This window comes from Salvia hispanica, chromosome 6, assembly GCF_029641045.1.
Source record: "Salvia hispanica isolate PSC_SH4W2 chromosome 6, Shi_PSC_v1, whole genome shotgun sequence".
Lineage (NCBI taxonomy): Eukaryota > Viridiplantae > Streptophyta > Magnoliopsida > Lamiales > Lamiaceae > Salvia > Salvia hispanica.
In genome coordinates, this window is record NC_142697.1 from 23,253,901 (window position 1) to 23,325,537 (window position 71,637).

Consider the following 71,637-nt stretch of genomic DNA (forward strand, 5'->3'; position numbering starts at 1 on the left):
GGCTGGCCGACGGTCAGCAGCAAGCAGGAAGGAAAGAGCTCTTTTCTCTTTTTTGTTAGTCTCGATAGAATGAGGAAGGAGAAGAAGGAATGAGTGGGTTCTTTATTCGAGCTAATTATTTAGTGATTTGGGCCTAGGAAAAAAGAATTGAATGTAAGCCCAATTTTAATTGGTGCTGCACTAAATAAATAGGGGTTAGGACCAATTTTTGAATTTAAATTATTTTGGGTCTAAAATAAAATGGTTAAGTAAGCTAAGATAATTAGTTGCGATCCGAGTTATTATAGTTTTGCGTAAAATTTGTAGCAATGTATGAAGTATCAATTTAGTCGAAGCCCGAAAATAATAGAAGAAGAAACATCAAATGATATATGCATGAGTTTTAGAAGTTTTAAAGGATAAGTGAAGAATGAAATGGGTTAATTAGGAGGCATGCATTCCTATTAAAGTTTAAGAATTTCTTGAAGTATGATTAGTATATCATATTATATTGTTTTGTTTCCAAAAAGGTAACCTTTGCAAGTTAAAGTCCGAACGAGAATTTCAAGTTAAGGAAATTCAACGAACGAGGTGAGCTTTCTTATACTAAAAGTACAAATTATATTTTGTGAAAAACTCGAACACATGTTCGTGATTTTAATGATGTTGTCTTGCCATAAATGTTTTGTGTATGATGCCTATTTGTTGGCTAAGGCCAAGTGAATTATGAATGATGATATATAAGTCGAATTCGGGTCCCAGTGAGGGTGGTGTCCCCGCTCGGACTAGTGTACACGGGATAACTCTGGCCGTGAACGGACGGCAAAGAAGGTGACCGTGGAAGGTGGCCACCTTCCCAGCACAAGGATACCTCTGTCATGATGGGCAGGGAAGGTGACCGTATGAGAACACCATCTCAGCGGCACAAGATGATCAGATATGGCTAAGTACAGGAAAAAGGGGCTGCAACCCAATGTGAATAATTTTAGTAAGCTCAGGTCTTTTCAATAAAACCCCTGAGTGTTACTGTGATGATGGCTTGACAATATTTTTAAATGTATATGTGTATTTTTCGGCAATGTGTTCACTGAGTACTTTTGTACTCAGCCCTGCATATATTTCTAAATATGCAGGTTAAGTGGTGACGACGAGGGGCGATGTTGAGCAAGGATGGCGAATGTGTTTCCGTTTGATAAATGCTTGGATGCATCGTGTCTTCATACACGGTGTCATTCTCTCTTGACTCTTCCGCTATGTTCTTTTGTGTCATGCACTCTGATATATTTTGCCAGTTATTCTAATTTAATTTCATTCATATCAGTTTTGCCAAGATTCCCCTTTCTCCCCCGCTTCTTTAATCCTCCCCTAGTCGCGATAAACCGTGTTTGCTATCCTTAGCAGAGTGCGGTCGTGACAAGTTTGGCGGTGGGTTTTTTTTTTATTTGTGCATAGATTAATGACTCTTGTTTTTGTATTGCAGGTACCCACCATGATATAAATTGGGCCAACAGGAGAGGCCCAACATTCACATATTTATGTGCACTAACATTTGTAAACCATGGATACTTAATACGTGTAATAATTCTTATTAAAGTCATAGTCAACACTTGTATTCTCTTATGTTAGTGTATTTTGTTTAATACGAAGAAATAAACACGAATTCATTTTAGTTCATTCCCCATACCCTTTTCATTTGTAGTCATCGAATAAACAATATCATTATTTAAGCAAGTCGATGATCATAAGGCAATAAGCATTTCTTAAATTAAAGATAATTAGGAGCAACAAGCGTTTCTTAGTTCATCGGAAGTCCTAGAATTAAGATAATTAAAAGAGCGGGCATTACAACATAAGATATATATTCTCATATTCTGAATATAGTGGAGTATTTTTGTTGAATCTCAAAATCTGCCAAAATCTGATGGGCCTTCTATGTCTTTGATTGGGCCAGACTTTTTTCCATTAAGTTTGGGTCTGATAACTTTAAAACTTGATTGACCTCTCTTTTAAAAGTGGGCTGATTTAATTAGGTGGCAGAAGCATTATTCAAGTATGTTGTTGAGCTCTAGAAGTAAATTGATATGGACTCGGATTAATTATTTTTCCTGAGTTAATATTAAAGACTAAAGAATAGGTTGCACATCTCTTGTAGGAGGATAAAAGCATGATGTTTTTTTAGATAAGCCAAGTAATTAATGTTTGGGCTGGCAATTATTTATCCTACACGATAACTTGACATGAATCTGCACGAAACAAATGAGTTTGGTTTAAGCCTTATTGAGTTCGTGTCCTTATTGGGTTGGCCAGTTAAGAACCCGATAATTTCGAGGTGGGTCCGGGTTGGATACGAATAACCCATTAAAAAGCTAATATAGTTTTTTTAAATAATGCTTTACTTTAGTTATTTAATTTCTTGTAAATCAGATTTAAATCGTGAAAAATGGATTTATCACGTAAACCGAGTTTAAAATTAAGTTTAATAATATAATATCGGGTTCAGGTCGTTATCGTGTCGTATCAATCATGTTATATCGTGACATTAACGAGTTTGAGTGATGTTCGGGTTTGAGAGTAGCAAGTCGGGTACGTGTTCGGACTGGTAGTTTTCTTAACAGTTCGGGTTCAGGTTAGGCCTAATTGGGTTGGTTGTCAAAATTGACCCGTAATCGACCCAATCAGTACGATTTGCTACCCCTAGTTAATGTAGTTCGTAATTGTTTCGGAAGGAGAGTTATACCTCAAGACGAGAAGCCGACCTTTGAGTTTGAGAACACAGCTTATTGTCGAGTCATTCAGGCCCACTTGATGACCCGACTTGGCCACAACTAGATTTGACAAAGTGGGTCGGGATAACCCGACCACAAGCCAAACTCACCTGACATGTGACTTAATCATCTCTCATACATGTACTTCAAACTTATCCAGAACAATAGACAATAACATAACACACCTTTGCTAAAATTTCACTCACTTCGTATTAGGGGTGGGTCGATACAATATACCGTTTCGAAAATTTTGTATCGTTATCATATCGAAAATATCGATATGAAAGAATTTCATATCGTTACCGTATCGAAAGTTTCGGTATACCGAAATTTCGGTATATCGTACGAAACTTCGGTATACTGTTCTGCATGGTATATTGAAATTTCTTACGATATACCAAAACTGTGGTATACCGCTAGAGCTGGAGGACTTTACCGGAGATGGACCGTGGACGAGAATCCTAGAATGAGATTGAGATTTTAGATTGCGAATGAGATTGAGATTTGAGATTGCAACGCGAGATAGGGCTCTTAATTCTTAGTATTAGGGATTTAGGGTTTTCAATAATATTTTTAAAATATATAAATAAATTAATGAATATTTATACTATATGATTTTAAACTTTTAATTTTTGAAAAATAAATTATATTATTATTATCGGTATAAACGGTATGTATCGATAATTCAATATGTATTGAGTTTCTGGTATACCGATAATATCGATATATATCGTATATTCGATATAAAACGGTATACCGCAGTATAAGAAAATTGTAACATCCCGACTTTTTTGACATCGTAGCTATTCTCAAAAGGACGTCAAATGACTAGAGAATTTTTTTTTTCGGATAATCTTTAAAACGATTAAAGAGAGATTGAACATTTACGTTCGATCAAGAGAGATTGCATGGTTATGATGTTTTGAATTCTATTCACTTGCTTGCCTAGTCTAGTAGTCATGGATCTGTGTTAGTTTTAGTCGTTCTTTGATTCCATCGGTTTAATTTCGTCAACCCAGTTTCGATCTTTGTTGCTCTGTTTTTCACCGGTTGTTTCGTGATAAAAATTAGAGAAGAATCAGAAGATGATGTCGCTGTCAGTTAGTCCTTAGGTTAGTTAATTTGCAGCTTTTTCAGTCGTACTATGTTGTTTTGGGAAATGGTCCCCATGTTTCGCTTTTCGTCTGTCTAGGATAGCTTAGGAAGTTGTTTACCCAGTCAAGTAGTCATTTCAGATACTTTTAGTCATTATGCATGTCCTTGCCTAAATCTAGCTGTTAGAGTAAACTATTTCATTTACCCAGTCTAGGAATTAAAGCTCAACCCCAAAAATTGCGTGGCAACAGCCAAAAATAGCTTCCAGGTCTTTGAACATGTTTTCTTACACATCCGTCTCTGTGGATTCGATTCTTGCTTCCCTGTACTAATCTTTTTAGCTATAGCGGGTTGAGGGTTTTGAAGGGCAGAGAAAGTAATTGTGTGCCCAACGACAGGTTATCCAAGGATTCTCTGAGTTCCTAGACCCGGTGTCTAGTGGATTCTCTGGATCGGAGGATTTTATTTTAAACACATCTCGCTTACTTTTTGACTACTCTTCAGGACCTCCAGTTTAGTTGTAAGTTGTAGCAATGAATACGTGTTTGTTGATATGTCAAACTCGTTCTCGTTTCAATCCCTCGTCATTATATATATGTTTATCTTGTAATAGAGGCAAGGCAAGTCCATTTTAATTTCATTTTTCTAATTTTTCAATGCACTATTGTTCTCACATTTTCGATGTTCTTGAATCATTTGTTCTGTTTTGAATATTCTCGTGGTGAAGGCTTCCCTTTCTCATGATTGGATGCATGCTAAACGTACATTTTAGGAATTTTCTTTTTCAATAAGAATGTACTCCATCCGTCCCAGAATAGGAGTCTTATTAAATTATGACACGAGTTTTAAGAAATGTAAAAAAGGTGGTTTAGATAAGTTAGTGGAATATGGATCCCACTTATAAATATTAATATTATAAGAAAATGTTAATGAAATAAGTTGGTGGAATATGAGGTCTACTTACCATTTATAGTAAAATTGAAATAGAACTCTTATTGTGAGACGGACTGAAATGGTAAAACTGTTGGGTTACAAACTCATCCCACATCGGATGAGAGAGGGAAGTTGGAAGGTGTATATAATTCATGTGACATCCATGACCCAAAACATTTATTATATTTGAATATTTGTGCATTTTATTATGTTTTGCACATTTTATTATCCTTCAAATTGTAGAGATATTACATGGACATCATCTAAGGTAGCATTTTTTTTCTATTTTTATTACTAAAAAATGAATATAGCTATAAATAATAGTGCGCAAATTATAATTTATTCTCAATACGAAATAGTTAATTTTGATTATGCGTGTACTAAATATGCATATATGTACTGGTTACTTTGGAATTTTATATTCCATACACATATACGTTGTACATATATTTATTTAGGGGGTGCACTAGGGTGCCACCATGGATAGGATAGCACTATACCACCAATATAATCCGTTAGATCTCGTCTATGGACGCCTAGGATTAAGTTTCGTGAAAAAACACGGGTTTGCAGTCTACTGTATTAGATATTGCAGTCGTGGTAAACTGCAATATTCAATGAACAGCACTGCAATCTGGTAACGTAAAATTAGAAATTTTCTATTTTACCCTTTCGTGTTTTTACACGTGGCAGCATGACAAGCACACGATTTTCAGATCCAATGACCTAAAATGGTGGTATGGTGTTACAATAAAGAGTGTTGTCATTTTAACACATCCATATTTATATATTATTAAAATTATGGGTGAGGGTTTTCTTTTAGTACACATTGAGTTTATTACTTTTATATTTATTTAGAATTATACATTATAAATAATGCAAATTAGCTAGTATACGTGTTAACTTATAGCTACAATAGTTGTCATCTTAAAAATGAATCAAATAACAAGTGTCATCTAATTTAGATAATGTAAAACTAGATAAATTCTATTTATTTATTTTTAGATTTCTCAAAATTACTAAGTCGGCAGAAGACTGAGACTTTTCATACTAGTACTATATATATATATTCCATAGGAATACAGGAGAAGAAAACTTAGAAGAAAAATAGAGGGAGGAAAAATAGAAATAGAAGAGAGGATCGGAGCTTTTAAATCAGGAGTCAGAATCACGAATTTGGTAAAAGTATATATCGTAATCAGGTGTTTATAAATCACACTTTTAATTTTACATATTTTATGTGATTGATTGCTATGCGTTAAATTGAAGTGAATATTTGAATTATATGATATGAGACTAAATGGTCATATGTTGTTTGATATTGATGGTGAAATGTGATGTGGATATATGATTTGTGCGATGGATATGTTTATCTATAGTATTGGAATTAATTGATGGAATATATGGTTATGTAATTGGTGCAATGGATATGTTTGATGTATCATATTGGAATCATTTGAATCATGGGATTAAAGAGGATATGTGACAGTCTTGCTCTTGATCTGATATACAATGGCAAAAGACCTACGGGTCATATACAATGATAATAGACCTACGAGTCAATACAAAGAGCAAAGAGGGGCCTTCGTGGAAAGGTCAAAATATGCAAAGAGGGGCCTTCGTGGAAAGGTCAAATCAAAGAGGGGTCTTCGTGCAAAGGTCAAATAAATATAAGGGACCTACGGGTCGTATACAATGGAAATCCCGGGCAGATACCAGGTTTGATGTGTCACAGAATAATAAAAAGAATGGAGAAGCATATTCATATGAATGTTAAATTGTTATGATATTTATTACTTCTGGTGATATATTTTGGTGAAAGAACGTGTTTGACTTTTGTGATGTAAATTAAAGGCAAGGTTTATACGCACTGAGTTGTGGCTCATATAAACCACTAATATTTTTCAGGAATAAGATATCAGTGAAATTTTTCGTTGACGTGGGTCGTAGGAACTCCACATATTATCAGGGTCAGCGGCTGACACGTTTTGACAACCTTCTCCTCCTCATCATTTTTGCATGTAGATAAATGTATAGTATATAGAGTGGTGAGAGGGTCCCACTGCTTTTAAGAATGGTTTGAAATATGTACTTGATAAATGTTGGATTTTGAAATTATATAATATGTGCGTTTTATGTACTTGAAGTTTGGTTATTTATTTAATATTTAAAATTTATTTGTAATAAGTGCATACGTCATAAGGGTTGGGGTGTGATAATTCATGTCCAACCCCAATTAGTTTGAGGCCTTTTGGGGGTGACCCAAAAACAAATCCGTACGGGCTTGACCTAAAGCAGACAATATCAAACTAATATTGCAGCCGACGATCCTAACAAGTGGTATCAGAGCCCAGGTGGCTTTGGGTCATGCCTGGATGAGCCCCGGTAAGGGTCGGGCCCTGGATGACCTAGGGGCCAGGGCTGGAACGACCCATGTTTGTGTCAACTACGTTCCCGATGTGGTCTCGGTTTGATGGGAGGTTTGTTGGGTTACAAACCCATCCCACATCGGATGAGGGAGGGAAGGTTGGAAAGTGTATATAATTCTTGTCCAACCCCAATTAATTTGAGGCTTTTGGGAGTGACCAAAAACAAATCCGTGCGGGCTTGGCCCAAAGCGGACAATATCAACCTAATGTTGCAGTCGACGGTCCTAACAAAAATAAGACTTTTTTGTAGGACGGAGGGAGTAGCAGATTCGGTATGTCTCCCTCTTTCACCCTAGTTGATGGTAAGAGCATCCACAGCGGCTGACAAATTCAGCCCAGTCTCGTCTCGGAGAGACGAGACGCCGGCGCGACGCCGCTGTGGCGTCCATCTCGTCCCGGTCTCGTCCTGAGCCCGTCCCGCGTCCCGTCTCGCCGAGGCAGCTGGCGAGATGGTCTCGCCACGCACTGGGCGACGTGGCACGCGCTGTTGGTGCGTGACGCCCACTCGCTGACCCCGCAAGTGGGCGTCGAATATCTGATTTTAATTTTAATTTTTTTTATAAAAAAAATCGATTTAATTTTTTTTTTAATTAACGGTAATATTACCGTTTTTTTCAACGGTAATAATTTTTTTTTTCTTTTTTCTTATTCTATAAAATACACACTACTCTCTTTCATTCTCCATTCCACACACAAACACTACAAACACCACATCTATTCTTCTCTCAATTCACTTCTCTTTCGCTCTCCAATTTCTTTAAAAATGTCCAGTGATGGAAACTCCAGCGGCTCCGGCGGCTTCGATTTAAACGCGTTTGGCGACTGGGGGGGCATGTACAACTCGTTGGCTCGTTCGTCAACGCCGGGCACCGAAGGCTCGACGACGCCGGCGCCGTACCAAGCTCCACATTTCGATCTGGATGCATACTATCGTCCCTCCCCCCCTTCGAGGGCAACGCAGGGATTGTCCCAAATTAGGGAGAATTTTTAGGAAGAACACATTCCGGAATACATTCCGTTCAGCAGCGGTAGAGGCTCCGCCAGCCGCGATACCGAGGACGAAGAGACCCCGGTGGAGGAGGAGGTGGATGAGGATCTAGGCCGTCATCCATACAGCTCCAAGGAGACGATGGCTCTATACACCTCTTGGCTCACCGTCTCGTACGATCCCATCGTCGGGAATCAACAAAACAAATTGTGCTTTTGGCAGAAGGTCACCGAGCTTTACAACACAGATTCAAAGCCGAGGGGGAGTCGCCCGCGCACCGTGAAGATGCTCCGCGCTCATTGGGACCGGGTTGACAGAGGTGTCGAAAAGTTTTGCGCGGTCTACAGGGGTGAAGCGGAGCATTACCAAAGCGGAGCCAGCGAAGCCGACATTCTGCGAGCGGCGATGCACGTCTTTAGAGACGACGTCAAAAAAGATTTCAAACATATCGATGTTTGGCAGCTGGTCAGAAACGAAGATCGGTGGGCTGGCGGTGTCCAGTCCTCGAGCTCGAAACGTACGAAGCACACAGGGGGTGGCTACTCGTCTAGTGAGGGCGGCGGATCAGGCAACGCCTCATGTGAGGCTGGGGACACGCCCACTGAAGCCGATGGCTCCTCCTCCGGTTCACGACGTCGGCCGCAAGGGACCAAGGCGGCGAAGGCGGCTAGAGGGAGAGGGAAGGGGAAGGGGAAGAGCCGGGGCGAATCGAGCCAGGCGGGCGCGGGCGCGGGCATGGGCTCGAACACTTCCCTGTGGTCCGTATACATGCTCTCCAATGGCTGACACTTCCAAGATGACGCCTACCCAATACGAACATCATGTTCTCGGAATGCAAGCGATGGCAAGGCAACTTGGTCTTCAGCCGGGTGCACTGCCACCGGCTTCGGGGGATGATTCGCCGGCGGAGTAGTTTTTTAAGTGTTTTTAATTTCTAGTATTTTAAATTACGTGTGTTTTTATTTTTTTAGGATTTTAATTATGTGTGTTTTTATTTTTTTAGGATTTTAATTATGTATTTTTTTTATTTTTAGGATTTTAAATTGTAATTTTATTTTATTTAATGAAGTGTGTTTTTTATTAATTGGGTTTGTTGAAAATAAAAATAAAAAATGAAATTGAATGAATAGTTAAGAGATGAGATGGTTAAGAGATGGATTGATGTGGGTGCTATCTCTTAGTTAAGAGATGGAGTGAAAAGTATAGTGGAGCCCATGAATAGTGAAGAGATGAGACGGTTAAGAGACGGATAAGAGACACCACTGTGGATGCTCTAATGCAGCGCTGCTTCATCCTAGGTCCAGGCGATTTTTGTTAGATATGTCATTTTTTTTATGCTTGTGTTTTGGCTTCCTCTTGTTTTTATTGCCTTGACGTTTTTTTTTTTTTAGTACGTACTTGTTTTCTTGGATGCTCTCCTTGCTATTTTGTTTTTCTTTGTTTTTCTTCTGTTTTGGTGACTCTGGATCGTTTATATTGTTGGGCTTTTAACTCTATTATCGAGTCATGGTTTAAGAAAGTTTAAAGTCTATAAAAAATGTTAGCAAATTTGGTATTCATAATTGGTCTATCAATAATATGGTACATCCATCTAAATTTAGAGGCGCCAAAATCTGGCCCAACTTTCAATCAATAGAACAGATCACTTATTACTCTCATTTTGGTTAGAGGCCTAATGTTGTGTAATTGATAACATCTCCATGGAATTTTTGAGATCAAAGGTTACTAGACTCACTACCGTTTCAACTTTCAATCGATCTAAGGTTGTCACAGTTCGATTTTTATATGAGTTTAATTTATGTATCTCATGAACATATATATAAGTAGTACAATCAAAAATAGTGGACAAAAACAAAATTGTACTCGTATTCAATAACTGGTAGATCTTTGTACCGACAGTCTAGGAAACATAATTTATGGATTCGGGCACAATAAACATTGTCAACTAGTAGTAGTAATTTTTATATCATCACTGGCTCATGATGTATTTCTGTTCTTTTTGCAGTTGCACCATACCTCATTCCAAGTTATTCCTACTCGAAATAAATATCCAAGCACACGATAAATATAATTAGCATAATGTAGACCAATGTGACGCACGTTACATGTCAATCTATCCTCCACGCAACTAGAAACATTGTCCATTTAATCCCACCGACACAATTCAATCATGTTCCACTGAATAAGAAATAAATTAAAGAAACTGATGATGAGAATGGATGCTGCTGAGAAATCCAAGCACACTATATACTTATTACGCTGTCCTATGATTTAATCAGCACTATTATATGTGAATAATGATTTAACACAAAACAATCATGCAAAGCTGTTAATAATTTGTCGTTAATCAGTATATTTTTTTCCACACGCCCATGTTAGGTGTCGTTTCGTAAAGAAAAATGAAAAATAAAATCATGCATGCATTTATGAATCTATAGATGGAGGGGTTCGGAATCAAAATCTGATGATAATTAAGAGCTAATTAAAAATGTAGTACTCCATTATTTACCGATTTTGAAGATGAAGAAGACATTATTTTTGGTCTTATTATATACTACTCCATCTTTCTCAAATTGATGTCAAAAGCAGCAGTTCGACACGTTTGTGAACTAGTGAAAACTGAAAAGTGAAAAATATGCTTTGTTAATTAATTACTACGATTGATGATGTGATTAAAGATGATTGCATATTTTTTTACGAATTTTTAAATTATAGTCAAATTAACACCCCACCTGTCGCAAAAGAAGTCGACATAATTAATTGCAAATATCGAATTATGTCAAAACTGATGACGCAAAATTAATTTATTAATGAACCTGACTAACCACATCTCCATTTTGTATTCACACTAATCAAAATCATTAAGTCCAGTTGAAAATGTAGTTGGAGTAGTGTCTGACTTTCAGTCTTTAATATTGCTGATTTTATTCATTAGATTGCCTATTTTAAAAATATATTTTCAAATTGCAAACATTGTATGGAACGAAACTTCCCACTACCAATAATTTTGTACTGCTAATATTAGCGTGTCGTCGTACTAATGGCGTAGATTATACATTTATAATAATAAATGTTAATGTTCTAGAACAATTAGGACAAAATTAATTGGAAATCGGCCTACTTATTTGTTTAATTTTAATCTAATTAACAATGATCGAGCTTGTGTGTTGTCTCCAAAAGTTCATGTCATGAATGTCTCAGAACGAGTAATATTTACCCACTTTAAACCAAACTCCAGCCCACTTTATCATTAATTATATATTTTTAAGATGTAAATGAAGGGCAAATTTTAAAGAAAATCTAAAATATTGCGCATTTGAAATTGTTTCAACTTTGGATAATGAATTCTTTTTTGACATTTTATCCTAATAAATATTTTGATTCTGAAAATAGTGGTTGATGATGCTATAGTTAAATTAATGGTTTTAGGATTCAATGTAATTGATTAAGTAATTAAGATAATGATTCATTGTTGATGTTAAACCTTCATAAATTTCATAATATTAATTGAAATTTTTTCAACGCTGTTAGGTTTGTAGTACAATCATGATCATGAAGAAGACGAAACAAACAATAAGCATAATTATAATGTCAAACTTATTGTAGCTAGTCTAGTCTAGCTTTATGTGGATGATTTTTTTAGTGTATTCTAGAGAATTATTAGTTTTTTAAAACTACCATCGATTGCTTTTTTAATTTAATTATAACTTGTTTTTCAATTATCATTTGATTACGCTCTTTAGCTTTTAATTAAGCAACATTTTTCGAAAGATCTAAAATTTATTTTTCTTAATTTTACTATGCGTCGTTGTCAGTTGTTACATGACCTTAAAATACTCCGTTTCGTTTTGATTGGGTAAATAATCACCATGGCATCTTATATATAGCACATGAGTATGAATAATTAAGGATATTTGCATATGAATTTTATAAACTTTTGCTAAATTTCTAATTTTGCATATCACCTTTAAAAATATTGGAATGGGTTAAATGATTCAACCATCGACTTATTCAAGTTTTACAATTAATCAAGATTATGACATTGAAATGATTATATGACTTATTTACGTGATATTATCAAACATCAACATAAACAATGTAATGTTATAAGCATCGAATCGACGTAGTTTTAAATTAAATAATTTCATTTACTATACTTCCTTCCATCTCATTTCTTATTTTCTCCCTTCCATTTCATTCTTTTCTGATATAAATCATAATTCAATAAATAAAACTATTTAATTTAATATACTATAACACAACATTGTTCGGTTGCCTATCATGTTGTGATGTCGTTTTAATTGAAAAATTTGTTAGTGATATCGCGTAAGTAAGTCATCAAATCATTTCAGCATCAAAACCTTGATGGATTGGGAATTCAAAAAATACTGGGATTAATTTACATACTCTACGGCTATAATAATTAGGCCGTGATTTTTAAGGCCAAAGCTTTGTAATTAAAATTCTGATCCTCCATATATAGACAGACTATAGTTATATATATGATTCAAACCATTGAAAATTCAAAATCAAACTCGCATAAATTCAATGAAAGATTCTTCTCTATTCAGACCATTCACGCAATATGGGCGTCAACTTGCAAAATAGCAAGTTGTCAATAATAATCATCAGTCATCACTACTATTCCCATTCCTCTATAGAATTTACACATTCGTTCCACACCACTACACTAGTCAGTAGTCACGCTACAAGATATTTATCATCCCCCACTGTTCCAAATTTAATCATTTTTTTCCAATTCCACTGTTATACACCCAAAATCACAATATTGTAGATATAATCTCTACACAAAATCAAAACCTCGGAAGAACCAAAAAAAAGTATGTATTCCCTCCAAATCTCTACAGAAAATAAACACCTAATTAATTAATTAATGGCACCTTAATCTTCCAAACCTTAATCTCAAAATCCAAACTCCCACTATAGATGAGATAAGAATCATCCGAAGCAACGTCGCCTTTCACATGATTACTATCCAATCCCGCCGCCAAACACTTGACCGGAGTCCGGTGGCCTTCCAAAACCGCCAGACAAGAATAGCTATTTCCACTCCCTCCCCTCCTCCAAACCCTAACCGTTTTATCCGCCGAGCCACTGCACAGCACCTCCCCCACCACCGCGAGGCACAGAATCGCCTTGGTGTGTCCCCTCAGCGCCCCCGCCACCGCCATATGGGCCCCGCCGCCGCCGATTCCCCTCTCCCACACAATGATCGACCTATCGCACGCGCCCGAGTAAAGCACGGAGGCGTCGCCGCTCAGCGCCAGCGCATTCACAGCGGACTTATGCTTCTCCAGCGTGGAAACCAGCGAGTGCTTGCGCTCAGCTCCTTCCACCCTCCACACCTTGATCCTCCTATCCGCGGACCCCGTGTACACGTGGCCGTCTTTGGACAAAACGACGGCGTTTATAGCGTCGTCGTGCGCGTTCTGCACGGACTCCACGCACTTGAAATCCGAAGCCCGCCAGATCTTGAAGCTTCTATCCCACGAGGCCGAGTAGAGGAGGGACCCGTCCGCGGTGGCCGCCAGGGCCGCCACCGCGTCCACGTGGTGCACCCACGTGCAGTGCTTGTGGCGGCGCACTTTGACGTAGTTCTTCGCCCACAGGAGGCTCATGCAGCGGTCGCTCATCGTCGGGAGGATCGCCACGGCGGCGTAGTGCCTCCTCCCTTGGCCGGAGTTGTTGTCGATTTTCCAGACGCGGATTTTGTGATCGCTGTGGGCGGTGAAGAGATGCTCGCCGGAGACGACGATCGATTTGACGGCGCTGCGGCTCTCGGAGGTCTGGGTGAAGGAGGAGGGGTTGCGGTCCCAGACGCGGATTTGGCCGTCGGAGGCGCCGCTGTAGAGGTGCTTGCCGGCGAGGGAGAGAGAGAAGATGGAGGAGGAGTGGCCCTTGAGAGTGGCGAGGCAGTTGGGGTGGGTGGGGAGATCCAAGGGGGGTGTGAGGGAAGGGATGGTGGGGAGACTCGCCTGGGAAAGGAGGGATGAGGAGTTTGACTCGTCGGAATCTTGGACTTCGTCGGAAGGGGGAGACCATTGAGTGAATATACTCATTTTTATTTTTTATTTTTATTTTTTTTGGTGAGGAGAAAATTGGGATTTGTTTATCGGAGTTCCTTTGTGATGTGAGGAGAAGTTCAAGACTCTTATATAGTGGACTCGAGGAGCTTCGACGAAGCTTGGAGGACTCTGTATTTTTAGCGGCTAATATTTTCTTTTGTCGTGTACACTATAATAGGTAGTACGAGTATCTTATTTAATTCATGTTATTAGAAATTTTGTTTCGATAAAATTAATTACAACAATTTTTTAAAACGGAATTATATCTATGTTTTAAGATCTTGTTTTGATTGAGATTTTTAAAACATAAAAACAAGTAAATAAAATGTGTATCACACTCTCATGTACAGTATTAGTTTTATAGCCGACACGGGTTATAAAAAATATAATGAAAAAGTGAGTTGAAAAAATTAGTGGATTGTGGGTCCTACTTTTATATAGTTTTATAATAAAATGTGAGTAGGAATGAGTTAGTGGAATATATGGTCCACTACCAAAAATGGTAAAAATGAAATGAGACAAATTTTGGGGGACGAACGGAAATAAAAAAATGGGACAAATTTTGGTGGACGGAGATAGTATATAATATATTGTAAATCTGGCAATTTAATGGAGTACAAGCTCATTTACAAATAAAAAATAACTTAAATTCTCAGTCATAATATAATGAAATGAGCGATTTTTTTTGCAAACAGAGTTTTAAAATTGTGCATGCATTAGGAGAGCTAGTAAGGAGGTAGCGGTCTATAGCATTTAGGGGTGAGCAAAATAACCGAAAACCGAATATCCGAACCGAACCAAACTGAAATTTTGAAATTTTGAAATTCGGTTCGGTTTTTTTGGTTTTTCGGTTCGGTTCGGTTTTAAAAATACAAAAATTTTGGTTTTTCGGTTCGGTTCGGTTTGAGCGGAAAAAAAACCGAAAAACCGAATTATATTTTAAATATATTATTATATATTTTTATCCTATTAATTTAGTATATTATATCATATATATAATATATATTCTTCTAATATATTTTTATATAATAAATATTATATATATTCTATTAATTTTATATTATATATATTTATATTCTATTAGTATATATAAAGTAAATTAGATATATTAATTTTTTTTTTCGGTTTTGTTTTGAAATTTCGGTTTTTTCGGTTTGGTTCGGTTTTTCAAGTTCGGTTTTCAGTTTTTCAGTTTTCGGTTTTTCGATTTTTCGGTTCGGTTAGGTTTCAATTTTAGTCTAAATTCGGTTTTTCGGGTTCGGTTCGATTTGGGCGAAAAACCGAACCGAAACCCGAATGCACAGCCCTAATAGCATCCTAATATTTCGAAAATTAAGGAATATTTAGATAATTTTATGAGGGGAATATTTTTTTATGGTACATGAACTTTTTAAATTATCATTTTATGTTCATAAACTTTGAAAATATCATTTGAGATCCGTCAACTACGAGTTAATATTTAATTGAAATACGTTTTACTATTTGCAAGTTTTTTCGGACAAAAATATCCTCAATGCCTTGAGGGGCAATTTCATCAATTTATAAATAGTAATAATAAAATATTTTAATATATTTTTCAATAATAAAATGATACTATATCAATATTCAAGTTTCACTGTTGTCTATTGACTGTGACATTAATTTTTACAAGTATCCATATCTAAAAAATATTTTAAAATTCTTTAACTATAAAAAGTTGAAGAATGAATTTTTCTTGCCTGTCACAAAATTAAGGGATAATATTGAAAGTTAAATTATATTTAGACCCTCTAATTTTTTTTTTAAGGAGAGTAGCTATTTGCTAACAATTGTAGGAGTACAATGTGGTATTCATATAATTCCTCTCTATTTGATTGTCTTCTTTTCTTTATGAATTAAATTTTTATTCGATTATGTAAATTCTTACTCCCCGGTCAGTAGTTTGGCACTACATTCCTTGTACTTTATAGTTATCTCTCTCGCCTATCTATCTCATTTTATTTTTCTGTTTATATCTATTATCTCTCACTACACAGCTCTTTTCTTGATATAGTTGTTTCTTTCAACGTTGACATTGTTTTTATCAACCAGGTATCGTATGTATCTCTAGCTTCCTCAACTAATTATTTGATTATTTCTCTCAAATTATCATCCCTCGTGCTTCCCTTACTGCTAACTCTATAGGTACTTGAGGCAACATCAGTTGAGAGATGCCCCATAACAACCGTTAAAACTGTCAATAGTGACAAAGCTAAATTTCTTTTCTATGAATATACATTGATATATAATCAAGACTCCACCGTGGGTTGGGTGAGTATGGTCCGTATGGATATAAATTTTTTTACTATCAAGAACATTGTTGATTAACTACTTAAAATCTGAAAATGTGGAGTATATTAATGGAATTTTAGTGCTTATATAATTAATAATTAATTGAATGCAAGAATCATATAGTACTAATATTCATAAATTCTAGTAATTAAATTTTTAAAAATATATTTTAACAAAAAAAATGTAAAATTCTATATATATTGTGGGGATTGAAAGATGGGGATATCATATTATATTAGCATCTCCTATAATATTGTAGAATTAAATGTAGAGTCTTGTCATATTAAATCTGATGGCCCATTACTGATGGCAACAATTTTTATTTAAGCACGTTTGCCAACTGCACACACAGGTGAAAAATAAATTTGATCAATAAAATGAAATTTAGTTAATGCTTCTCTGTTAGTAATCATTCTTAATTTGTCTCCCTATTCCTCACTTTCATTTTAAACAAATACTCCGTATATACTAACGTACTAAAGGGGTAAAATAAAAGATGCCATACATTTGATAATTAAAAAGTTGAGTGGGTGAGTCAAGGCGTACACATAATAAAATGGTGATCCACACTTTATTTTTTTCTTATCGACCTTCCAATGAAAACTATGTGCTCTTACATTACAAATCGGATAATGAGCCACGTCGGAAAGAGAGTAAATTCAGTTCGGATTGGCCGTCAATTCAGATTTTGGTTTACCCATAATTTTATCTTCAAAAATGTAGTACTCTTCGGTACCATTCAAAAATAAATCCAACTTAATTAATAGGTAAAAATCAATAATATTTGTTGAATTTATTGTTATATGGTTGCTTTCGTACCTAAAATCTCTAACTTTGAGGTAGAATGGAGTAATTAAACTAGAAATGAATATAATGAGCAGTATTAAGTATGATAGTAGATTGTCACATATAAGATAGAATTAGATAGACGTTTAAATCTAATAACTTGATACTGTAATCATGATTTCTTTTGCAATAAAAATGTGTTACTATGATTTTAATCCAAGGGGTGTGGTCGAGAGGCATGAGACTTGTCCATTCTTAATCAAATGGTCAGGGGAACGATTCCTGTCTTTGGGGATGGAGCAGCTTTAAATCTTTGGATCAGCTATCTCACCCATTGAAGTGCCTACAAATCAGTACGGAGAATAGTCACTGGGCTCGCCAACGAATATCCTTGGTAATTAAAAAAAACTTTATGATTTCAATAATTCTTAAGTACATAATATAAAAATAACAAATATTAGTACTACTATCTTGTTAGGCATTTTGAGATATGGTTTTGATGGACCACCTTCTTTTTGGAGAGACTTCCATTACCATTAAATCGCTGGATCCCATTCCGGCAAAGAAATTAAAAGCCGTTATTTATGGTTTCTAAACACTTCACATCGTATGGTTATGATGAGATATAAGCTGTTGATTTCAATTTGATATTTAGCAAATGAGACATGCATCCAATCAATTATAATGGTCACATGACTCACATCTCTAAAAATCAATTACAATGACGCACATCAATTTATGTTATGTTTATCACTTTTCTGTATCGATTTTAACTGTGTCGGTCATAATATAATTTTGTCATATTATTTTATTATAGGTAAAGTATGAAGGTTGGATTGGACCAGCAACTAAATAAAGATGCAAAAACACGAGTGCCAACTATTTCCAATCCTATTTACGCGTAGGCCAAGTGCCCGGACCCTCACCTTTTCCCATTTTCCAGATTTCACTTTCACTCCATTAAAAATATTATCTTATTTAACCCTTTTAATCAACTAATGATTGTGTCTTGCTTTGACCTGCTAACCGAAAAAAATTAGTGGAAGTTCGAGTTCTATTTTTATAATAAAATATGAGTGAATTTAGTAATCGAAATATGAGATTTATTATAAGAAATAGTACTAGAGTAAAAATAAAATGTGATAATTAATAAGAGTAGTATGGGACACATAAGAATATAGTTGACAATTTCTAACACGACGTGATAACTCGATATAAGTCCGCATGAAACTAATGGTTTGAATCAAGCTTTATTGGGTTCGTGTCGTTATTGAGTTAATTCATTAAGAACCCGATAATTCGAGTTAGGTTTGGGTTCAATGCATGTTGAATATGGATAGTTCATATTAAGGAGGTAGTTAGGTAGCAGGCCAAATTCGTGTTCAGATTGACAATTTCCTTAATAGATCAAGTTCATGTTAGACTTTATTGAGTTGGGTCTTTATCAAGTTGGTCGATTACAACTCAACCCACATTATTTGTGATTCCTATATAACGAGGAATAGAGGTGGATGGATGAAGTAGTATTAAATTATTTTAAACACAGTATCATGAAATTCAAATTCATGAAACCTAATACAGATTTTTGGCTCTTGGATGAGAATCTTAATGTGGGCGGCGGTCAGAATTTTTTCCATATATGGTGAAATGTCTAAAATGAAGAAAAAATTGTAGAAAGAAAGTGGAATGTGCATAGTATAGAGATGAGGTGGTGGGCTCGCACGGTGCAAGTTGCACGTATTCACTTTACTTATTTTCGTCACCAGTATGGGCAAAAAGATATTTGTCCTTTTTTCTAGCAAACTTTGCTTCACCTCAAAGAGTAGGCACAAATTAAAAAATTAATTACTCCTTCCTCTCTGTCCATGATCTAAAGAACTACTCCCTTTGTTCCGTTAGAAATTGAAATATTTTCCTTTTTAGTCTATCTCATTAAAAATTAATCATTTTTTAAAATAAAAATATCTTTATCTCTACTTTTCCATCTCTCTTATTTTACTCTCTCTTTATTAACTCATAAAACAACACTACATAAAAACACGTGCCGATTCCCAAATATTGCATATTTAATGGGACGGAAGGAGTATTATTTTGAGTTATTCGATATTTATAGAATTATTTACTTTATTTATTTTTAATATGCGGACATACGCTTTCATACATCGATTGCAAATTTTGCATCGTGAATGGGAAAAAAATGATTATTTTGTTATCTCCTCCTCAAAGTGACGCCAAATACTAAAGTTAGGTTGCATAAGATCATTTTTAACATGGTATTAGTACTTTATTCCATAACAAGTTAGTGATTAGTTCAATTTGTACAATACTAATAACTGTAATCTGTAAAGGAGCCCCATAAAAGAAATTTTTAAAAATAGTCAAGTTAAAGCAGCCTATACTTTTTTTTGTTTTTTAGTTATTACTCCACTTTACTGAATTTAGCAAAAGATAATAATTAATAATAATTTTTTTAAAAAAGAATAAGTGGTTTAACAATTTATTTTTTTTAAATTTCCGTACCATTAATCCGGACACAAGTGGAAGAAAGCATTACACCTTTTTATCCATATTGTTTTTCTGCAGAGTTGTGCTCGACATATTTTTGTGCTTGATTGCGACAATATTGATTTATACCACAACTTTTACTTTTTCATACTATTTCTATTTTCTTACGTTCACAAATGTTAAGACTATGTGTTAGATTGATCACGACTTATAATAACAAAATGCATTGCGGCTAATACATTTTATTTTTTTTTAATTAACCGCGAGAGTAGCCTATTCAAACCCAAAACACGTCACAAATTGTTGGCTCACAAGTGCCGATTTCACTTATTCTATGAATTCATAGTTTATAGTACTATATAAATTGTTGCTGTTATAGTTTAATAATTTATTTATAACATTTCTGTCGTACATTCACTTATAAATAATTAAATTCTTTTACTAAAATATTGCTCTATATCACAAAATACTAGCTAAGCCAATCTAGAAACAAACAAGTCTATTATTACATCAACATCATTATCGGAACAGTTGGATGGTTTCCATTGATAATTAATTATCTGTCTAGTTTTTTCAACCCATCATTAGCACTAATATACATACTACATTGATTTGACAACGATAAATCTATAATATATAATAATTAGTCTAATCGATTTATGTACTGCCAAAACTCTTAAAATGACAAGACTTTGTATAGTCATAGAACATATATACATGCATATGTTACCAGACCAGAAGAAGACACATATATTTATTGATTGTTTATACAAATCACTACACCATGTTTTCTCGACTTTAGTTCGAAAACGAAACATACTGATCAGTATTGACTAGTTTTTTTTTTATTTCGTTTAAAAAACATACTTGAAATTTTGATTTATTAATTAGAAGAGAAATACTAGAATTTAATATCAGCTCAATGGTATTTCATCTATTTCTCATCTCTTTTGCAAATAGGACCATGGGTTGATCCTCATCAACTTCTTCTTTGAACCGTCGCCCTAATCAACGGAGTATGAAATTAAAAAATTTGTAGAACTACTATTTACTTACACATGAGATATGCTACTCACTGTTTGTGAGCACCTGTGAACACTCCTAACGGCTAACATGGAGTGGTGGTATTTCACATTAGCATTTTGTTTTTTCATTATTTATTTTATTTTCTTGTAGTAGTACAATTAGACAGATTGGAGTAATCAATTTCTAGTTTTATTTTCTAAAATAAATTTGATTTCGGCCCATTTTCATATGTTTTTAGGGTATAGGCCCACACTTTTTTCGTAACGAAAATGTGTGTGGTAAGCCCACTATTCTACAGTCCTCTAATATTTATGTAATGGAACTAATAAATTACTACTACTAACAAGCAGATCATGGGCTTAGTCAGCGCCATTTAGATATAAGATTGCTTTATAATAATTTAAATATAGATTACTCTTACGCTGGTGTTTTACTTGAGGTCAGTATGAGTGTATGACTATTTAATACTTCTATTTTGCATTGAAAAAGTCGATCGATCCCTAAGCTAAACAATACTCTGTACTTACTAATACTCGCATTATTATTAATATTTATTAGAGGTCCCCCGAAATGAGATTGCTTGATTTGGTCTTATTCTATTAATAAATTATATTTACACGACGATGAGAAACCCGCAACATTAAGTTAATAAGTTATAATTACAAATCTTGAACCACACAACAAAGATCTTTGTCTGTCTTCTGCAAGTAAGTTAAGACTTATTCCTTTAACCTTGCAATAAACGGTCATAGTATATGTACATGTGAAAGTAAAAAATTATTAGATAATACTATTACGGATTTGGTTCTATGCAAAACTCATTCTTAATACAAAAATACAGAACCAAGCATACAAAGACATTTTTAAGTCATCATAAACTTATTTTTACATCATTATAGTAAAATGATGACATACACTGATTTTAACATGACCTCAAACCTGAATTTTATAATATGACCTAAAATTAATTTATAATCACCCTCTATATTTTTCTTTAATTATTGACCATTAGATTGTCAAATCTCATGGTCAGGATTTAGTCTGGATTTTGTATTGAGATCAATTTTTATATTGATCATTTTCCATACTACTACTATTATAAAAAAAGAAATGAAAAGTAAACGAAAATAAAAAATCAGGTGTGTAAATTCTAATGATATAACAATAACGTATTATAAGAATCTGAAATATTTACGTCTAATACAGAATATGATACAATAGATAATAAAAGAAAAAAAATCCAAAAATATCTAAACAAAAAATAACAAGAGTGATAATAATCCAATGACCAATACGAATCCTTGAGTTGGAGCCCCGCTGGAGTCACTCTCATCCCAGGGATTCAAAGGGGTTAAGGTGGAACCCGACCCGTTATAATTAGGGTTAGACCCGTATAGCTCTTGGATACCCATGATATCGTCATTTGCAAGCTCCACTTTCCGGGTACCCGACGAAATAGTCGGGTACATAATCGCATCCTCAACCGAACTATGACCCAACCCGAGTAAATGCCCGATTTCATGAACCGCAACCGACTCCAGATCCACCGCCGACATCGGCGATCCGTTGATGAAATTACCGTCCGTCACCCAATTCTCCTCCCCGTCGAAGTGCAGCCGCCCCACCGGCGGCGAGAACGCGTGCGCCAGCGTCCCCAGCACGCCGTCGAACGGCTCCCCGTCGCCGTGGTCCCCGCTGAAGAATCCGATCCTCAGATCCGCGCGGTTGAACGTCGCCGTCTCCACGAACGTCAGCGGCGTCACCTCCGACCACCGCTCGAACGCCTTCACGAAGATGCCTTTCACCAAGTCGGAGAGCTGGTTCTCCGGCGCGAACGCGTAGGTGAGCTGGCTCTTCCCCGGCGGCCAGCGCGGCCGGTTGGGGAAGAAGGAGTAGTGCGCGACCGTGTGGATCGTCGAGTTCGCGCTGTAGGTGCTCGGCGATTTGCCTGAGCGCATGGTGGAGGTGCCGTTGACGATGTCGGCGTTGCCGCAGCGCGGGAGCACGATGTGCTTCAGCGTCGGCGCGTCGAGCTCGCCGGTTTGGTTGAGGTTGAAGTTTAATTGGTAGTTTTTGACTGCCGATTCGAGGAATTCGTCGAAGTCGTCGGAGAAATCGTCGTAGGAGGTGTTGAGGTAGCCGAATAGCTGGAAATACTTTTTGAGGCTGGCTAGGCCTTTAGATTTCACGCCTTTCCGGCAGCCGTGGAGAGCGCCGAATGCATCCCAGATTGAAACGTTTGGAATTATGGAAGCTGGAATTGATGATATGTTTGGGAAGAAATTAGCGGAAACTGGATTCAGATCGACGGAAATTAGGGAAAACAGAAGTAACACGGCGATGAATTTCATTTTTGGTAAACCTATTATCAAGCTTTCAGCATTGTACAAAGAATTTATAATTTGAATTGAGAGAGAGAGAAGAAAGAACTGAGCTTAGTCGTATTAAAATATGGACTTTATACAAGAATTATTGAAGTATTCTTCATTTCTGAGAAAGTTCTACCACACGTTGTTTAGATAGTTTCTATTCCGACTTTTCTTTATCTTTTTATTTAATTATTATTGTCACCATTTTAAAATAAAATAATAAAAATAGTGAACCTGGGCAAAATAGATTTAGATTAATATTGGTATTTTAGTTATCAGAGGCATTGTAATTCTCGATGAAATTAACAGTTATGGATAGTTTAAAATGAGTATGTGGCACTTTTATGTTTGTTTATTTGATTCGATAATTTTGATTTGCTTCTGCGGTGTGTGAATACAAAATAGAAAGATTCTGACAATTAAATAAAAATAAGTGGACCAATTAAAAATGGAAGAAAAGTCAGCAGCGTGAAATTGTTAGCTAACCAAACTTAATTATGTTGCGACTTTTTCAATGTTAACATAAGTCATGTCGTCGACGGCCGTATATTCTATTGTATTTTCATATCAGGTTGTATTTGAATATTAGGACTTGTAACTTGTACTTCCAAAAGTCATCCTTTTATTGTATGGAGTATTTTTTTTTCCTAAAATTGCTTTGTAGGTGTGTAGGTGTGTTTATGTGCATTACATGGCATATAATGATTTACGTTTTTGTACTCATATTCTCTCCGGTCCAATAAAAGATAAATTTTTAACTTATTCACTTCAATTCTTTTATTAATGGAGCTATTTAGCATTATTTAATGATTAAAATAAATATGAATATTACGGAGTTTATTATATAGTAGTATTTCTTTTTATGATGTTTTTTATACTAGTAATAACTGGGGTCGAGGGAGCAATTATTTTCGTGAGATGATCAAAATCTGTGGGAAAAAGAATAAATCTTCTGGACAACATACTTCGCATAAAAAAATGTAGTGTCGTTTTGGAAAAAGGTAATAGATGTTGAAACCCCAAATACACAATTTAACACGTAAGAAGAATTGTGTTAGCCTGTTAGGACGTTATTGGCAAATATCAACAAAAATATGTGGAGTATTTTATTGGTCTAGAAAATGAGTCAAGTAGGAAACCTAATTAACTGATGTAATGTGAAACTGAAAAGAGATTGTTAGTTTGGTCAATCAACATTAATTCTCGACTAGTTTGTATTTCTAATTGTCAAATAATAGAACTGATTAAATTCCAGCCTTTTTTATCAATTTACAATTCCACATTATAGTAAGTAGTACTATTTCTTAAGTACTGACACCTCACGCCTGACGACATACACATATTTTATCTACTACTACTACCTTGTACTATTACCAAAATACACAAAATTCTAGTTCTAGACGATAAAAAAAATTAGATTTTTCGTGGTATAAAAAGGAAAGGAAAGTAGCAAGGAATTTACAATTGATAGAATTTGGGATGGGTCAATTGCGCCGCCATAGAATCATTCTTCGTGGAAACTGAGATTAGTCTCATTCGGCTTCTTATATATAATTACTTCCATTCTCTCATCTCATCAATCTCTCTGCTGATATTGATATGGCGTCGAGTAGTAATTCGTCATGGGCGGATCAATGGGATACTCAATCACAGCCTGTGTCCACCTACACCACCTTCTCCCATTCCGGCAGCTCAACATCTTCCAAGCTCGACAAGACCAAGGCGGTGGCTTCCTCCGCCATCAAGAAGTTTAAGGCCGCAGCTACCGCCGGTCTACACTGGATGAAGAATAAGTACCATAAGGCTACTCACAAGCAATAAATTATTTTGTATCAAAAAATCTAAACATTATTTTGTATATACATCGTTTCATTGTTTCAAGGTACAGATGATAGATCTACTGAATTTATTTATGTAATTTGCCTTTGCTTATTGGATATACATTGTACATACTTGGAACCAATGCGTGGACAATTTTTATGGTACACAAATAGACAAAGATTTGAATTGTGTTTATTTTAATTTTATATTCAAACACTCCTCCTTCCCTTCTATTTAGAGGTGGTCAAGGTTTATGGTTCCGGCGGTTAACCGGTGAAACTGTAACTGGCAGTTATGGTTCCGAACTGGAACCGTGAGAATTTACCAAATCGTCGATTTTAGAATCGTGATTCAGTTCAGGTTTGAAAGTTTCTGAACCGAAATCGTGCTGGAATCGCCGGTTCCGGACGGTTCCAAACAGGAACTGCGATAAACCGCTGGAAAACCGAGCCAGAACCGCAACCGTCGAAAATAGCCGGTTCGGAATCGTGAAAACCATAAAGAACCGCCGAAAAGCCGTCGGTTCGGAACCGAAACCGAAACCAGGGGTTTTGGAACAAGGACCCTAACCGCAAAACTCCCTCGCGGTTCGGTTCTGGTTCGGCAATTTCCAAAACCGGAACTGCCAATTCCGGAACCGTGGGCACCTCTACCTCTATCATCAAAGAGTACATTGTTTTAAATTCGATTCCTCCGTGACACGACCTTTAAATTTAAATTTATTAATCAAAAAAATTGTAAATAGATCGTCTTCATCCACAACACGCATAAATGCTACTGCTATTTTGTAGTAGGAGTACTAAATTGGAGGAGTACTATTTATAGAACTAAATTTTCTGCACAACAAAATTTCACCAACAGAAAAGTAATATTACTCTCTCCGTTTCTTCATAGTTGAGTCATTTTTCCATTTCGAGAAGTTTCTTCATAGTTGAGTTATTTCCATATATGGTAACTATTTTCTCTTTCTTACTTTATTCTCTCTTACTTTACTCTCTCTACTTTATTCACTTTATACTTTATTCTCTTTACCTTTTCCTCTATCTAACTTTTTTATCTATTTATTTAACACACTCAATATTCATTTCTAAAACTCCGTGCCGAAAAGTTCCGCCTCAACTATGAAGAAACGGAGGGAGTACTATTTTTTGATATAATGTTATAAAATTCTAATAGTATAATTTTGATAATAAAATATTATTTAATTAATAAGATGTTCTTCTTGTAGTTGAATTGATAGATTGAGAGTTAGATTGAATTAAAATAGTGGAAAATGAGAAATCTTTATTAGTCATCTTTTTTATTTAAATAAAACTATTTAATATTTAAAATATACATATAATAATTTTTGTGATATGCACGGTAGACAAATCTGATTTCTGCAATTAAGTTATAGTAATTGGATCGTAAGATTTTGGAGTCAAGGGCAATATAATGGGCATTAAGAGTTGAACACAAAATTTCTCAAAAACTTGTCTTTTAATACCTCAATTTTAACAAAAAAAAAACACTTTATTAGTTAAGTGGTCTTACGTTTTTTTCTTTTCTATCAATACGAACGTATTTGCATTGCTGGAATTGACTTCATTGTTTTTGGTCATACTTTAGAATATGAAATTCTCAGAGAAGAATCAAACTTTTGGGAAAAGTTAGCACCGCCTATATATATAGAATCCTATTCTTTTATTTCTATAATGTTAATATAAATGTAGTTTTCGTTCTATTCGTAATCACGAATACTATAGAAGGCCGTCCCCTACACGAAGGAAATACCTCCTGCCGTGATGTCGCCTTCGACAAAATAATACTACTATTAATACTCAAATTTGAAATAATCTAGCATACAAAAAAAATCATATAAATAGTAACGTTTCGCATTTTCCCTTTTTTTTTCTGTAAAATGCCAAATCATCAGTACTCACCAAACAAGATTAAAAAAACTAATGAATATCTTGAACCTTTTTTTTATAAAGAAGGGACATGTCACATGCGTACACATTGATTCTTGGGGATGAAATTATCATTATATATACATTATTCACCTCTTTATATCTAAATTTTGACTGTAATTTCTAAGTATGGCTATCCAACTCTGATTTTATCATATTAATGAGTTATACTTTGTTTCTTATTTCATGGACCGTATTATTACTATTCACAATTATATTACTTACTTTATATCTTATTTCATGGACTGTATTATTACTATTCACAATATATTTATAATTAGCTAGTCCCCCCTAAAAGAATATTGTTTATCATATTTTACAAAATTATTCCTCTTCATTGCTTTACACATATTCATCAACAACGATCAATCATATAAGGAATCGTGTAATATTTATATCATTATCATTATTATTACTAGTATTATTTTTGAAGGAATCATCATTGTTATTTGAGAATCAGATAATAAATTATTTGAAATAAAAATACATTTCTCCGATATTGACCGAATTAAAAACACATTCCTCACATATATTCGAGAAAACACGCAAACGCCTAGTTTCCTTTTGTACGCACATAGCGCGTTATTTAGTCTAAGCAAAAACGAATTACAATGTACTAATAAAATAATAAAAAAATACGTGGCCTCTCCATATAAAGCTCCCAATTAAAACCCGTCTTCTCAAAACCCAAATCAAAACCACAAATCCGCAAATTCAGCTCGAAAAATCAATCCATGGCATATGAAGATAATCCGTGGGGCGGAAACACGAACGCTCACAATCCGGCGCGGCTGGGCGGAGCGCCGCCGACGCTGACGGATAGAGTCGGCCACACGTTCGGCAAGACTAAGGTGGCGGCTTCCACCGGATTCGGGAAAACCAAGGCGGTGGCCTCCGTCGGCTACGAGAAATCCAAGGTCGCCGCCGGGAAAATCAAAGTTGGCGCCACCGTCGGATTCAATTGGATCAGACTCAAGTACAAGAAAAGCAAGCTCGCCAGAAAGTAGATCTAACAAATTGAAGAATTACTACTCAGTTTTGATCGCTTCTTCGATCAATTAGCTAGGTTTGATGTTATCGATTCCTTTGCCTTTCTTTTCTTTTTCCAATTTTTGTCATCATATGTATAACTCTGACATTCTGTTTTCTACGATTCATTTCCGTTTGATATATAATATTGTTTGATTTTGTATATTTTCATCTTGCATGTTTGAATTCTAGTTCTTACCGTGAGCTCATTAATCAATTATTACGGGAAATTAGCTTACGAGATCTGCAATCGAATTGAAATTGATCGATTTATTTACTCAACTTTTTCTCGACGGAGTTTAGATGGGGGAAGGCATCCACTTACCTAATTGAGATAGGTTTGGAGAAGTTGAGAGAGAGAGATTAACTTTTAAGTTTGCTTATTTGTGAAGAAAGAGTATTACTACCTACATTTAAAAAAAAATTCGTTTGTCACAAATTTTAATGTATAATTAATATCCATTTTGATGGTCCCACTGCAATTGGTTAATTTCCTCTTTTAGTGAAAAAAAATAACAAAACAATTTTCCTCTATTACTATATAACATCTCTATTATTTTATCATCTTATTTATTTTATTCGCTTTTTATCTCTCTTACTTTTTTCTCCTCGCATACTTTATTCACTCTATTTTAATTCCAATAAATATCATTTACTTAAATTTTGTCTTCAAAAAAAATTCATCATTTGTAATGGAATAGATGGAGTACTATACTAATTACTAAGAAAAGAAGAGAAAATGATTAAAATAAGAGAGATGAAAAGAAAAAGTAGTGTTACTGGATTATAAACTATACTTTACTAAAAAAAAAAAAATTAAAAATTTCTACTTTTAAAAAATAGATCAAAATAAAAAATAGTTTATATACTTTTAAAGGACAAAGATAATATTTTCACTGTCTCATGTTACCCATATTCTTTTATTTCAACTCGTTCAAACTGTTTACACTATTTATATTTTAAGTAAAAATTATAATATTTAATTAATATATTAGAGTAATAAGTATTTGAGTATTAAGCAATTTTTTATTATATTTAAAATTTTAATTTAATTATAGTAAAAAATCAATAATTAGGATATGAAAAAGTACGACGTTAAGAGAACGGGAAGTATAAGTTTGTTAGACGACGTCATCAACTTCTTTCTAAATAGAAGTGGGGCATTATTGGTTTAGGTAAAGCTTTGGGATGTCATTTTCTTCCTATCTAGCTAGGTAGAATTATACAATCTACCACTATTACTTATTAAATTTTGAACGACCTTATCATACCAAAATTTTCGAGCGAATTCTTTTTCGGCTCAATATAACATTAATTAATCCCAGGGAATTCTGAAACCACCTACAAATCTCAACAAACCCTTCTAGATAAGGGAAATGATAAATATACTCCGAATTTTAATACTCCATTTGTTAAGATCATAATTTTATAGCTTTGATTTGGTTTTAATCATAGCCTAAACTTTGAATAATGTGTCGATAGCCAATAAAAAAATAATGTCAAAGTTTGTGGCTAATTCTCTGTCATTTTATTTTAAGATTCGTTTAACTAATGTATTGAGCTTTAGCGGTCATATCAGGATGAAGATTTTGGCGTAATATTTGATATTTGGTTGAGCAGCGATGACAACCTTTACAGAAAAAGAATAAAGAACAATTATTCTTATAATTTTGTCAATTTTTCCTGTGAGTATTAAACCAAATTTACCAAATAATACGTCAGAATCATCATTGTGACATGGCTGACAAAATCCATTCATCAATAAAAAATATATATATTTTGAAACTATAATTATAAAGTAAAATAATCCAAAATTGAGATGTGTATATCTTTAAACAAATGGAAGTTAAGTAAATTATAATTGACCCAAGAAAAATAAAAAATAAAGTCGTATGATAATTTAATAATAATCTAGTGTTAAAATCTGGATATAAGTTTGATCAAATGAAAATTACGAATCTTAGTCTAAAGGATGTTAACATTAATGGTAGAGTCTTTAAGTTGGTCCTTTGCATGATTCCTTGCAGATATTTCATTCTTCACGTTGTTTCGAGATATGAGATCCCATGGCATACAGCTGCTAAGCTTGAATGATAGTGGATTGATAATTATTTTTTCTAATGCACCATCGTATTTGATAAATTGTGTAATTACTTGAAGATGATTAAACACACCACGATAACCAACAAACTCAACCTCCTCGATGTGAGGAAAAGCCCTACATATTCTGTCATCTCTCTCCCAAAGCCAAACATTACCAATCCAACCATCAGGCCAGTTACAATTACATAGGTTACTACACTTTTTGCTTGTCTCTTGGTGTGATGCCTATCATTCAACAAAGAGAGAGTAATTCATCACTATACATTCATAGTTAAAAGAGAATGAAAAATGAATAGATAGATACCTCTATCACAAATCTCTGCAAGAGAAGTGCAGGTGCCACACTTAACCATGGCAGGATTGAACACTTTTCACAGTAATCACAGCCAAGAACCACCACCAATTCCTTAAGATTAGGCATGATCTTCCCTATATTGTCCTGCAATATATCTATATATTAATTTATAAACATAATAACATAATTTACTGAAAATCAATCACAAAGTGCACCCCATAGCTAATTCTGGATGTGGCGTATATCTTGAGCTTGTGTAGTTGTGGAAGCAATAATCCAAACATGTCTAAAACTTTTTTGATATCTTTAAAAGAATCCAAACGTGGTGCCGCTTGAATCCAGAGCTCAGTAAGGAGAGGAACATGGACAGGCATGAAAACACAATGTGGATTACCCGCACCACCGTACTTGATGCAGGCAACCTCCGATTCAAGAACCGCGACTGATGTGAGGCTCCTACACTGGCTGATTTCTAGGCATTTGAACTCTGTTGAGGTGTTAACAACCTGAAGAGACGAAAGCTTGTCTATTTCGGACAACGACAGTTCCCCAATATATACACCACAGCCTCACCACTTACATCCACTGAATGCAAACTGAGTTTCTTCAGCAGCTTCAGATTGTCGGGGAAATTTGTTTGTATGGGAATGAGTAACGCTCTTCTATCGATGCGATCAAGACCAAATCAAGAGTCTCAACCTTTCTACTCACGGCGTAATTAAGCCAATCATCGATCCATAGTTTGAAAGATGAAGATAAATAAAATGACAATCTAAATTTCACAAGACAATCAGTGGAGGATTTCGGAAGTATGTGGATGAGTAGACGATCAACCCATCTAACATACATGCATTGTAACATATACATGTCATAACTCAGCTTTGGTAATGTTTCTAACCAATCTATATCTAAATTTAGTTTGGGTGAGAAGATCCATGAGTACCTCCATCGAGAACTAAGTACGCTAGTCGCAATAACTTCTTTTAAGCTCAATAAAGACAATATTATATCTAATATTTCATTTAGAAGCATGCTAATTCGATCAACCTGAAAAATATTACTATATTACAACATAAACAACAATTATTAGTAGTATATAAATATCAACAAAGAATATATCGTGTAATGAGATTAGAGCATTCCCAATGGAGGTGGCGAATTCTCGGCGATAAATCGCCGGTTATCGCCGAATTATCGCCGGCCATTGTGGCGAAGTCGGCGATAATTCGGCGATAATGTTGCCGTTGCTTCGCCGAGTGGCGTTCTAACGCCGGATTATCGCCGAGCGATCGCCGGCCACTGTGGCGACGCTCGGCGATAATCGGCGATAATTAAAATTTTTTTTTTTTTTTTTTGAACCCAACGGCTATTTTACATTCCACCCCTATAAATATTTCCTCCACTTCCTCCATTCATCACCCACAATCTTCATTCTCTCCATTTTCAATCTCTTCTCCCAATCTTCAATTTTCATCAAAATTATGAGCTTTTGGAAGAAAAGTTCCCGATCGGGTAAGGATAAGGGTAAGGGGAAAGAGTCGAGTTCACAAATTCCCAACACGGATGAAGCAAACGAGCAGTGGATGCAGTCGTTGTTGGCGATGGGTTCTCCTCCCGGCCAACTTCCATACGGGGGTCCGTCTCCTTTGCAGACTCCTCCGGCGCGGAGACTTTCTCCGTACTTCAACTCTGCCGGCAGAATGCCCTTTCCAGCCGACGATGTGTATCGGCCCCAGTTCGACACCCCCGGATCAACCCCAGGCGACCAAGAATCTCAGGCCGCGACACTGAGCGCGGAGGACTTCGAGGTGGAAGAAACGCCCACCGAGCCGCCTTCTAGGAGCGGGAGGGGGAAGGCGCCGGCGTCGTCGGCTGCGACTGATACGGGTTCCGATGAGAGGCCGAAGCGGGTAAGGACTACTTACACTCTGCAAGAGTCCGAGCTGATAGCCGACTGCTGGGCGGACACGTCACAGGACGCGGAGCGCAGCAACTACCAGACTGAGATCATATTCTGGGAGCGGATTGCCGCGAAGTACAGGAGCCACAAGACTGCCTCAATGAAGGACCATGGCAGCGAGGCGATCCGTCGGCATTGGGAGCGCCTCATGAGGGACTGCGGGCACTTCAACGGTATTTATTCTAACTTGATGACTCACATGACGAGTGGCCAGAACGAGCACATGGTCCGAGATGAGGCCATCCGGATGTATAGTAGCCAGTACTTGTCGACGAAGGGCTTCAAGTATTGGAACATCTACGATAAGCTGAAGGATCTCCCCAAATTCCGGACGGGAATGCACGACGCGCTGCACGGGAAATCGGTGCGCTCGCGACTTAGCGTTTCGGAGAGCGAGGGGAGCGCGGCCCACATCGACTTGAGTGGGGATGGTCCGCACGAGCGCCCGGAGGGAGTGAAGAAGGCGAAGGGGAGGCGGAAGGGGAAGGGCGCAACGTCGGAAGTCGCGTCGGAATCCGTCATCGACTTAGAAAAAGCCACTTATTCGAGCAATGTCGCCAATCTGACCCAGATGTACACGCTGTACTTCACCGGCGGCGGGACCCCTGAAGAAAAGGCGGCCCTCTGGAAATGCATCCAACACCTGCAGAGTACGCTGGGGCTCGATCCCGACGCCCCTCCGGCCCCTCCGTCTTAGATTTTTTTTTTTTAAATCTTTGTTTATTTGCGTTTTTTATTTGTAGTTTTTTTTTTCTCGTTGTATTATATTTTCCAATGATTAATACAACGATGAATTGTTCATTATTAGTCTATTTATTAAATACATTTGTAGGGAAAATTAAATAATATAAAAAATAATGATGTAAAAATGAAATGTTGAGTTAGGGAGAAATAAGGGAGAAATAAGGGAGAAACCAATGTAGCACTTGGCTAAAAACTGGGGATAAATTTTGGTGCTGATGTGGCGCTGATGTGGCAGGAGTTAGGGAGAAATAAGGGAGTTTTTAGGGAACTCCATTGGGAGTGCTCTTATTAACATAAACAACAATTACTATCAACAAAGAATTTACTAGGTACTCTTCTTCAAGTCGGCTCCGTTGCACTATCGCCATTATTATTGAACTCTTCAACTACTACATATCCATAGAAAATTATTTTCCTATTTATTAGGTAGCAAATCTTTTAGAATATCGGTAACAGAAAAGAGGAGAGAGATTTATCCAATGGCTTTAATTTCGATACCATAGTTGAAAATACTTATCCATAATAAATCAAACATAGACGAGAGAGATTTATCCAATGGCTTCAATTTCCATCGCTGAAATCACCCTCAACTCCGGCACCGGCAAAATCCCCGCCTTGGGGTTTGGCACCGCCTCCGATCCCCCCGTCGATTCACTCACCACCAAAACCGCCGTTTTGCAAGGCATCGAGCTCGGTTACAGGCATTTCGACACCGCCGCACTCTACAACTCAGAGCAGCCACTCGGGGAAGCCATAGCCGAAGCCGTGGACCGCCGCTTGATCGGATCCCGCCGCGACTTGTTCATAACCTCTAAGCTATGGTGCACCGACGCTCATCCCCAACACGTCGTCTCAGCCCTCAACACAACCCTCAAGTAAATCAATTTTGCAAAATATCCACTTTACCTTTACCTAATCGGATTCGATTTGCAGGAATCTCCGTACAGATTACATCGATTTGTATTTGATTCATTGGCCGGTGAGTGCTAAGGCTGGAAAAGTTGAATACCCAATCAAAGCAGAGGATTTTGCTCCGATGGATTTTGGGGCGGTGTGGGCAGCCATGGAAGAATGCCACAGAATTGGGCTCACCAGAGCAATCGGAGTCAGCAATTTTTCTTCCAAGAAGCTTCTAGAAATCCTGGCCACCGCGAAAATCCCTCCCGCTGTCAATCAAGTGAGCCCTGCCTCCAGCTTAAACGATCAAATTTTGTAAAAGAAATTCAGCTTATTGTTTGAATCTGTATCATAAAAAGGTAGAGGTGAATCCATGCTGGCAACAAAAGAAATTGATACAGTTCTGCAAGGAAAAGGGGATACTTGTGGTTGCTTATGCTCCTCTAGGGGCATTTCGGACATTTTACGGCACCAATAGAGTAATGGAATCGCAAGTGCTTAAGCAAATAGCCGAAGCCAAGGGGAAAACTGTTGCTCAGGTGAATATGATTGAACAAAATCCTTTGACACCAATCCCTGTTTTACCCTTGTTTGGGATTGTTGAATTTGCAGGTGGCTTTGAGATGGGCATATGAGCAAGGGATTGGTGTGGTGGCGAAGAGTTTTAATAGGGAGAGGATGGAGGAGAACATGGGCTTATTTGATTGGTCATTGAGCAGTGAAGAAGTTGATTTGATTAGTGAAATCCCACAAGAAAGAGCATGTCTTGGAGAGGATTACACCTCTATCTATGGCCCTTACAAGACCATTCAACAACTTTGGGACGAAGAAGATATTTCGTAGTTAGTCTTGTCTTTTTCTCCGGATTGTCATCTTTATCCAATAAATGCACAATCATAATCTGTATACAATATTCTTGAGTTTATAAGCTTCTCAGCATCTTATAAGAGCTTATAAACTCAGGCATACGTAAACGACTTCATAATCTCCGCAAGATTGAATTAGGTACGGAGTTGCAGATGTCTTGGATTGGAGACTGAGAAAACATTGCGCTGTGGGATTTATCTCAGTGAGTTCTAAGTTCCCTTCTCTGAAACATATTAATGTTTAGTAAATTGATTTGCTTTAGTTGGCCTTCATGCTGCTTTTTTCAGTATAGTAGTAGTAAGTTAGGTGCTCCACTTGTTTATAGATGTCAAGCATTTTGCCAAGGTGGAACCATGACATTTATGAATGTTGAAAATTGTTGAACAATTGTGATAATGAAATAATATCTCTAAAGCTAAGATTTATTAATCAGGAGGAAGTTTTCAAGTTTATATATGTGCATATTAAACATCCCCAGCTACCACTCTTTTAGACACTATATTATTTAGCAAAAGAAATTTGAGTCATCATAAGTAGCATAATCATGTTACTAGAGACCAGTTGTACTAAAATGGAGGCCAAATGGAGTACATGGAAGCATGGCTTATGGAGTAGCTAGTTTCTACCATAACTATCACTATATTTGAAAGGAAACCTTGATCTCCATTGATTATTGGTATTTTCTTTTGGTATGAGTTTTATTTTCTGCTTCTTACTTCCTTTTGGTGTTTTGAAAGTTTTCTTATGAAACTGGGATGTTGGTATAAGTGCCATAGGATTTAATAAAACAATTGTACATGCATTGGTTGTGTGAGTGTTGTATCAATATTGTTTGGTTTTGGAACTTAACAAGAGTATCTTTTTATCATATTAAATATTGTTACTGACTTTGTATTATTTATCTTGAATAATACTCGGTGTTTATCTTGAGCGTGTATAGTTGTGGAAGCACTGATTCAAACATGTCTAAATTTCCTGTGTGTAGTTGTGGAAGCACTGATTCAAACATGTCTAAATTTCCTGTGTGTAGTTGTGGAAGCACTGATTCAAACATGTCTAAATTTCCTATGATGACACGAAAAGAATCCGAACGCGACTCCGCCCTAATCCAGAGCTGAGTAAGGAGAATAATATGGATTATGGACGAGAACGAAACGACAACCAACATTACCTACAACGATGTAATTGATGCAGTCAACCTCCAAGTCACGAACATCGGAGAGGTCCCAACAACCTCAAGAGACAAAAGCACGTCAGTTTCAGACAATGATAGTTGTTCAAGGAGACAGGCAGTTCCCAATATAAACACCACAAACCTTACCCCTCACATCCACATAATGCACTGAGTTTCTTCAGCAGCTTCAGATTATTGGGGAAATTCCCTTCTTTGTATGGGAAGGAGTAACGCTATTTTGATAATGGGATCAAGATCAAATCAAGAGGTTCAAACCTTTCTACTTATTGTGTAACTAATCCAATCATCTATTCATACTTTAGGAGATGAATATAAATAGAATGACAATATGAATTTGAAATTTCACAAGATTATTAGTAGAGGATTTAGGGAGTAGTAGATAGAGCAAATGAGTAACCCATCTAACTTACATACATTATATTATGATGTGTCTAACCAATCAATATCTAGATTTTGACTGGGTGTACTTCCATCTGGATGAAAGTATGCTAGTTGCAATAGTGTCTTTCAGGAGCTCTCAGTAGTTGAACTTTTCTCCTCCTCCTCTATAGAAAGAAAAGCTTTGACCGGTTTCTCACTCTAAACTTTGGAGGGGGGTGGCGGTGGCAGACAATCACTACGCCGCCCCCCAAGCCTCCGGTCACCGGTGGCAGACAATCACCGGCGAAGAGTGCACACTACCCCCTCCCGGCGCTCTAACTGACGGTACACTCCGCCGCTGACGCAAGACCGTTCAAGGACTCCCACCGGTCATGTAAAATACTTCGCGAAGCTCAATCTCTGGCCGTCGAGTTGGAGAAGCATCTCCGTCCCTTTCTTTCTTCTTCCCCGGGACTGCTTGTCGGCTCCATGCTAGCAACCGCGGTTAGATCTCCGACCAAGTGTGGTTTGTACTTCGACGCCATTTGCCGAAGCTAGAAGAAGAGTCTACCGGTGTTTTTTGGAGGAGGAGCTCTTTCCTCTCCCGGATCTCTATTGTTTCCCTCTTAAGACCGTCCCGTTTCAGTGGTGGTGGCTAGGCGGAGGCCCCCCGACCTTGGAGCGACATGTGTGTAGCCGGTCGGTTCTCGAATGGACAGTCGGAGGTTCTTGCGCCAGAGGGGCGGGTCTTGAATGTGACGCCGGACGCGCGAGGTTCTTGCGCCGGGAGGGGCGGGTCTTGAACTCGGCGCTAAATTTTCTTGAACTCGCGCTGTTTCTCCAAACGGACCCGAAGCCAACCCTGCTTCCCACTAAGATGGACGGAGTCCGCCCCCATCCCCGGAGGAGGCGACAAGGCGAAGGCCCCCTGTAGAACGAGCGCCATGTGCGAAGCCAACGGTTCTCGAGCTTTCGGCCGGAGTTCTTGAGCACGATGACATTCGCACCCCTCGCTTCTTCCAACGGTCCTGACGCCGCCCTAGCTTCCTACGGGTATGGCCGGCTCTTTTGAGTCACCACCAAGTAAGGGAGAGTCGAATCCCTCCATGGATACTCTCTGTGTTCGATTTTTGAGGTTTAAGGCTCAACGGCGAAGGTGCGCCATGACCGGAATCCAACGTCCGGCGGAAGTCCTTCAACTAATACACGCTTCGGAGCTCCAACAATCGCCCCGTCGCCGCCCTAGCCACCTCGTAGTCCTGCCCACGAGACAATCTAAGGGGAAGGTCATGAAACTCTGGCCTTCGTGGTCGGAGAAGGTTGCATCAATATCTCGCCGGAATCTCAAAGTGGTTGGGCGGCGAGGACTGGTGGCGAGACCAGTCTACCATCGCTTGCCGACAAATTGCTCGGCTGTCCGAGCCAGCTTGTCTTCATCCAGCACGGCAGAGATCTGCAGGCCTTTTCAGTCAACGCCTGCGCAAGACGACAAGGACGGCGCAGGCTGGTGCAGACACTGTGCAGAGTCCGAGGGGCGTGAAATGCATGCGCTCTCTCCACGCGCCATCCGAGTCACGGACTGGTATCAAGGACCACACCCGATAGGGCCGTCTCGCGGGAAAGAGACAAAGTCCCCCCACCACTCTCTCCACGCGCCAAGGGAACTCGGAGGGGTGTGGCTGGACCCGTGTCTCGGTGGTTCGTTGGTTTGGATAAAGGGTGAGGGTTCGTGTACCAATCGCAACCAACATCGTACATGTTGGCTTGCTTAAGATTGAAGTTGGGGTGTTGTCCCGCCAGGTCAAGGGTCCTTGGACGCCTTGAGGATACCACCATCTCCCTCGGCGTATACACGATCATGTGAAAGGGGCACGTGTAAGACGATACCTCAGCCCAAGGTTGCTCAAATTCTTCCATTTATGCGCTGCAGCGGAAGTTAAGGATCACATTTTGAATCCCCTATCTAGAGTTCGTGTACCAACCGCAGCCAACATCGGATTTGTATGGCGAGCTTAAGATAGGAGTTAGGGCGTAGTTTTCATGACCATGGGACCTATCCATGGCTATCCCACACCAAGACCATGATGTAAGGTCTTGTTATTTCTTGAGTAGTAGTTAGTGAATCGACCATGGGTCTGTCCATGGCGATCCCGCACCATGCTCTCGAGTTTCGGTGCACGTATCACTTCTCCCTCCAAGGGCCCGTCTCTCATGTAATTTCTTCGCATTTTAATTTAAATTATTGAAACACCCAAAAAAAAAATAACAATATAAATTTTAATATTTCATTTGGAAGCATGCTATTCGATTATCCTGAAAATATGATTTGATTTTTAACAGAAACAATAATTAGAAGTATATAATATCGACAACAAATTTACAGTGTCATTTTCGAGTCGCCTCCATTGCACTCACGCAATTTTTATTGAGCTCTTCGAGGTTTATTGTTTGTTGTTTTGTTATATTCACTCTTATTAGCGTTCAACTACAAACTATCTCCAAATCATGTTTATTTTATCATCCAAGTTTATTTTATTGTTCCAGCCTACAGTAATTAAAACTTTAAAAATAGTTATGAATATTATTGGGAAATTGGTCCATAAAATCATAAACTTTGCCTAAAATTTGGTATTTCTCACTAGCTTTAAAATTGGTATATAATATCACAAACTTTGCACTTTGTTTTGTATTCCCATGACATATTTATTTCTACTATATTGGGCTACCTTACGAGTTTTTTTTATCATACTTGACACAATTAAATTAACGTGGTTTTCAACGTGACTTCCTATCCTACATTTTTGAACTTAAAAGTAGTTTAAATATCATAAAACGTACTCCCAGTTGCCTACGTAAAATAAGATTTTGATGAAAATATTTAATTCTAGTGAATTTGAGAAATATCAAACAAAATGCAGAGTTTGAGAAATATTATATAGTAGTATAGTACCAATTTTAAACTTCATAGAAAATACCAAATTTTAGGCAAAGTTCATGGTTTTAGAGAAATATATCCCAATATTATAGTATAATGTAGGCATAGAGATCTCGGAAAATATTTACTATTTTTATTTGTTTTGGCAGCATATCTTTTATATTATCGGTTGCAGAAATATAATCTAAGGATAAATTAAATCTTCTTTTTCTTAAGAGAATATATGCAACGATATAAACGAAATCTTCTATTTCCAAAGATGATAAATACGATGGTCTTGGAGAAATATTTTGTACTACTAAAAAAAGAGAGAATATAAATAAATCTTTTTACGGAAGAAAAGGTCCTTCAAAATAATTTTGAAAAATAATTTTATTATCTATTTTCATGTCATAATACCTATTTTACAGTTTGCCCTAAAAATCAATACCTATTGTATTCATTTATATCTTTTGTCCAACAAAAGATCCTTTATTAAATAGGAGGAGTAACTCTGATTCGTTTAAAATCAATGCTGATTGTTTTTATTTATATCTTTTCTTCACCAAATAAAAGATCCTTTATAATATAGCAACTTATTTTCTATTTAAATGTGCTTATATATGAATCATATCGTAGAGTATATATAAACAGTTTTATGTAATGGTATGTCAAATTCCAAAAATAAAATGCATTAATTATACCATCATAAATGTCTTTGCAATAATGTGTTATCTTATTTCCAATTATGAAAAATTATTTCCTATTTAATTTGTTCAGTGCGATAAAAATATCGAATAAAGATTCTCATTTAATTACCCGCTACAGAATTTTTTATATAAATGCATGTTTGTGAGTGTGAATGTCCACAATTCTTGAAGACTCCTACAATTTAATTTAGAAATGGGAAAAGTAACCTTTTTTGCTGTGGTTATGCTTATATGCTTAAGTTTAGTGTCAGGTATTGTTTTTGCCCTTTTATAATTTCTCATCTATTTTTAATTTTTGTATGAGTATTTTCCAGCATTCTATATTACCAAATCAATAATATTGATTTTATTTACACGATTTAAGGTTGGAAATATTTCTAGCTTTCAAATTCAGTATTTCAGAACTAGTTTTATGAATTTCCACGTCTTGTTCAAGCTAATCATGATGGTTTACATATAAATTTTAAAAGTGCAGGTGCTAAAGATAACTGTACTTGGCAAGAAGATTCGCTTCATGGTACACCTTGTGACATAGACCATCAATATAAATCTTGCGAAGCTTCTTGTGAAAAGGCAGCTCCAAAGGGATTTAAGCTTGTTCGGCATCTTTGTGTTTATGAGTACACCTTTCCATCAACATATTGTGATTGTACTTATCGCCGTTGTTCAGGAGATTAGTAGCTTCATTATATATTCTAATTAATGTTCTCATACTAATTTGAGCATTTTATGAAACCATCAGTTTAGTATTAGTTACATTGTTTATTTACTATATAACCCTTTATTATATTTTAAATCTTAACAGAAAATCTAAACTTGAAAAATTAATTATTTCCTACTAAGAAGTGTATTTTAAGTTTACTATAGATTACACAACCGACCTAAGAAGTGTATATCATATATGTATTCAGTAGGTTGTTTGTAAACTTGAGGAAAAGAAACTGAATCAATTGTATACAAAAAGTTACTATATATCTCCACAAGCTCTCTAAAAGAAATAAAATTTATTGTAGGAGGGAGAAAAAATTCCCTATTCAAGGAATACCAAAGTAGCAATCCTACTTGGTATGTCCTACCAATAAATTTTTAACAAATGGAAATACTATATATCTCCAGTTCCAACTAGATGCATAAATTATGGTAATAATTTAAATATAACTACACAGTATTAAATAATATGGAAAGTTTATGCACATTCCATAACAGATGCACTATATATAAACATTTAATACAGTACTATATAATTGGGGATCACAGCCATTTTTATTATACTAGTAGCTTTAGTTTTTAAAATTTGTTAATTTAATACTTTATCATTCAACAATCATCTGTCGTATTTAAGTTTTTAAAGTTTTTTATATATTGAAAATAATTAATATAATAAAATCAATTTTTAGATCATCATCTTATTGTTATTATTATTGTTATTAATTCTTTTTATAATTTAATACAATGAATAATATTCATAATGTTACTATGCAATGATACAATAAAACAAGAGCTACACTATAATTATTACACTATATACTTAGTTTAATTTATACATATATAATCATTCATATTGTTATTTTAGTTTATAGTTTCCGCTAACAAAACTGAAGTTATACTTACACTTTTATTTGTCTAGATTATTTTGTATAAGTATATATTTATACATATTTGAGAAAAATTATAATTTCCTAAAATCTTAAAATAATTAATCATTTTTTTTTATATTTACGTGTGAGATGATTGAAAATAATTGCAAAAATGAATAAAAATTAAAATATACAAGTTTTAAATATTTTTCTACTACAATACAAGGAACGTACATAAAGTTTTCATATAATTTAATTGCGTGCGGTTATATAGATTGTTTCCATAGTTTATATATCTAGTTGGAATTAGGGATATATATATTTCCATTTGTCACAATTTTATTGATATGACATACCAAGTAGGATTGTCAACTTGGTATTCCTTGACCATGGAATTTTTTCTCGTAGGAATAGAATCAATTGTATGCAAAAAAGGCAAAAGCTATATTTCCAAAAGTTCTCACTTAATTACGGCCATTGACACACACAATTTTACAATTTGAAATTCATCCTCCATCAATTATACAACAAATACTTCTTATGTTCCAACAAATTTATCAAAGCTACAAGTAGAATGGGGAATTTACATTATTCTCAGTAGTCACCCATTCTTCACAAATAAGTGAACATATAGATTATCTATATTTATATTAATAAATCAATGCCTGACATCATAGTAACGTATTTAATTCAAATAAGGCTAATTGGTCGGAAAAACATGAATTATTGTCAAAATTTGGTATTTTTCACAACTTTAAAATTAGTCGGATAAATTAATCAGAAACTTTAATGATTGAGCGAATTTCCTATGGCAATTTTATTATATTAATATTTATAATAATATTTTTGTTGTTTTTTCCATAAATCTCGTTTTATATATCCATAGATTTATTGATATACATGTTCGGAGTACAATCCAAAAAAATAATTCAAACTAAAAATGTTAGCATAAAATATAATCCAGTGCTTTGTACAATTACATTTAATCTTTTAAATGAAGATTCGCAATATATTTCGACCTAAATCGTCTCGTTTTACTGCACATAAAAATTAAACTTCTCGTAACACATTAAAGGGCCAATATAATATTTCTAACCGACAAATAAAATCTTTTTCACTTTCTCTAATTTTATTTAAAAAGTTTTACTAATGACATTGTTGTTATTTTTTCCAAAACTCCTTTTTTTTATGAGAAATAAAGAAATTAAACTCCCTTTTTATATATGCATAGATTGAATTGTAATATATTTGATGATACTTATCTAAAACTATATAAAAGGGCAGTTTGGCCTTATTTTTAAATATTTATAAGTTATGGGATAAATTTGGATATTTATAAATTTTAAGCCTAATTAATTATATAACATTTTTTAAAAAGAAATAAGATTAAAATGTAGGTTATGAATCTTTATGATTATAAGAGGACTATGATTTGTAACTTCCAATCATATCCATTATTCCGTTAATTTATTTTCAAACGCGAAACTGACAAAAAAAAATTGTAATGTAATTTATTGTGAACAACAGAGGTAAACCATAAGGAGTATAAAATTAGTGGCATGTCGTTTAATATTTATATACGAGTGTCGAAACAAGTATTCGTGGGTGCCCACATCCAATTTCGGGCGAAACGGCAGTCCCAATACCCGCCCCGCAGTGAGTCGGATATCCCACCCGACACCGCGGGTACCTGACCCAGCACAATTCTTTTTAATCTTTTTTTATATTTTATATGATTTGCACACTTCTACTCCTATATATCATCGATTTGATGCCGTGTAAGCTAGTATTAATCAACATCCCAGTTTAAGAGCAGGATCACCGGCCAGCTTAAGAGCAGCATCGCTTTAATTCATGCACAAACAACTAGTAGTTCAGAAGCCAAACATGAAGCAATTAGAATAGCATGGAAGATAGAGAGCACTTTCTTCAACACAAAGAGGCTGCCTGAATGGGTTTATCTGAATCTGCACACATATTCGTAAAATGACCTTAGTGAGAACTAGGAAGCTGCAGAAATTCAGCGTAATAGAGAAAGATAGAGACGTACTGGTATTCTAGGAGCATAGCCTGTTACAGATCTGATACATGAAGCTGCAAGATGACAAGCTTCTTCACAGTAATCGGAGAATACTGCTGGAACCTTGAGATCCTTTATTATTTCCTGTGTGAAATGTGAGAACTAAGCATCTATGTATACTCTATTTTGCTAAAAAGTTACTTACAAGAGTAGGTATCCAGCTCTTGTAGGCGGCAACACCAGCGTTTGGGGCAATGATAATATGAGGAAAAGAATCCTACACAAACAAATTTAGTGAGAAAGTGAATAAAGCCATTGATACATAATGGGAAGTTATCTTGCCACTGGTTTCTGGTTGCAACCTGCAGTAATTCTCTGTAACAGTCATGATAACAGCCTGCATGGAGTCGTAATGTGATTGCAGAAGAGAGACGAGTATCTACCCTTCCGCGGTAACTATCAGCAGAACTCTGGCACCCACAGCCCATGTCATTACACTGAGCATAAGTACACAGATCAATCTTTTCACCGTCCCTGTAATACAAGTAACATGCATATCAATAGGATGATGAATAGATCCATTCAATGAGTTAACATCTTGAAACCTAAGGCACTAAACATAATGAAGATTTTTTGTGGACAAAAGTTGCTGATACGAAACTGTGACATTGAAACTTTCAAGAGTGCTACAAATGGATATTGGGAGAATTGCAAAGTTATGGAAAAATTGTGGTTGAAGTCAACTTTGACAAAGAAGATCTTATACTGTCTGCAGGTCCGAGGGAGCAAAAAATTTAAGAGACATCAGAAATCAGCCTACATAATGATGTAAGTGGTTAGAAAATTTTATGTTACGGACATCACTCAATTATTTGTTGCAATTGGCATTTCATTGGTGCAAAGCATAAGTGTCTATACAGGCATACCTTCAGGAAATGCAGATTGGAAAATAACTTTGGTGCGACTAAAAAGGTGCATAGAGATGTAAAATGCATGTCATAGTCAAAGTCAAAGCACAACATGAAAGTCGGAAGTTAATAGTAGTAACATTTTGCCCGACCTGACATTTGGAATTGCAGGTCCAACAAGATCGATGTACAGCTTTACTCCTGGGAAGAGTGCTTGCAGCTCCCCAAAGATTGCCAGCTGAAGAAGTTCCCTTCCTGGTCCTTTAAGAATGAAGTTTAAATAATGGTCAAGGGCAACATAATTGGATAATTTGGATCACATGCTAGACAAAACGACAATGAGAAAAGCAATCATGAGACATCATATGTGTAACTGTCTACACCGACCACAATCAAAGGCAAACAAGTATCACAATTAGCAAAACTCAGATGATATATCATTTTCATATTAAAGATTTAATGTCAAATTCTATAAACCTAGACCAAATCATGTTGTCGGTTATTTTCGAGTCTCATCATCATCGCACAAACAATAGCACAATTGTAATAAGCATTCTGATGAAGCATGAAATAATAGCAGGTTCAACAAAGAAAAATTTTAGTAATAGCAGCAAAGAGTTACTGTAAATGCAACTACTAAGGTGAGATACCTAGATAATGTATTCGCAGTTCGTTGGCGAATTCAGGTAGCAAGCTTTCAAGAGTTGCAAGCTGAATGGCCCGGAATATTGTTAAGGGCTGGAACAAGTATATTCATCATATTAGCACACATACCACTTGTATTCAGCATCAGTAAACATCAAAACCATACATGATAAAGGTTGTGTGTGTGTTTTAAACTTAGGGATAAATAGTGATGTTTATTGTTCTCTATTACCTCAAATAGACAGAGAACATACCCAATGAAGAAGAAAAGAAGCAGGGCTACAAAAAGGGATGTGCCTCCACTCGTAGTAGTCCTTCCAAGAAGTTAGGCAGTCAGGTATTGGAGAGGATGGTCCTGGCTATTGGCAAGTGTTTGTAAGTAGCAAGCGTTAAGCATCACATATTACTACTAGTTTATAAGCAACAATACGTACCTCTGCAAGGACATAACTCACTTGGAAGATTCCAACTACTCATCAATCTACATAACATACTAGCAGAAATCAATTCAATATTTCAATCTGAAATGAACAACAAAAATACAGCTAACACTTGGGAAAGATTTAGCACCTTGAATGGTCATAACTAGAGGCTGAGATTCCTCCACAGCTGCATTCACAAATCCACATTCCTAAAAGGTGGACGCCAAGCCTATTTAAAAATGAACACCTTGTATCCTACAATCGAATCAAAACTATTCTGTTTTCAAAACCAAACAAGCGCCTACAATTAGTTAATGTATAAAACCCTAGAAAACCTGGATTTGGGTGAATGTGAAAGGGAAATCATTCAAGGTGTTAGCGCGCTTCATTTGCTGCTGGAACCTCTCACACTCTCTTTTATGCGCACTTCTGTGCAAAACCTATGTATTGTAAATCAATAAATTAGTAGAAGAATGAACAACAACAAAAATTTCTTAAAGAAAAAAAGGGAAGCACCTGGTGAGCGAGGGAGCAGTACGCAACGGCTTGGCAACGTTGGCAACGGCGGATCGGAGGGCCGGAGCACGGCGTTCCACCGCACTTTGCGGCGCACTCCATTTTTTCTGATCACCAATGCGTCTCTTACAAAAGTGCTAATAGAATCGCTGCACGATTTCTCTCTATTAACGAATCATGTTGAGAAGAAAGCGATATTGAGAAATTTCAAACATTTGTTCCCTTTACGAAATACTACCTAGAGTATAAAATAAAGATAGTAGAGTATAAAAATACTTCATCCGTTTCATAGCAATGAGGGCGTTTCTTTTCAATACTGGAATTAAGAAAAATTATATTACGTGAGTCAAGTAAAGAGATAATAAAGTGGAAAAGGAAAAAGGTAGAGAGATGAAGAGAGAAAAAGGTAAGAGAGAGTAAAGTAGACGTGGAAAAATGCGTTGAGTTTACTAAAAAAAGTAAAGAGTGAACTTCAAAAATGGTCTCTAGACTATGGGTTTATCTCGAAAATAGTCCCTGGACTTTAAAAATATCACCAGTAGTCCCTGGACTAAGGGTTAATATAAAAAACGGTCCTTTTGCACTGTTTCGAGACGAAAATGCCCTTTTGAAGGGTTTTGGGGGGTTTGGGCAATTTGGTCTTTTTACACTTTTAACATTTTAAATCTGATATTATTTCAGTTATGTACTAAATCTGATATTATTTCAAAATTATCATTTTTCTTCCCTTTTGTCATCCTTCACTTTGTTTCTTTATTTCAATATTAGATTTAATTTTACAAAATTATATTTTAAATTTTAAATTTTAAATATCAATAATTTTTTTTAATTAAACTATTTATTCATGGACACTATAAATATTGATTAAAACTATTAATTTTTGTTATTTAATACTCCCTCCGTCACAGAGAAGTTGGCATACTTTGAAAATGGCACGGGATTTTAGGAGGTTTTGTTTTGTGTGTTAAATGGAGAGAGAAAATATAATTTTTATATTCATGTGAGAGAGAACTTTTTTCAAAAAGGGAAATGTGACATCTTTTGTGGGATAAACTAAAAAAGAAAGTGTGTCAACTTCTCTGGGACGGAGGGAGTATAATATTCAGCTGAATTGAAGAAGTACAGAAAAATAATATTAATCACGATGGAAAAATAAGAGTTATTCTATTTAGCCTTCGTTCGGTTGTTATAATTGCTTGTGATTGAATATTATGAAGTTGACTAAAAATTTTATATAGGATTATTTTTGTTGAAATTTTCTAGTCATTTTGATTGTATTCAAATTAATAAACGAAAATTATATTAGTCTTGCATTAGATGCATATTTATTTCAGAATAAATCATGTTATATGATATATTTATGATTAAAGCTATTAAATATTGATTAAAACTAAGGCGTTGTCATATCTTATTGATTAAATATTAGACACTATATGACTATTATTTTTTGTTATTTATTAATTTTTATAATTAAAAAATTTATTGATATTTAAAAACTGAAATTTAAAATTTAATTTTGTAAAATTAAATCTAATATTAAAATAAAGAAACAAAGTGAAGGATGACAAAAGGGAAGAAGAATGATAATTTTGAAATAATATCAGATTCAGTACATGACTGAAATAATATCAGATTTAAAATGTTAAAAGTGTAAAAAGACCAAATTGCCCAAACCCCCCAAAATCCCTCAAAAGTGCATTTTCGTCTCGAAACAGTGCAAAAGGACCATTTTTTATATTAACCCTTAGTCCAGGGATTACTGGTGATATTTTTAAAGTCTAGGGACCATTTTGAAGTTCACTCAAAAGTAAATGACTCTATTACTATGGAACGTACTAAAATGACAAAATAACTCTATTACTATAGAACGGAGATAGTATATTTTTTTAAATTATTACTTTATTTACAATTTCCAATTAAAATTTATTTTATTTGATTTTTAAAACATCATAAACCGTCACGGTGTGCATTGCCATTGGCCAACTGATCTACGTCTAGCCTAGCATGCGTGTATCGCACTCGTGCTATCGTTTTTGCAACGCCATGCTCAGGCATTGAGTGTGAAGCTACCCATGTTTTCAAGTGTGCAACATTAGACCAAGTGCCTATTTAAAATGCCCACATGTTTGATAATTTGATTCTTATAAGTAATCTATACATATATAAAAGGGGAGTTTTGGGAGTTTTTGAATAACTATTTTATGAGAAGGATGTTAATGCAATAAACAAAAGTTATTAAATTGGTTAATTGATTACAATCATGATCATATAAATAATTGGACGGTTACATATGATAATGGGAATTTATGATGAGAATTAATTCCCGTGCAACAGCATTAGACAATTTCCTTCATCTTCCTTGAGTTTTGAAGTAAATAAAAAGAGTTTAATATGTGATTGAAATAATTTAATATTATGATCCATTACTAATGTTATGTCTCAATTCAATCATGCATATGAAGTCTCGTACGTTAAATTACATCTAACTAATTGTGCAAAGAAATAAAAAAGAAATAAAATAAAAAGAGAGATCTCTTATAAGAATAATGGCTTGAGTAGTGGAGGATGATAATGGAGAGACATTTATTTGGCTTTTCATTTCTTGTAAGCTTCATTGCTTTAACTTTGTGGTTTAAGGCGACTTAATTACATAACCTTTCGCATTCTTATTTTGTACCTATAAAAAGTATTGATTTGTTGATGGATTACTGATAAGGCTAATTTCATGCATTGGTTATGTAGTGAAAAACATCACATTTCTGCTGGATCTAACAAGTTTTGTTAAGCCAGGTGTGTGTGTAGCGCTAGATCCAGGAGATGCTGGAGGAGGATATCTAGCGAGGAGCAGGAACGGAATCACGAGGAAAAGCTAGAGGAAGGAAGCCAAAAGCTGAGGGCAATCAAGTCAATCAATACCTCGCTGGGCCCCACCTCGAAGCTTATAAATAAAGGAGTGCGCAACAAGAATGGCAGATCGGTTACACTCCACACACAGTCACGCTCTTAGCACACACACTAGGGATATGGGAAATTTGGGGTGGTTTTCGTTTTCAGGAGTCTCGTATCAGTGCATCACCGTCCCTTGAGGGCGAAGAAACAATTGTTCTTTTAAAATTTCTGTTTGGTACTCAGTTCAGTCTCGAACTTCACGTTTGGAAGTCGAGCTTGTTGTTTTGTTGCTGAATCAGTTTATCCGTTCTATTTACATTTGATTTGCTTTGATGAAGTTAGATTTCGTGTTGATTATTATGATGCTTGCTATTTTGGTTTGTTTATTTGAGATGTTCTCTTGAATTTGTTGCTGAATATTTTAGGAGATTCGAGAATCGTGGTATTGAAGTTGTGTTCGGTTGGATTTTTGTTCTGATGCTTGGATCCGGAGTGGATTTAGCATCCGAAGTGTGGATCTGAACAGGGGAGGTGAAATTTGTGCATGAGATTATGGGGATTTTGTTCTGCTTGGTTTGCTTCGTCTAGTAGTGTGATTTCCGTCGTTGTTTCGTTTACCGTTAAAATTATGTTTCCAATCTACATCTGAGTTTGTTTTTCTCGATCTCTGCATTTATTTGTGTTCGTTGAAGAAGATGAAGTCATTTTCAGTTGATGCTTTAGTTAGTTAGGCTGCAGATTCGATTCTGTCCGTACTTACCTTTTTCAGAGTTTGGTCCCCACTTGTTTTAATCTCCTTGGTCTAGAGATGTTCGTAGAAGTCCCAGATCTAGTAGTTGATTTGATTTAGTTCTTATACATAATTCATTTTTTTGCCTAGATCTAGCAGTTAGCATAGCATACTTTATTTCCAAATTCACTTAGTTAAATTCCTCAACCCAAAATATGCGTGGCAGCAGCCAACCCAAAAATAGTTTCCAATTCTCTACGCATGTATTTTACGAGTCCATCTCTGTGGGATCGATCCCTACTTCCCTGTGCTAGTTTAGTATCTGTGGTTGAGGGTTTTGAAGGTTTGCTTGCGTACCAACGACCAGACTTCCAGTCTTGTGAGTCTCTAGACCTTGTGATCTAGTTGATTTACTGGATCTAGGAAGTGTGTAATTAGAAATTGATAGGATACAGCAAGCAAGAAATCAACTCTTCAAATGGCGCCGTTGCCGGGGATGGATGGCGTAGTTTGTTTATGTGTTTAGAGATTTGGTGTAAATAGTTTTAATCTTTTGAATTTCGCTTTTGGCAGTTTATGAGCAAGGGCTCAAGGTCAGGAATCTGGAGCAACCCATCTTGGTCAAGGAACGTGCAGTTGAAGTGGCAAGTTAAGGAATCAACATCCGCCATAACTACCAGATCGGGGTTGTCAACTGTAGATCCATTTCCGTTTGAATCAGGGAGTGAAGAAGAGTGGAATTCATCGGGGAAAGAGGATTCACGGTCGTCGTCAGAAACTGAGCATTCGGAAAGGGAGGAAGAGGAGTCTGTAATGGCAAACTTAGTGGACCTAGACCCAGAGATTGGTTCGCTAACTGCACATCTCGACGGAGAGCCAGCTCATGCCATAGTGTCAAATCAACGTCAGCGGTCTATTGAGATCAAGACGAATGTGCTGGGCGTTTTACCTACATTCTCTGGACGGAGGAATGAGTGTCCTTATGAGTTTTTGAACGAGTTTAGTAAGCTATGTAGCATCCAGAAAAGGCCTAACGAAACTACCGAGGAGGACTATCGCCTGCGAGCGATTCCATTTGCATTGAAAGGAGAGGCAAACACTTGGTTGCTGAGGCTTCCACCTGACTCGATCACCACATGGAGGGATTTCAAATTGGAGTTCCTGGACTATTTCTTTCCGTCCAATAAGACAAACGCTTTGAAAAAAGAAATTCAAGAGTGTAAGCAGGACTACGATGAATCTTTAAGCCAATATTGGTCTCGGTTTAAAGGCCTGCTTGACGCTTGCCCAAATCACAGGATGACGGAGGCTGAAACATTTTATCTATTCTACGAAGGGGCAAATCCTGAGTCCAAGGACTTAATGAATTCCTCGAGCGGGGGGAATTTCACCAAGAATAAGGCAAGCGAGGCACGCGAGATTCTGGGAAGATTAATCGACGCGAAGAAGGCGTATGACTGCCCGCGTGCTATCATGAGGAGAAGCTCCGCGAACACAGTTAAGGAACGAGAAGGAGAAGAGGTTAGAGACAGAATAGATCGACTGGAGAAGGCACTGCTAAATGCCATTGAAAAGAAAAATACCCCTGGGTCGACTGATAAGGAAAAAAACCCAGGTCAAGAGGAACATCAGCTTCAATTTTACAATAATCCCTCACTCGATGGAGATTTCCAAGCTCAAGTGAATGCAATGGGGAATTGGAATCAAAGTAATCAAAATACCAACTGGAACCAGTGGAAGATTAAGGAGGCACCATGGAGGGACAATCCTTGTTTCAGATGGGCTGAAGGGAACCAACAACCACAGTCACAACACCCAGGTCCAGCGGAGAACCAGCAGACATGGCCCAGCCGGAATCAGGAAGGACCACAGCATAATTCTAACTGGGCAGGGAAGCAGCAAGAGGGGCTGAACAACTGGAATTTCCGTAACCAAGGGGATCAGCATAACTGGAACAACAGGAACCAGAGCAACCAAGGGAATTCTTATGTGCCACCGCATCAGAGGAACAATTCAGGAAACAATCAAAATTTCCAACAGAGTCACCCAGGTCCAGCAACCCAGTACAACAATAATCAAGGAGGTCAGGGAAATTTTCGCCAGAACCAGGTGGTTGGAACCAATCAAAATCAAGGATTTAATCCCAGTTCAATTCAAGGTTTCCGACCACAGCGGAATCTTGATGACATGGTGCATGATCTGGTAAATTCCCAACAACACATGCAGAATAACATGCAGGCTAACAATGACGTGGTGCACAAAATTCAAGATGCCCAGCAGGAGCAGAAGTCTGCCATGGACATGCTGGCAAAGCAGATGTCCCAGTTGGCCACGTCGCTGAACGAAATGCGGGGAAATGAAGGGAAATTGCCTGCCACTGTCAAACCACCAGACCGAGCAAATATTAGTCAAATTACCTTGAGATCGGGGAAAGGCTATGAAGGACCGAAGCAAGTGATAAACGAGGAGACACCCTCACAGATGAACGGAGAAAAGGGGAATCAGAAGTCTCGAGGAGATGATCCTGGACTCAGAGAAATTCCTATACAGGATGACCTCCAGGAGGGAGATTTAAGGGGATCGATGCCTCGACTAAGTGACCCATTTTTCCTTGATCCAGAACCTGAGTTGGAACTTAAAGAGGGAAGCAGGGAGACAGGTGCAGCCCCAGCAGGGAGTTCCACGAATGCAGTAAAGCGACCCAAACCATTCCCATATCGAGGAGAAGCCAAGAAAAAGAAAGATGATACTGAGGACCTTGTGGAAATATTTAGTAAGCTGGAGATTAACCTACCCTTTTTGCAGGCTCTGAAAATACCCACCTTCAGCAAGTTCATCAAGGAATTCATAGCAGGAAAAACCAAACCTGATGGGAAGATTGTTATAGGAGAAAATGTATCCGCCGTGATACAAAAGAGGAGGATGCCGTCAAAGTGTACAGATCCAGGTATGTTCACTCTTCCTATTTCTATAGGTGATATTAAAATTGAGCATGCCATGTGTGATCTAGGTGCTTCGATAAATGTCCTACCGCTGTCAATATATAAAAAATTGGTGGGAGTCAGTTTGGTCGATACTAAAGTAGTGATTCAGTTGGCCGATAGAACATGCATATCGCCTGAGGGAGTATTGGAAAATGTCATAGTCAGAGTGCATGATTTCCTATACCCAGCTGATTTTCATGTGATAAAAATGAGGGGTAATGAATCTGCTGAGTCTAGTGGGGTGTTACTGGGGAGACCCTTCCTTCGCACCGCGAAGACTGTTATTGATGTGTTTGATGGAACCATATGCCTGGACTATCATGGGGAGAAATACACCTTCAACATTGAAGAAGCTATGAAAAAACCGCTTGATGTTGAAAACTTGCATGTTGTAGATGTAATTAACCCCCTAGTCCAAGAATATCTTGAGACTGAACTAATGCAGGAACAGTTTGACAATTCGGAGCTGAGCCAGACTGTAGAAAAGGAGGTGACAGGATGGTGTGAAACTTTTTTCACACAGGACTTGACAGATGATCAGATCAATGAAGCGATCATGGCATTCTGCCACCAGCCACTATCATTCCAATCAGCCAGATCTGTTCAGGAGAAGAGCCCAGACGAGGGAGCGAATCTAGAGGAAATGGCGCCAAGAAGTAAGGCGGAGAACCCTTTACCTCAGGAAGCCATCACACCGAAGAAGGAGTTGAAAACTTTGCCTGAAAATTTAAAGTATGCATACCTGGAGGAAGGAGAAACTTGTCCAGTGATAATTAACAGCCGCTTGACTGAAGACCAAGAGAGTGCGCTGCTGGAAGTAATAAGGAGGAACAAGAAGGCCATAGGGTGGACACTTTCTGACCTAGTTGGAATTAGCCCTGATCTTTGCATGCACCACATCAGACTAGAGGAAGGGGCAAAGGCTCGGCGTGATCCACAAAGGAAACTGAATCCAAACATGAGGGAGGAAGTGCTCAAGGAAGTTCTGAAACTACTGTCCCTTGGAATCATATACTCTATTCCAGATAGCGAGTGGGTCAGTCCGGTTCACATGGTACCTAAGAAGTCTGGAATACAAGTGGTGAAGAATGACAAGAACGAGTTGGTGCCTACTCGACTGGTCACTGGATGGAGGATGTGCATTGACTATAGGAAACTAAATGAAGCCACCAAAAAGGATCATTTTCCTTTACCATTCATTGACCAGATGCTAGAGAGGCTGGCTGGTAAACAGTATTTCTGTTTCCTCGACGGATATAGCGGTTATTTCCAGATTTTCGTGGACCCAGAGGACCAGGAAAAGACCACATTTACATGCCCTTTTGGAACTTATGCCTACCGAAGGATGCCATTTGGTCTATGTAATGCACCAGGTACATTCCAACGTTGTATGATGAGTATTTTTTCGGATCTACTAGAGGTGTGCATCGAGATATTCATGGATGATTTCACTGTATATGGAGGCTCATTTGACACTTGTTTAGCCAGCCTTGACCTAGTGCTGCAAAGATGTCAAGAGAAACATCTAGTTCTGAATTTTGAAAAATGTCACTTCATGGTAACTGAGGGGATTGTTTTAGGTCATGTGGTCTCTGAAAGAGGAATACAAGTGGACAAGGCAAAGGTGGAAGTGATTGCAAAGCTACCTTACCCTACAAATCAAAAGGAAGTTAGAGGATTCCTCGGTCACGCAGGGTTTTATCGAAGGTTTATCAAGGACTTTGCAAAAATTGCGCAACCACTCACTCATTTGCTGCACAACGATGTGGAGTTCGAGTTTGATGAGGGATGCAAGAGGGCATTTCAATTGCTCAAGGAGAGACTAGTGTCCGCACCAATTATCAGGGCACCGGACTGGAATCACCCTTTTGAGATAATGTGCGACGCGAGCGATTTCGCTGTGGGAGCCGTCCTAGGGCAGAAGATAGATGGGAAAAACTACGTAATTTTCTATGCGTCCAAGACACTAAATCAAGCTCAGAAGAATTACGATACTACGGAGAAGGAAATGTTGGCTGTCGTCTACTCGTTCGAAAAATTCCGCCCTTATCTTCTTGGGTCAAAGGTTATTGTTTTCACTGATCATGCAGCAATAAAGTACTTGCTAGCTAAGAAAGAATCAAAGCCAAGGCTAATTCGATGGGTCCTACTTCTACAGGAGTTTGATTGGGAAGTAAGAGACAAAAGAGGAACAGAGAATCGAGTGGCTGACCACTTGAGTAGAATTCATCAAGGAGATACGGACGAGGCTATTCCCGATGTTTTTCCCGAAGAGCATTTGTACTATATGGACGAACCACCTAGACCGATAAGCTGGGAATCTGTCTTAGTTTTAACCGGTCCAGGAGAATCTGATCGAGGAAAGCGCGTACGTAACGCAGAACCATGGTACGCAGACCTGGCAAATTACTTGGTCACGGGAGAGGAGCCAAGTTCAGAGGAAGCCTCCCGGGCCCAGAAGATGAAGCTTAAAAGCGAAGCCAAATATTACTTCTGGGATGATCCTTATCTTTGGAAGATGTGTGCAGATCAGATAATTCGACGTTGCATTCCTGAATGGGAACAAAGAGATGTACTCCATCATTGTCACTCCTTGGCGTGTGGAGGGCATTTCGGACCAAGGAGAACCGCAAGGAAAGTTCTAGACAGTGGATTCTACTGGCCTACATTGAACAAGGATGCCTTTGAATACTGTCAATGCTGCGAAAGGTGTCAACAGACAGGGGGAATCTCGAGACGAGATGAGATGCCCCAAGTGCCCATAGTGATCTGCGAAATTTTCGATGTTTGGGGGATGGATTTTATGGGCCCATTTCCGTCGTCGTACGGAAATGCTTACATATTGGTCGCTGTAGACTACGTTTCCAAATGGATAGAGGCGAAGGCTACGCCCACTTGTGAGTCTAAAGAGGTGGCCAAGTTTCTGAAGTCAAACATTTTCAGCAGATATGGAGTTCCTAGAGCGATTATCTCAGATCAAGGAACACACTTCTGCAACCGCACTATAGAAGCGCTCATGAGGAAATACGGCGTTGATAAGGCTAATTTCATGCATTGGTTATGTAGTGAAAAACATCACATTTCTGCTGGATCTAACAAGATTTGTTAAGCCAGGTGTGTGTGTAGCGCTAGATCCAGGAGATGCTGGAGGAGGATATCTAGCGAGGAGCAGGAACGGAATCACGAGGAAAAGCTAGAGGAAGGAAGCCAAAAGCTGAGGGCAATCAAGTCAATCAATACCTCGCTGGGCCCCACCTCGAAGCTTATAAATAAAGGAGTGCGCAACAAGAATGGCAGATCGGTCACACTCCACACACAGTCACGCTCTTAGCACACACACTAGGGAAATGGGGAATTGGGGGAGGTTTTCGTTTTCGTGAATTACGTATCAGTGCACCACCGTCCCTTGAGGGCGAAGAAACAATTGTTCTCTTAATTTCTGTTTACTACTCTGTTCCGTCTCGAACTTCACTTTTGGAAGTCGAGCTTGCTGTTTTTGTTGCTGGATTAGTTTAACCGTTCTGTTTACGTTTGATTTGCCTTGATGAAGTTGGATTTCGTGTTGATTATTATGACGCTTGCTATTTTGGTTTGTTTATTTGAGATGTTCTCTTGAATTTGTTGCTGAATATCTTAATAGATTTGAGAATCATGGCTATGGAGTTGTGTTTGGTTGGTTTGTTGTTCTGATGCTTGGATCCGGAGTGGATTTAGCATCCGAAGTATGGATCTGAACAGGGGAGGTGAATTTCTGCATGAAATTATGGGAAATTTTGTTCTGCCTGGTTTGCTTCGTCTAGCAGTTTAATTTCCGTCGTTGTTTAGTTTTCTGTTAAGATTATGCCTCCGATCTACATCTGAGTTTGTTTTTCTTGATCTCTGCATTTATTTGTGTTCGTTGAAGAAGATGAAGTCAATTCAGTTGATGCTTTAGTTAGTTAGGCTGCAGATTCGATTCTGTCCGTACTTACCTTTTTCAGAGTTTGGTCCCCACTTGATTTAATCTCCTTGGTCTAGATATGTTCGTAGAAGTCCCAGATCTAGTAGTTGATTTGACTTAGTTCTTATGCAAAATTCATTTTCGCCTAGATCTAGCAGTTAGCATAGCGTACTTTATTTCCAAATTCACTTAGTTAAATTCCTCAACCCAAAATATGCGTGGCAGCAGCCAACCCAAAAATAGTTTCCAATTCTCTACGCATGTATTTTACGAGTCCATCTCTGTGGGATCGATCCCTACTTCCCTGTGCTAGTTTAGTATCTGTGGTTGAGGGTTTTGAAGGTTTGCTTGCGTACCAACGACCAGACTTCCAGTCTTGTGAGTCTCTAGACCTTGTGATCTAGTTGATTTACTGGATCTAGGAAGTGTGTAATTAGAAATTGATAGGATACAGCAAGCAGAAAATCAACTCTTCAAATGGCGCCGTTGCCGGGGATGGATGGCGTAGTTTGTTTATGTGTTTAGAGATTTGGTGTAAATAGTTTTAATCTTTTGAATTTCGCTTTTGGCAGTTTATGAGCAAGGGCTCAAGGTCAGGAATCTGGAGCAACCCATCTTGGTCAAGGAACGTGCAGTTGAAGTGGCAAGTTAAGGAATCAACATCCGCCATAACTACCAGATCGGGGTTGTCAACTGTAGATCCATTTCCGTTTGAATCAGGGAGTGAAGAAGAGTGGAATTCATCGGGGAAAGAGGATTCACGGTCGTCGTCAGAAACTGAGCATTCGGAAAGGGAGGAAGAGGAGTCTGTAATGGCAAACTTAGTGGACCTAGACCCAGAGATTGGTTCGCTAACTGCACATCTCGACGGAGAGCCAGCTCATGCCATAGTGTCAAATCAACGTCAGCGGTCTATTGAGATCAAGACGAATGTGCTGGGCGTTTTACCTACATTCTCTGGACGGAGGAATGAGTGTCCTTATGAGTTTTTGAACGAGTTTAGTAAGCTATGTAGCATCCAGAAAAGGCCTAACGAAACTACCGAGGAGGACTATCGCCTGCGAGCGATTCCATTTGCATTGAAAGGAGAGGCAAACACTTGGTTGCTGAGGCTTCCACCTGACTCGATCACCACATGGAGGGATTTCAAATTGGAGTTCCTGGACTATTTCTTTCCGTCCAATAAGACAAACGCTTTGAAAAAAGAAATTCAAGAGTGTAAGCAGGACTACGATGAATCTTTAAGCCAATATTGGTCTCGGTTTAAAGGCCTGCTTGACGCTTGCCCAAATCACAGGATGACGGAGGCTGAAACATTTTATCTATTCTACGAAGGGGCAAATCCTGAGTCCAAGGACTTAATGAATTCCTCGAGCGGGGGGAATTTCACCAAGAATAAGGCAAGCGAGGCACGCGAGATTCTGGGAAGATTAATCGACGCGAAGAAGGCGTATGACTGCCCGCGTGCTATCATGAGGAGAAGCTCCGCGAACACAGTTAAGGAACGAGAAGGAGAAGAGGTTAGAGACAGAATAGATCGACTGGAGAAGGCACTGCTAAATGCCATTGAAAAGAAAAATACCCCTGGGTCGACTGATAAGGAAAAAAACCCAGGTCAAGAGGAACATCAGCTTCAATTTTACAATAATCCCTCACTCGATGGAGATTTCCAAGCTCAAGTGAATGCAATGGGGAATTGGAATCAAAGTAATCAAAATACCAACTGGAACCAGTGGAAGATTAAGGAGGCACCATGGAGGGACAATCCTTGTTTCAGATGGGCTGAAGGGAACCAACAACCACAGTCACAACACCCAGGTCCAGCGGAGAACCAGCAGACATGGCCCAGCCGGAATCAGGAAGGACCACAGCATAATTCTAACTGGGCAGGGAAGCAGCAAGAGGGGCTGAACAACTGGAATTTCCGTAACCAAGGGGATCAGCATAACTGGAACAACAGGAACCAGAGCAACCAAGGGAATTCTTATGTGCCACCGCATCAGAGGAACAATTCAGGAAACAATCAAAATTTCCAACAGAGTCACCCAGGTCCAGCAACCCAGTACAACAATAATCAAGGAGGTCAGGGAAATTTTCGCCAGAACCAGGTGGTTGGAACCAATCAAAATCAAGGATTTAATCCCAGTTCAATGCAAGGTTTCCGACCACAGCGGAATCTTGATGACATGGTGCATGATCTGGTAAATTCCCAACAACACATGCAGAATAACATGCAGGCTAACAATGACGTGGTGCACAAAATTCAAGATGCCCAGCAGGAGCAGAAGTCTGCCATGGACATGCTGGCAAAGCAGATGTCCCAGTTGGCCACGTCGCTGAACGAAATGCGGGGAAATGAAGGGAAATTGCCTGCCACTGTCAAACCACCAGACCGAGCAAATATTAGTCAAATTACCTTGAGATCGGGGAAAGGCTATGAAGGACCGAAGCAAGTGATAAACGAGGAGACACCCTCACAGATGAACGGAGAAAAGGGGAATCAGAAGTCTCGAGGAGATGATCCTGGACTCAGAGAAATTCCTATACAGGATGACCTCCAGGAGGGAGATTTAAGGGGATCGATGCCTCGACTAAGTGACCCATTTTTCCTTGATCCAGAACCTGAGTTGGAACTTAAAGAGGGAAGCAGGGAGACAGGTGCAGCCCCAGCAGGGAGTTGCACGAATGCAGTAAAGCGACCCAAACCATTCCCATATCGAGGAGAAGCCAAGAAAAAGAAAGATGATACTGAGGACCTTGTGGAAATATTTAGTAAGCTGGAGATTAACCTACCCTTTTTGCAGGCTCTGAAAATACCCACCTTCAGCAAGTTCATCAAGGAATTCATAGCAGGAAAAACCAAACCTGATGGGAAGATTGTTATAGGAGAAAATGTATCCGCCGTGATACAAAAGAGGAGGATGCCGTCAAAGTGTACAGATCCAGGTATGTTCACTCTTCCTATTTCTATAGGTGATATTAAAATTGAGCATGCCATGTGTGATCTAGGTGCTTCGATAAATGTCCTACCGCTGTCAATATATAAAAAATTGGTGGGAGTCAGTTTGGTCGATACTAAAGTAGTGATTCAGTTGGCCGATAGAACATGCATCTCTCCTGAGGGAGTATTGGAAAATGTTATAGTTAGAGTGCATGATTTCCTATACCCAGCTGATTTTCATGTGATAAAAATGAGGGGAAATGAATCTACTGAGTCTAGTGGGGTGTTACTGGGGAGACCTTTCCTTCGCACCGCGAAGACTGTTATTGATGTGTTTGATGGAACCATATGCCTGGACTATCATGGGGAGAAATACACCTTCAACATTGAAGAAGCTATGAAAAAACCGCTTGATGTTGAAAACTTGCATGTTGTAGATGTAATTAACCCCCTAGTCCAAGAATATCTTGAGACTGAACTAATGCAGGAACAGTTTGACAATTCGGAGCTGAGCCAGACTGTAGAAAAGGAGGTGACAGGATGGTGTGAAACTTTTTTCACACAGGACTTGACAGATGATCAGATCAATGAAGCGATCATGGCATTCTGCCACCAGCCACTATCATTCCAATCAGCCAGATCTGTTCAGGAGAAGAGCCCAGACGAGGGAGCGAATCTAGAGGAAATGGCGCCAAGAAGTAAGGCGGAGAACCCTTTACCTCAGGAAGCCATCACACCGAAGAAGGAGTTGAAAACTTTGCCTGAAAATTTAAAGTATGCATACCTGGAGGAAGGAGAAACTTGTCCAGTGATAATTAACAGCCGCTTGACTGAAGACCAAGAGAGTGCGCTGCTGGAAGTAATAAGGAGGAACAAGAAGGCCATAGGGTGGACACTTTCTGACCTAGTTGGAATTAGCCCTGATCTTTGCATGCACCACATCAGACTAGAGGAAGGGGCAAAGGCTCGGCGTGATCCACAAAGGAAACTGAATCCAAACATGAGGGAGGAAGTGCTCAAGGAAGTTCTGAAACTACTGTCCCTTGGAATCATATACTCTATTCCAGATAGCGAGTGGGTCAGTCCGGTTCACATGGTACCGAAGAAATCTGGAATACAAGTGGTGAAGAATGACAAGAACGAGTTGGTGCCTACTCGACTGGTCACTGGATGGAGGATGTGCATCGACTATAGGAAACTAAATGAAGCCACCAAAAAGGATCATTTTCCTTTACCATTCATTGACCAGATGCTAGAGAGGCTGGCTGGCAAACAGTATTTCTGTTTCCTCGACGGATATAGCGGTTATTTCCAGATTTTCGTGAACCCAGAGGACCAGGAAAAGACCACATTTACATGCCCTTTTGGAACTTATGCCTACCGAAGGATGCCATTTGGTCTATGTAATGCACCAGGGACATTCCAACGTTGTATGATGAGTATTTTTTCGGATCTACTAGAGGTGTGCATCGAGATATTCATGGATGATTTCACTGTATATGGAGGCTCATTTGACACTTGTTTAGCCAGCCTTGACCTAGTGCTGCAAAGATGTCAAGAGAAACATCTAGTTCTGAATTTTGAAAAATGTCACTTCATGGTAACTGAGGGGATTGTTTTAGGTCATGTGGTCTCTGAAAGAGGAATACAAGTGGACAAGGCAAAGGTGGAAGTGATTGCAAAGCTACCTTACCCTACAAATCAAAAGGAAGTTAGAGGATTCCTCGGTCATGCAGGGTTTTATCGAAGATTTATCAAGGACTTTGCAAAAATTGCGCAGCCACTCACTCATTTGCTGCACAACGATGTGGAGTTCGAGTTTGATGAGGGATGCAAGAGGGCATTTCAATTGCTCAAGGATAGACTAGTGTCCGCACCAATTATCAGGGCACCAGACTGGAATCACCCTTTTGAGATAATGTGCGACGCGAGCGATTTCGCTGTGGGAGCCGTCCTAGGGCAGAAGATAGATGGGAAAAACTACGTAATTTTCTATGCGTCCAAGACACTAAATCAAGCTCAGAAGAATTACGATACTACGGAGAAGGAAATGTTGGCTGTCGTCTACTCGTTCGAAAAATTCCGCCCTTATCTTCTTGGGTCAAGGGTTATTGTTTTCACTGATCATGCAGCAATAAAGTACTTGCTAGCTAAGAAAGAATCAAAGCCAAGGCTAATTCGATGGGTCCTACTTCTACAGGAGTTTGATTGGGAAGTAAGGGACAAAAGAGGAACAGAGAATCGAGTGGCTGACCACTTGAGTAGAATTCATCAAGGAGATACGGACGAGGCTATTCCCGATGTTTTTCCCGAAGAGCATTTGTACTATATGGACGAACCACCTAGACCGATAAGCTGGGAATCTGTCTTAGTTTTAACCGGTCCAGGAGAATCTGATCGAGGAAAGCGCGTACGTAACGCAGAACCATGGTACGCAGACCTGGCAAATTACTTGGTCACGGGAGAGGTGCCAAGTTCAGAGGAAGCCTCCCGGGCCCAGAAGATGAAGCTTAAAAGCGAAGCCAAATATTACTTCTGGGATGATCCTTATCTTTGGAAGATGTGCGCAGATCAGATAATTCGACGCTGCATTCCTGAATGGGAACAAAGAGATGTACTCCATCATTGTCACTCCTTGGCGTGTGGAGGGCATTTCGGACCAAGGAGAACCGCAAGGAAAGTTTTAGACAGTGGATTCTACTGGCCTACATTGAACAAGGATGCCTTTGAATACTGTCAATGCTGCGAAAGATGTCAACAGACAGGGGGAATCTCGAGGCGAGATGAGATGCCCCAAGTGCCCATAGTGATGTGCGACCGCCCAGAGGTTTTCAGCGTAGACTACTTCTTCAACAAGGGCTTGTTGCAAACTCAAGGCAACAAGACTTACTTCTATTCGCTGGGAGATAAAGCGAAGGCGGAGCCGGAGGAAGCTGAGGAGGCCATGCCAAGTGAAGAGGTGGAAGAGCTTAGGAAGGAGGTGCAGGACATGAAAAAGGAAATGCAACTGATGAAAAAGGAGATGATGAAGGAACTCAATGGGAGTCGGGAAGAAGTAAAAGTTCTGAGCAGCAACGTAGCAGATTTGGCCACGAAATGTGCCAAACAAAGTGAAAGAGTGGCGGAAGCTGTGGAGATATCTACGCGGATGTTGAAATGGCTGCATCAGACGCTTCCCTTGACCCAGTCGAAGTCGACTCCTGGGTCAAGTGGCGAGGCACAGAAGATCATCCACAGCAGTCCCTCGATCAAGCCATTCCAGCAGTTGACCACCCCGACTATTCCCGAGAAAGTTCCAAATCCACCGAGGACGAAAATGCTAATGAGGAAACCAGGACTCGATCAAGCTGCAGAAGGAAAGGAAGAGCTGGAGCAACCAGCGAAGAAGAAAGTGAAAACAAACCGCCCCAGTGTTCCACCACCGTCTGGCTCTCGCGGGAGCCAGCCCCAGAAATGAGCAATTTCCCCAGACCAAGTAAATTTTAGTTTTTGTGTTTCTTTTTCTGTGTTTTATTTCCATGCGTTGCTGTGTTTTATGCTATCTTCTCCCACTTAGCCCAATGCTTGGTCTAAGTGTGAGAAGTTCTATGTTTTCTGTTGGTTTATTCTTCTCCCACTTAGCCCGTTGCTCGGTCTAAGTGTGAGAAGTGAAATTGTTGTTTAATTCTGCATTGAATTCTCTGTTTTCCCCCCTTCACGACGATGGCTTGAGGACAAGCTTGAGTGAAGTGGGAGGGGGAGAGGAATCAATGCAGTGTTATTATGCTTTGAGGAGTCGTAGGTCTAGGATTGTATCGCATGAACTAGTGGATATAATACGGCAGATTCCCTTAGGGAGAGTAATTGAAAATAGGAGGTATTCCAACTTAGAAGCCTGATTCTTTAGTAAGCCGAACCAATCTGAATGAAGCAAGAACGATAGTAAATGCCTTTACTTGCCTAGTTGTGAAGCCCTACTCTAGAGGTGAGTTATAAGCCTGTGATAACACTTAGAGCTAACACATGTCAAAAGTCTGCCACTGAATGCTGAAGGAAAAGAGAAAAGAAAAAAATAATAAAAAAAAGGGAAAGGAGAAAATATATAATCGCAAAAATTTGGAGGTATAAGCTGGACGAAGTCCAGAGGAGGAAATAAAAAGAGAGAAAAAAATCAAGGAGGTATAAGCTGGACGAAGTCCAGGAAATCAAGGAGGTATAAGCTGGACGAAGTCCAGGAAATCAAGGAGGTATAAGCTGGACGAAGTCCAGAAAGAAAAAAAAAAAAAAAAAAAAAAAGAAAAAAAAGGGGGATAGTGACGGAGGATAGAAGGAGGAATTCTCATAACCCGAGGCTTCAGTGGTTTGGCAATAACTTAAGAGAGAATCGGTCCTAACATCCCTGGTAAGGAATGAGCGATCGAGTGAATCTAACAATTGGGGAAGTAACAGGCTATCTTGACGAGCTGACAGGTTGGCTAGGTAGAGGGGAGAAAAGGGCCTATTTGGAGGAGTGCAGCCTGTTGGATTGATCTTAATCTTGTGGGGACGGTTGCCTAAAAGTTGAAACCAGTTCATGCATATGTGTTTATATGTTTTCATCCTATGTGATTATGTACTCTTTGTTTTAGTGTCTAGCTTTGCCTCAGTTGTGTCTAGGTGTAGGAGTTTTGTCTAGAGTCTGTAGAGTCGGTCGAGGGGATAACCATGCCTGAAATTCGCCTTATTCTTCTTTTCTTCTTGTCTTTATACTTGAGGACAAGTATGGTTTAAGTGTGAGCAGTTTGATAAGGCTAATTTCATGCATTGGTTATGTAGTGAAAAACATCACATTTCTGCTGGATCTAACAAGATTTGTTAAGCCAGGTGTGTGTGTAGCGCTAGATCCAGGAGATGCTGGAGGAGGATATCTAGCGAGGAGCAGGAACGGAATCACGAGGAAAAGCTAGAGGAAGGAAGCCAAAAGCTGAGGGCAATCAAGTCAATCAATACCTCGCTGGGCCCCACCTCGAAGCTTATAAATAAAGGAGTGCGCAACAAGAATGGCAGATCGGTCACACTCCACACACAGTCACGCTCTTAGCACACACACTAGGGAAATGGGGAATTGGGGGAGGTTTTCGTTTTCGTGAATTACGTATCAGTGCACCACCGTCCCTTGAGGGCGAAGAAACAATTGTTCTCTTAATTTCTGTTTACTACTCTGTTCCGTCTCGAACTTCACTTTTGGAAGTCGAGCTTGCTGTTTTTGTTGCTGGATTAGTTTAACCGTTCTGTTTACGTTTGATTTGCCTTGATGAAGTTGGATTTCGTGTTGATTATTATGACGCTTGCTATTTTGGTTTGTTTATTTGAGATGTTCTCTTGAATTTGTTGCTGAATATCTTAATAGATTTGAGAATCATGGCTATGGAGTTGTGTTTGGTTGGTTTGTTGTTCTGATGCTTGGATCCGGAGTGGATTTAGCATCCGAAGTATGGATCTGAACAGGGGAGGTGAATTTCTGCATGAAATTATGGGAAATTTTGTTCTGCCTGGTTTGCTTCGTCTAGCAGTTTAATTTCCGTCGTTGTTTAGTTTTCTGTTAAGATTATGCCTCCGATCTACATCTGAGTTTGTTTTTCTTGATCTCTGCATTTATTTGTGTTCGTTGAAGAAGATGAAGTCAATTCAGTTGATGCTTTAGTTAGTTAGGCTGCAGATTCGATTCTGTCCGTACTTACCTTTTTCAGAGTTTGGTCCCCACTTGATTTAATCTCCTTGGTCTAGATATGTTCGTAGAAGTCCCAGATCTAGTAGTTGATTTGACTTAGTTCTTATGCAAAATTCATTTTCGCCTAGATCTAGCAGTTAGCATAGCGTACTTTATTTCCAAATTCACTTAGTTAAATTCCTCAACCCAAAATATGCGTGGCAGCAGCCAACCCAAAAATAGTTTCCAATTCTCTACGCATGTATTTTACGAGTCCATCTCTGTGGGATCGATCCCTACTTCCCTGTGCTAGTTTAGTATCTGTGGTTGAGGGTTTTGAAGGTTTGCTTGCGTACCAACGACCAGACTTCCAGTCTTGTGAGTCTCTAGACCTTGTGATCTAGTTGATTTACTGGATCTAGGAAGTGTGTAATTAGAAATTGATAGGATACAGCAAGCAGAAAATCAACTCTTCAGGCGTGCATCATAGATTGTCTACACCATATCACCCCCAATCGAATGGGCAAGCTGAAGTCTCTAATAGGGAGATAAAGAGTATTTTGGAAAAATCAGTTAACACCACAAGGAAGGATTGGAGTAAACGCCTTGACGATGCTTTGTGGGCGTATAGAACTGCTTACAAGACACCAATCGGGATGTCACCTTATAGGTTGGTGTTTGGGAAAATGTGTCACTTACCCGTGGAAGTGGAGCACAAGGCATACTGGGCCATTAAGGAAATGAATATGAAGTCTGTGGCATGTGAAGAAGAAAGGAAGCTGCAATTACAGGAGCTGGAGGAACTACGGCTAGAGGCATTCGATTCAGCAATGTGGTACAAGGAAAGAACGAAGCTCTGGCACGACAAGAACCTCCGGGTCAAGGAACTTCAGGTGGGGCAGAAAGTACTTCTATTTCAGTCCAGACTCAAGCTAATGCCAGGGAAGTTGAAGTCAAAGTGGGTAGGTCCATATACCATCGTTGGCCTCCGCGCACACGGAGCAGTGGAAATCCAGGGAAGTGCTCCTAACTCGGTCCCTTTTCTTGTTAATGGCCATAGATTGAAAGTCTATAGGGATAATTCTGAGCTATGCGTAGTGGAGGAAATACCACTACGTGCGCTCTCAGTTATCACTTAGCCAGACAAAGGAATATTCTCGATGAACTCCTGGGTCAAGGGAAATGTTATGTTTTTACACACTGATCCAGGGGATTCGAGAATATTCAAAGGTAATTGTACATAGTTTAATTGCTTTAGAAGACAAAGAAAATCCAAACAAAATAAAAATTCAAAAATTTCCAAAAATATTTTCGAAGACCCAAACTCAAAGGGGATTTATGTCTCGTACTTTAACCTTGACCCAGGAGTCTGGGGTCTTCATATTTTTTTTAGGTCGCGGTCAAGGGAATCAATTAGAGGAAGAGTGCATGAAGGAGCAGTTGAGGAGGGAAGTTATAATTTGAAATTCAAAATGCCGACAATTATGGAGGAGTACGGTCGCTGATGTCATGCCTGCAACCGTCTCTCTCTTCTGTGTAAAAGATGCGAACCGACCTTCTCTCTCCACATAATAATTTCACAACTTGCTCCTCCCTCTCTCTACTGTCATTCTCTCTCTAAGCTTACAAACCCTAACCAAATCGGCCGAAGTGGCGAGGCACAGAAGATCATCCACAGCAGTCCCTCGATCAAGCCATTCCAGCAGTTGACCACCCCGACTATTCCCGAGAAAGTTCCAAATCCACCGAGGACGAAAATGCTAATGAGGAAACCAGGACTCGATCAAGCTGCAGAAGGAAAGGAAGAGCTGGAGCAACCAGCGAAGAAGAAAGTGAAAACAAACCGCCCCAGTGTTCCACCACCGTCTGGCTCTCGCGGGAGCCAGCCCCAGAAATGAGCAATTTCCCCAGACCAAGTAAATTTTAGTTTTTGTGTTTCTTTTTCTGTGTTTTATTTCCATGCGTTGCTGTGTTTTATGCTATCTTCTCCCACTTAGCCCAATGCTTGGTCTAAGTGTGAGAAGTTCTATGTTTTCTGTTGGTTTATTCTTCTCCCACTTAGCCCGTTGCTCGGTCTAAGTGTGAGAAGTGAAATTGTTGTTTAATTCTGCATTGAATTCTCTGTTTTCCCCCCTTCACGACGATGGCTTGAGGACAAGCTTGAGTGAAGTGGGAGGGGGAGAGGAATCAATGCAGTGTTATTATGCTTTGAGGAGTCGTAGGTCTAGGGGTGTGTCGCATGAACTAGTGGATATAATACGGCAGATTCCCTTAGGGAGAGCAATTGAAAATAGGAGGTATTCCAACTTAGAAGCCTGATTCTTTAGTAAGCCGAACCAATCTGAATGAAGCGAGAACGATAGTAAATGCCTTTACTTGCTCAGTTGTGAAGCCCTACTCTAGAGGTGAGTTATAAGCCTGTGATAACACTTAGAGCTAACATATGTCAAAAGTCTGCCACTGAATGCTGAAGGAAAAGAGAAGAAAAAAAAAAAAATATAAATAAAAAAGGGGGAAAGGAGAAAATATATAATCATAAAATCTGGAGGTATAAGCTGGACGAAGTCCAGAGGAGGAAATAAAAAGAGAGAAAAAAATCAAGGAGGTATAAGCTGGACGAAGTCCAGGAAATCAAGGAGGTATAAGCTGGACGAAGTCCAGGAAATCAAGGAGGTATAAGCTGGACGAAGTCCAGAAAGAAAAAAAAAAAAAAAGAAAAAAAGGGGGATAGTGACGGAGGATAGAAGGAGGAATTCTCATAACCCGAGGTTTCAGTGGTTTGGCAATAACTTAAGAGAGAATCGGTCCTAACATCCCTGGTAAGGAATGAGCGATCGAGTGAATCTAACAATTGGGGAAGTAAAAGGCTATCTTGACGAGCTGACAGATTGGCTAGGTAGAGGGGAGAAAAGGGCCTATTTGGAGGAGTGCAGCCTGTTGGATTGATCTTAATCTTGTGGGGACGGTTGCCTAAAAGTTGAAACCAGTTCATGCATATGTGTTTATATGTTTTCATCCTATGTGATTATGTACTCTTTGTTTTAGTGTCTAGCTTTGCCTCAGTTGTGTCTAGGTGTAGGAGTTTTGTCTAGAGTCTGTAGAGTCGGTCAAGGGGATAACCATGCTTGAAATTCGCCTTATTCTTCTTTTCTTCTTGTCTTTATACTTGAGGACAAGTATGGTTTAAGTGTGAGCAGTTTGATAAGGCTAATTTCATGCATTGGTTATGTAGTGAAAAACATCACATTTCTGCTGGATCTAACAAGTTTTGTTAAGCCAGGTGTGTGTGTAGCGCTAGATCCAGGAGATGCTGGAGGAGGATATCTAGCGAGGAGCAGGAACGGAATCACGAGGAAAAGCTAGAGGAAGGAAGCCAAAAGCTGAGGGCAATCAAGTCAATCAATACCTCGCTGGGCCCCACCTCGAAGCTTATAAATAAAGGAGTGCGCAACAAGAATGGCAGATCGGTTACACTCCACACACAGTCACGCTCTTAGCACACACACTAGGGATATGGGAAATTTGGGGTGGTTTTCGTTTTCAGGAGTCTCGTATCAGTGCATCACCGTCCCTTGAGGGCGAAGAAACAATTGTTCTTTTAAAATTTCTGTTTGGTACTCAGTTCAGTCTCGAACTTCACGTTTGGAAGTCGAGCTTGTTGTTTTGTTGCTGAATCAGTTTATCCGTTCTATTTACATTTGATTTGCTTTGATGAAGTTAGATTTCGTGTTGATTATTATGATGCTTGCTATTTTGGTTTGTTTATTTGAGATGTTCTCTTGAATTTGTTGCTGAATATTTTAGGAGATTCGAGAATCGTGGTATTGAAGTTGTGTTCGGTTGGATTTTTGTTCTGATGCTTGGATCCGGAGTGGATTTAGCATCCGAAGTGTGGATCTGAACAGGGGAGGTGAAATTTGTGCATGAGATTATGGGGATTTTGTTCTGCTTGGTTTGCTTCGTCTAGTAGTGTGATTTCCGTCGTTGTTTCGTTTACCGTTAAAATTATGTTTCCAATCTACATCTGAGTTTGTTTTTCTCGATCTCTGCATTTATTTGTGTTCGTTGAAGAAGATGAAGTCATTTTCAGTTGATGCTTTAGTTAGTTAGGCTGCAGATTCGATTCTGTCCGTACTTACCTTTTTCAGAGTTTGGTCCCCACTTGTTTTAATCTCCTTGGTCTAGAGATGTTCGTAGAAGTCCCAGATCTAGTAGTTGATTTGATTTAGTTCTTATACATAATTCATTTTTTTGCCTAGATCTAGCAGTTAGCATAGCATACTTTATTTCCAAATTCACTTAGTTAAATTCCTCAACCCAAAATATGCGTGGCAGCAGCCAACCCAAAAATAGTTTCCAATTCTCTACGCATGTATTTTACGAGTCCATCTCTGTGGGATCGATCCCTACTTCCCTGTGCTAGTTTAGTATCTGTGGTTGAGGGTTTTGAAGGTTTGCTTGCGTACCAACGACCAGACTTCCAGTCTTGTGAGTCTCTAGACCTTGTGATCTAGTTGATTTACTGGATCTAGGAAGTGTGTAATTAGAAATTGATAGGATACAGCAAGCAAGAAATCAACTCTTCAATTACACATCAACAATAGCATTTTTCTCCTTTCTAAAGTTTTCTATATTTTAGTGTGCATTTTAGGAGCATTATATTGTTTGATTCTTGAAGCTTCATCAAGTTTATTAGTTGATGGATTACACATCAACAATAGCATTTTTCTCCTTTCTAAAGTTTTCTATATTTTAGTGTGCATTTTAGGAGCATTATATTGTTTGATTCTTGAAGCTTCATCAAGTTCATTAGTCTCTAATAGTTTGAAGTGTTTCTACATATTATGAGGAAGTTCTTTTATCTATAGGAACAATATGTCAATCCGAGAGCAAATAGTTGGAAGTCATTTGTCTTGTGGGCCGGAAAGAGGGTTTTTCTCGACTCAACTTATAGTTCGATTTATTTTACTATTTTCATTGTAATTTCTATTCTACTTATTGTTGTATAATTGTAAATTTGTACTATAGTTAGAATACTACCTACTAAGGTTTAGGAATAATTTCTAATTGTGATAGTAATCTAATTTTAAATATTTAAATGAATACTCCTACAAAATTATCAATTTGATAATCTTAGTATACTATTGTAGTACAATAGACAATTTAACTATAATATGTACTATTTTAAATTGTCAATAAATGGACAATTTAAAATACAATAAATTATAGTTTAATTGTCTACTCACTTTTAGATGTTTACGTGAATGTTATTTTTATTATAAACATTTTTTTATATTTATATAAATACTTTAATTTTAATTTTATATTTATCATCACAAATAGTAATATATGGTATTATTTGTGAATTTATTCAATTTTTAAATTATTTTGTACAATGCTAAATTTTTGAACTGGGACGGAGGGGGAATTTTATTGATATTTGGGAGATATTCACATGTTTGCCATTTTGAATTTAAAAAAAGTTTAATTTAAACTAATTTTAGTTATTGAATTTATGCATCTTAATCGGCATTTTATGATATAGGTGTGGAAATTATTGAGCATTACTGTAGCCGACAGTTTCATATGTCAATTATAATTATTATAAAATCATGTTATGATGTTTGTTGCAGTTCTAATGTAGAAGATGAAAAGCTTTTTAAGTTTTAAACATAGAGAAGTTTCGAGGTTTTTAATTTAGTAAGTGAAAGGTTTTGTAACGTCCCCTTCTTTCCATGCATCAAACGTCAAAGCTTTAATTTTATCATGGCAAATGAAAGGTTTTGTAACACCCCATTTATCTCCTTGCATATATATAATAGTACCACTCACTCTCTTCCTCTCACATCCATAATTCCCTCTCTTTTTTCTCTCTAAAACTCATTCTTATAATGGTGGTGCTATCTCACGATCGGCAATCTCACCCACATGAAGACATGCAAGGCGGGCAGTGATAAGGCTAATTTCATGCATTGGTTATGTAGTGAAAAACATCACATTTCTGCTGGATCTAACAAGTTTTGTTAAGCCAGGTGTGTGTGTAGCGCTAGATCCAGGAGATGCTGGAGGAGGATATCTAGCGAGGAGCAGGAACGGAATCACGAGGAAAAGCTAGAGGAAGGAAGCCAAAAGCTGAGGGCAATCAAGTCAATCAATACCTCGCTGGGCCCCACCTCGAAGCTTATAAATAAAGGAGTGCGCAACAAGAATGGCAGATCGGTTACACTCCACACACAGTCACGCTCTTAGCACACACACTAGGGATATGGGAAATTTGGGGTG

At 38.0% G+C, this 71,637-nt stretch overlaps 5 protein-coding genes and 2 long non-coding RNA genes across 10 annotated transcripts; 2 read left to right on the forward strand and 5 right to left on the reverse strand.

The window, feature by feature from the left end:
• Positions 1-5,884: 5,884 nt before the first annotated feature.
• LOC125203273 (uncharacterized) lies at positions 5,885-6,912 on the forward strand. Its single transcript, XR_007173327.2, has 2 exons — positions 5,885-5,974; positions 6,681-6,912. It is a non-coding gene; the product is annotated as an uncharacterized LOC125203273 (long non-coding RNA).
• Positions 6,913-12,733: 5,821 nt separating this feature from the next.
• LOC125203824 (Transducin/WD40 repeat-like superfamily protein) lies at positions 12,734-14,371 on the reverse strand. The gene has a single exon (XM_048102295.2). The coding sequence runs from the start codon at positions 14,267-14,269 to the stop codon at positions 13,073-13,075; it is 1,197 nt and encodes a 398-aa protein (XP_047958252.1). The 5' UTR covers positions 14,270-14,371; the 3' UTR covers positions 12,734-13,072.
• Positions 14,372-22,056: 7,685 nt separating this feature from the next.
• Positions 22,057-23,345, reverse strand: MMP (matrix metalloproteinase). The gene has a single exon (XM_048102152.1). It carries the CDS (start codon positions 23,251-23,253, stop codon positions 22,153-22,155), a length of 1,101 nt encoding a protein of 366 aa, XP_047958109.1. The 5' UTR covers positions 23,254-23,345; the 3' UTR covers positions 22,057-22,152.
• A 6,604-nt stretch (positions 23,346-29,949) lies between these two features.
• LOC125206401 (uncharacterized) lies at positions 29,950-31,199 on the reverse strand. The gene is made up of 5 exons (XM_089061478.1): positions 31,180-31,199; positions 31,049-31,130; positions 30,684-30,974; positions 30,478-30,612; positions 29,950-30,398 (listed from the first exon to the last, which is right to left on the reverse strand). The coding sequence occupies exons 1-5, from the start codon at positions 31,197-31,199 to the stop codon at positions 30,036-30,038; spliced, it is 891 nt and encodes a 296-aa protein (XP_088917604.1). The 3' UTR covers positions 29,950-30,035.
• A 2,444-nt stretch (positions 31,200-33,643) lies between these two features.
• Positions 33,644-34,629, reverse strand: LOC148923388 (uncharacterized). Its single transcript, XR_016132732.1, has 2 exons — positions 34,493-34,629; positions 33,644-34,413 (listed from the first exon to the last, which is right to left on the reverse strand). It is a non-coding gene; the product is annotated as an uncharacterized LOC148923388 (long non-coding RNA).
• Positions 33,728-36,393, forward strand: LOC125205405 (non-functional NADPH-dependent codeinone reductase 2-like). 3 transcript variants are annotated; one of them, XM_048104306.2, is made up of 6 exons: positions 33,728-34,047; positions 34,106-34,349; positions 34,429-34,608; positions 34,682-34,911; positions 35,033-35,138; positions 35,967-36,393. In XM_048104306.2, coding segments are annotated over exons 1-5 (975 nt in total). In that variant the 3' UTR covers positions 35,034-35,138; positions 35,967-36,393. The 3 variants fall into 3 exon arrangements, with proteins under 3 accessions (XP_047960263.1, XP_047960262.1, XP_047960261.1); XM_048104305.2 differs by having other exon boundaries at positions 35,075-35,138; XM_048104304.2 differs by having other exon boundaries at positions 34,682-35,138.
• A 6,829-nt stretch (positions 36,394-43,222) lies between these two features.
• Positions 43,223-46,414, reverse strand: LOC125207537 (zinc ion binding protein). Of its 2 annotated transcripts, none has more exons than XM_089060518.1 (11): positions 46,204-46,414; positions 46,023-46,127; positions 45,836-45,942; positions 45,700-45,758; positions 45,520-45,620; positions 45,271-45,358; positions 44,773-44,881; positions 44,075-44,246; positions 43,918-43,989; positions 43,743-43,856; positions 43,223-43,659 (listed from the first exon to the last, which is right to left on the reverse strand). In XM_089060518.1, the coding sequence occupies exons 1-11, from the start codon at positions 46,303-46,305 to the stop codon at positions 43,567-43,569; spliced, it is 1,122 nt and encodes a 373-aa protein (XP_088916644.1). In that variant the 5' UTR covers positions 46,306-46,414; the 3' UTR covers positions 43,223-43,566. The 2 variants fall into 2 exon arrangements, with proteins under 2 accessions (XP_088916644.1, XP_047962877.2); XM_048106920.2 differs by having other exon boundaries at positions 45,700-45,746; positions 46,204-46,413.
• Between the last annotated feature and the right edge of the window lie 25,223 nt (positions 46,415-71,637).

Excerpts from the sequence above, each read along its gene's own strand:
- LOC125203824 (XM_048102295.2), bottom strand. The coding sequence starts at position 14,269 with ATGAGTATATTCACTCAATGGTCTCCCCCTTCCGACGAAGTCCAAGAT.
- MMP (XM_048102152.1), bottom strand. The coding sequence starts at position 23,253 with ATGAAATTCATCGCCGTGTTACTTCTGTTTTCCCTAATTTCCGTCGAT.
- LOC125206401 (XM_089061478.1), bottom strand. The coding sequence starts at position 31,199 with ATGATTGGCTTAATTACGCC. Across the intron at positions 31,131-31,179 it reads ATGATTGGCTTAATTACGCC|AAGAGCGTTACTCATTCCCA; the intron begins GTGAGTAGAAAG and ends TCGCATCGATAG. Across the intron at positions 30,975-31,048 it reads TCAGTTTGCATTCAGTGGAT|GTTGTTAACACCTCAACAGA; the intron begins GTAAGTGGTGAG and ends TCGTCTCTTCAG.
- LOC125205405 (XM_048104304.2), top strand. The coding sequence starts at position 33,728 with ATGGCTTCAATTTCCATCGCTGAAATCACCCTCAACTCCGGCACCGGC. Across the intron at positions 34,048-34,105 it reads GCCCTCAACACAACCCTCAA|GAATCTCCGTACAGATTACA; the intron begins GTAAATCAATTT and ends TTCGATTTGCAG. Across the intron at positions 34,609-34,681 it reads AGGGGAAAACTGTTGCTCAG|GTGGCTTTGAGATGGGCATA; the intron begins GTGAATATGATT and ends TTGAATTTGCAG.
- LOC125207537 (XM_089060518.1), bottom strand. The coding sequence starts at position 46,305 with ATGGAGTGCGCCGCAAAGTGCGGTGGAACGCCGTGCTCCGGCCCTCCG. Across the intron at positions 45,359-45,519 it reads CTTCTTTTCTTCTTCATTGG|CCCTTAACAATATTCCGGGC; the intron begins GTATGTTCTCTG and ends TACTTGTTCCAG. Across the intron at positions 43,660-43,742 it reads GCTATGCTCCTAGAATACCA|ATTCAGATAAACCCATTCAG; the intron begins GTACGTCTCTAT and ends ATATGTGTGCAG.